The sequence below is a fragment of the Larus michahellis genome, chromosome 15, assembly GCF_964199755.1.
Source record: "Larus michahellis chromosome 15, bLarMic1.1, whole genome shotgun sequence".
Lineage (NCBI taxonomy): Eukaryota > Metazoa > Chordata > Aves > Charadriiformes > Laridae > Larus > Larus michahellis.
The window spans coordinates 90,279-157,874 of record NC_133910.1 but is presented as its reverse complement, the minus strand read 5'-3'; the positions used below and the strand labels follow the sequence as shown (position 1 = coordinate 157,874).

At 55.6% G+C, this 67,596-nt stretch overlaps 4 protein-coding genes across 4 annotated transcripts; 3 read left to right on the top strand and 1 right to left on the bottom strand.

Annotated features, from left to right (window-relative positions):
• The first annotated feature begins 25,312 nt into the window (after positions 1–25,312).
• On the top strand, positions 25,313–30,189 carry LOC141751752 (adenylate cyclase type 10-like). Its single transcript, XM_074609104.1, has 7 exons — positions 25,313–25,341; positions 25,820–25,908; positions 26,438–26,626; positions 27,760–27,864; positions 28,750–28,788; positions 29,193–29,336; positions 29,662–30,189. Exons 1-7 carry the CDS (start codon positions 25,313–25,315, stop codon positions 29,952–29,954), a joined length of 888 nt encoding a protein of 295 aa, XP_074465205.1. The 3' UTR covers positions 29,955–30,189.
• A 144-nt stretch (positions 30,190–30,333) lies between these two features.
• LOC141751624 (adenylate cyclase type 10-like) lies at positions 30,334–32,723 on the top strand. Its single transcript, XM_074608738.1, has 5 exons — positions 30,334–30,400; positions 30,707–30,795; positions 31,365–31,556; positions 31,670–31,791; positions 32,550–32,723. The coding sequence occupies exons 2-5, from the start codon at positions 30,712–30,714 to the stop codon at positions 32,614–32,616; spliced, it is 465 nt and encodes a 154-aa protein (XP_074464839.1). The 5' UTR covers positions 30,334–30,400; positions 30,707–30,711; the 3' UTR covers positions 32,617–32,723.
• Positions 32,724–33,576: 853 nt separating this feature from the next.
• LOC141751623 (adenylate cyclase type 10-like) lies at positions 33,577–44,869 on the top strand. Its single transcript, XM_074608737.1, has 13 exons — positions 33,577–33,625; positions 35,086–35,239; positions 35,946–36,138; positions 36,675–36,761; positions 37,195–37,478; positions 38,091–38,227; positions 38,908–39,033; positions 40,073–40,327; positions 40,973–41,311; positions 41,548–41,587; positions 42,085–42,307; positions 42,958–43,133; positions 43,757–44,869. Exons 2-9 carry the CDS (start codon positions 35,175–35,177, stop codon positions 41,125–41,127), a joined length of 1,302 nt encoding a protein of 433 aa, XP_074464838.1. The 5' UTR covers positions 33,577–33,625; positions 35,086–35,174; the 3' UTR covers positions 41,128–41,311; positions 41,548–41,587; positions 42,085–42,307; positions 42,958–43,133; positions 43,757–44,869.
• Positions 44,870–58,304: 13,435 nt separating this feature from the next.
• Positions 58,305–62,801, bottom strand: LOC141751751 (adenylate cyclase type 10-like). Its single transcript, XM_074609103.1, has 7 exons — positions 62,623–62,801; positions 61,511–61,671; positions 61,235–61,274; positions 60,515–60,737; positions 60,023–60,121; positions 59,689–59,864; positions 58,305–59,078 (listed from the first exon to the last, which is right to left on the bottom strand). The coding sequence occupies exons 1-7, from the start codon at positions 62,799–62,801 to the stop codon at positions 58,778–58,780; spliced, it is 1,179 nt and encodes a 392-aa protein (XP_074465204.1). The 3' UTR covers positions 58,305–58,777.
• Between the last annotated feature and the right edge of the window lie 4,795 nt (positions 62,802–67,596).

Below are 67,596 nucleotides of genomic sequence, written 5' to 3'. Positions count from 1 at the left end.
GTCACCCTCTCAGCGTGGGGGCTCTGCTGGGAAGGCGGCTCCGGTCCCACCAGAAACAGGCCTGGGGCTGCAGGCAGCCGCTTTCCCCTCCTGTGAGCCTGCTGGCTGCTCTCCGTCAGCAGGTAGGAGAGAAAAGGTTATCCGTGCAACACTGAAATGGCTCCCTTTTCTCACCAAAACAAATACTTTGCTGGGAAAAGGCTTTGACTTGCCTCTGTCCCAACTTTGACGCAGCATCTGTATTGCTGTTCTCTTTTTAAGTTCCCCAGCTAATGCTGGTCTCAAGGCACTTAATCCAAACCAAATTCTTCTCTTTTTTCTTCTTTTTTTTCGTTTTGTTTTGGTTTTTTGTTTTCTGCGGATCAGCATGGAAATCCTCCTGTAGCCAGGGGAGCTGGATGGGCGAGCTTTCAATGAGTGTCCCTCCTCTCTGGCCATAGACATTTGTTATGAATTGTGAAGAGACATCATGCTAAAGTATTCCTGCTGTGAAGTGGCTTTGTCCAAAAAAAAAAAAAAAAAAGAAAACCAAGAGAAAGGAATAGTATTGTCTGGCCAAGTTAAGGCAAGCGTTGTGGGGAGCTCTGTGTCCACCTGTGATGTGGGGAAAGTTCTCTGTGTGTGCTGTTGGGCAAAAGCCTACTCCAGATCTGGTAGGGCACATCATGGGATGCGCATACCTGCTGGGTCCTGCCCTCCCTGCCCTCGGTGGGGGAGCATTTGTTTGAGCATCTGGCTTTTCCCCAGGCCTCATGGCCTGCGATTCCATCAGGAGCGGAGCCAGTTTGAAGATGCCTACCCTGGGTTGCGATTGCCCAGTAGGTGCAGCCGCAAGGAGAGGAGGCCAAAGTCTACCCCATCTCATGGGTTGAAACTTTCCAGCCTCTCCAGCCTCAGCATGGGGAAGAGGCAAGAGAGACGTGTTGTTTCTTCTTGACAGAGATTGCGCTGACTCAGCTGGATCGGATGCAGCCGCTGACGCGGATGGTTGTGAAGTTTGCAGCCATCATCGGGCCGGTGTTTACCACCCAGCTCCTGTTGCACATCCTTCCCGCTGGCCTCAGGACCCATATGAATTCCTCGTTGGACGAGCTGGTGAGCGACAACATCCTGAGGTGGCTGAAAAACACAGAGGTGCCAGAAGATGTGCAAGATCCTACCGAGGGGCCAGCCACCTCTTCGCAGGTGGAGAGCAGTAAGTGGTAGCGGGCAGGTGGACAAGGGAGCTCCCAGCTGTGTCCCGGCAGGGCTCCCCAGGGCATGGTGCGCTTCCCCTGCTGTGAGGGGTGGCTGGGGCTCAGGCAGGCACGGCTCTTTGCGATGGGTTGTTCAAAGACCTTACGGGTCAGTCTCAAAGCCCGCTAGCTTTGCGCTGGAGGGAGGTTCCCACCAAGTGCCATCCCGAGTGCTGCTCGTAGCGCAGGCACGGGAGGGCGTGTGGAGCCCCTGACATCCTCTCCCAGCCACCTGATCAAAGATGCTCTCCAGGTTGCCCCGGGGCCCTTGACGGGCTTTTATTCAGCTTTGACTCCCCTGTGGCGCAGGAGGAAGCTCAGGAGGCTGGGGACTGCCTTGCCAAGAGCAGGGAGAAAGTGCTGGACGGGGCTTGCTTGGGCTGGTGGTGACATGCCCAGCTCCTGCCTGGAGCGCAGCTGAGCGCTGTGTCCGCGGGGCTGGGCTAGCGTCAGCAAGGCAAGCTGGGCCCTTTTGCCCCGTGCTGCAAGGCTCGGTATGCAGCAGTGCTGGTTGGCTGGCAAGGGTGCACGCCAAGGCATGACTCTCGTGCCCCAGCTGCGACGGCCCTGAGCTGGGGCTGATGCCGAGGCCCTTTGCCTTGCAGGTGTGCAGAGGCCCTCTCCCAGCACGAGGACCGAGGAGCAGCAGCCTGGCGTCTTGGCCTTCTGCGTCCCGCTGCTGCAGAAGGCTGCGTACGAGCTGTGGCCCGGGAGGCAGCGAGTCGCCTTGCGCGGCAAGTGTGCCGCCTTCCTGGAGTAGCACGCGCACAAATGCAAGAGCTGCGGCCAAGGGGAGTTTGTCGCCTTCCACCACTTCGCCGTCACCAGCAGCCAGGACGGAGGCAGCTGTCGGGACCCTGCCGACGGAGGCGACTCATGCAGCTGGGAGGCCTTGGTGCTGGCTGGAGAAGAGCTGAAGCAGGATAGGACCCACGCCACTGGGGGTACGCTGTGCACCGTGCTCCACAGCCCGGGCCCTCCAGGAGCCCAGGGGTGTATGCTGGGGATCGGCTGGGAGGAGGTCTGCCGGGGACGAGCCCAGGAGCTGAGGACAACCACCGCAGACTTTGCTCAGCGTGTCGGCACCCTCGCAAGGGTCCTTGAAGCCCAGTGGGAGAGCGAGAGCAGCTCTTCCCCTGGGGCAGGCGAGGAGGTGTCTAACCCCCTGTTTTCTTTGCAGATGCCGCAGAGCAGCAGGCTTTCACGGAGGCGGAAACCGGGTGAGCAGACAAGGGTTTGATTCTCTGTAAAGGCAGGGGCCTCAGGGGTCTCCAGAGGAGACCAAGGAAGCGCTGGCATTTGCCTGCCGGTTGTGACTCTAGCTTAAGGAAGAGGCTTTCTGTGAGGTGGGAGCTGGGAAGAGATGGCCACGGAGGTGAGACAGTGCTGGAGGAAGCCCGTGGGCTCCTAGTGATGGTCACACTACGCTGGAGCAGGCCTTGCTTTCCAGTTCCTCGAGAGGAGCGCTACAAAATCTGCAGGCGAAAAGCCACCACAAGGGAGCCAGGAGGTTTGCCTGGGGGAGGTGACAGAAAGCCCAGCTTGTCGTCTTCTCCCTGGCTACAAAGCAGCTGTAGGAGTCATGCCTGCCCGTGGGCTCGCGCTCTCTTTTGAACAAAGGGCTTTTGATGGCCTCTCTGTGGGGTAAAAGACCAGTGTAGGTGATGCCTGTGCATTCTTTGCTCTCTTCTTCCCCTGGGAACGGTGCTCTGACTAGTGTGGCGGAGCGGCTTCTGCCAGAGGGCGAACAGACAACTGAGCTGCCCGACGAGACCGACAGGCAGCACAACGGCACACACTGGTGTGAATGCCGAGCCATCGTGGAATCGGTGCTTGTGCCTTTGGCTCGCCACTACGTGGCAATGGGCGATGCCGACCGAGCCTTTTACTACCTTCTGGAGTGTGCTGCTGCCTACCTGCACGTCTCCAACAGCTACATGGTGAGTTGCCTCGCTCGCCAGCGCCCACCGTGCACGGAGTCCTCTCAGTCAGCTGGCTCTGGGCAGGACAACTTCACCGCTGCAATAGGGCATGCCTTGACGGGGCCTTGGAAGGGACATGCTGGGGTCAGAGCCTGACTTCTTCCTCCGGCTTGCCTCTTCTGTGGACGGAGACACAGGCCACCGTGCCCATAGCAGGAGGGGAATTAGCAGGGAGGGGATCTGAAGGAGCACTGGTGCCTGTGCTCTGAGCCGGCGTGACTGTGTTGGGGCGGGCATCAGCAGGGGGAGAAACGGGCCCTCTTAAGACAGATGCCAGAGGCAACAGGGGAGGACGAGGCCGGCCATGGGCTCTGCATCACGCTCGCCTGCTCTCTCTGTGCTTGCGCAAAGGCCCTCATGAAGCTGAACGAAGCGGAGGTCCTGAGGAAGATGAAAGCCACTGCGATAGCCTGCTTTGAAGAGGCCACCTTCTTCAGCCTCAAAGGGGAGATAAAGAGATGGGGAGGTCTGGAGGGATGTCCTGGGGGATGGAGCTGGATGCTTTCCCCGGCTGCAGGGGCTATCCCTGGCATCACAAGCCACCGGCAGACTCCGGCAGTCTCTTGGCCGACTCGAGCAGATCAGGGTGTTTCCCTTTTCCTCTGCAGGTTTGCTGGTGTATGCAACGCCTTCAGCTGGCAGAGAAAATGATGAGGGAGGCTTTGAGCTTGCTCAGAAGGAACTTCCCCGAGACCTTCCTTGGCGCCTTTGTCAAGGCTCAGGTGGAAAAGTTGCCTTGTGTCGCTTACGTGAGAAGAGCAGCCTGCCTTCTGCAGAAGGGCCGGTAAGGAGCAGAACTGAGAACCCAGGGGAGGAAGAGCCATTTCCTACCTGGTCCCAGACCTGCCTGGGCTTGAGGCCACACGTGACCTGACGCATGGCCCTTACAGGACCGAGGGGTTAAGGAGCGATGTGCGGGTGGAATGGGGAACGACAGAGCCCCACACTCCCTCCCCCCTGCACGCTCCTTCCCCCCTGGGTAAAAAGCAGCTCACAGCCGGGGCTGTGCCTGCCGGCACGCGTCGACGGCGGCAGGGCCTTGGTGGTGGCTGGGGACAGAGAGCTGCAAACAGGGAGTAGAGGCTGACGAGGGGCAGGGCTCAGGAGACGGGGAAGGAGCAGTGGGTGGGGGTGAGGTGTGAGAGTGAGGAAGCTCAGAGGGCGATAACCCTTTTCTTGCCGGTTCCCAGCTTTGCTTGGGCCCCCGGGCGCTGTAGCGCCAACGCGCCCTCTCGAGCGGTCAGCTTCCCCTGGCGGCACTGCTTTGTTTGCCCCCTTCCTCTCCATCAGCTCCCTTTCCTCCCAGGAGGTGCGACTGGCTTGTCCGCCGCCCTGCTTTCCCCCAGCCCTGTCTGATTTAGCGCTGTACAGCGAGAGCCTCTGGGCCCAGCAGTTTCTCTCGTGCAGCAGGATGAAGAGGCTGGCCTGGCTGCTGCAGCAGAGCTGCTGCCTTTCCTTACTGGAGCGCCTCTTCAGCCTGGAGGGCACTTCCAGCGGACGGAGGTTCTCCCACCTGGCAGCGCACATGAAGGCCAACACGGACAGGGCGTTGGACTCCTGTTGGCCAGCAGAACTCCCGCCACGCACAGACTTAGGACACAGACAGATGCCAGCACAGACGCAGACACAGGTACAATTGGGCACACAGGCACCGTACAGAGACCTTCACAGACGCCGGCACCAATACAGGCAGGGACACCCGTACTGATACCATCAGAGATACCACCGCCCATTCCGTTGCAGGTGCAGATGCCGTTGTAGAGGCCGTGGCAGACACAGATACCGCTGCAGACGCCCTTGCAGAAACCAGGTAGTCTTTCAGATGCAACTGCAGACGGAGATGCCATGGGAGAGACAGATGCCACACCAGATACCCTTTCGTGCGCCACTGCAGATGTAGACAAAACCGGAGTGCAGAGAGCATTGCAGATGCCCTTGCAGACAGAGGGAGCGTTGCTGATGCAGGTACCATTTCAGAGGAAGGCATCTTTGGGGATGCCGGTGCGGATGCAGATAAAATTGAAGATGGAAACGCAGATGGAGACCACGTTGCAGGTGCTGTTGCAGGTGCAGTTAGCGTGGCAGATGGTTTTCTTAAACAGGGACCATTCAGGACAACTTTACCGACTTCTTCTGTCACCAGAGCTGTATATTTGTTTTCCAAATAAAATGGTTCTTATGAAAACTCTGGAGTTCTGTTCTCCGCCATACAACTCTGCAATGACCAAGTCAAGTGGTATCGCCAGAGCGTTTCAATCTACTAGACTTCAGGAGACATTGATTAGCATTTGTAAAGCAACTTGACAGTGTTCTGGAGGGCTACAAAAGTAGAATTTGTAATGGCATGTTGCAGTTCCTTCTTTGTTGGATGGAGGAGTCAATATTAGTACAATTAGCCACTTCCCATCGCAAGCAGTTTTGAAAGAATCCAGCGTGTTTTGAAAGAATCGGGGAAGGAAGGCACTTCCTTGTGTTTCAAGCCTCTTCTGTCAAGGTACATTGGTACTGAAGTTCAAAAATAAGCACACATATTATGTGAGTTATCTCTGAAATAAGTCCGTTCACTGACAGAGAGCCGCCACAGTTTCTATTGTAATTTCACCAAAGACACCAAAGAGTAAGACATTTGTCAATGTCAGGCAGAGTTTGCCTTTGGTGAAGCCGTGTTGGCTGTCACCAATCACCTCCCTATTTCCCATGTGCCTTAGTAGCGTTTCCAGGAGGATCTGCTCCATGACCTTGCCAGGCACAGAGGTGAGACTGACCGGCCTGTAGTTCCCTGGGTCTTCCTTTTTTCCCTTTTTGAAAATGGGCGTTCTGTTTCCCCTTTTCCAATCAGCAGGAACTTCACCAGGCTGCCACGACTTCTCAAATATAATGGAAAGAGGCTTGGCGACTTCATCTGACAGCTCCCTCAGGACCCGTGGATGGATTTCATCTGGTCCCGTGGACTTATGCACCTTCAGGTTCCTCAGATGGTCCTGAACCCGATCTTCTCCTACAGTGGGCGCTTCTTCATTCTCATAGACCCTGCTTTTGCATCCTGCAACTTGGGTGGTGTGGGTGGAGCCCTTGCTGGTGAAGGCCGAGGCGAGAAAGTCATTCAGCATCTCAGCCTTCTCCGTGTCCTGGGTGACCAGGTCTCCTGTGTGCTTCCTGAGAGGGCCCACACCTTCCCTAGTCTTGCCTGTACCCGTGACGTACTCATAGGAGTTTTTCTTGTTATCCTTGATGCCCCTAGCCAGATTTAACCAGGCTGGGAAGTTTTCAAGTGACGTCCCTGACCCCGGCCCCGGGGAGGCAGCATACCTCCCTGTCAAGAGGGTCTGCGCTGCATATTGGGCCTACTACTATAACCCGCCTCTTCTCCCTTGCAGAGGCAGTTTTTAAACTGGGGGTAGGCCTTGCTGGTCCCGGCATCTCTTCTGGTGTAGCCAAACCATCTTCCATGCCATCCATGGGCTGGCCTCCCTCCTCAAGAGCCTCATACCTGTTGTGCAGAGGCACCTGGTTGGGGGATGTGGGCAAGGAGGGAGTTCGCTTCCCTCCCCTCGTAGGGACTAGCCTCCATTCACTGGCCTCCTTTTGGCCACTGCCTTCAGTGGCAGGGCGAAGGGACCAGATCTCCTTCAGCTCGGGGTTTTTTTGGGGGCTCTTCTGGTTTTTGACTCAGGGACCCGGTCAGAGTCTGCTTCCACCAATCCATTCCTTTCTCACTCTCCCTGATGCTCCGCAGCCCTTCTGTTTCCTCTTTCAGCTCTGCTGCCAGGCTGAGCAGATCATCCCCCTGGTGGCACCTCACGCAGCTGTCACCTCTTCTACCACCCACCAGCCCTGGGAGATTAAGGCACTCTCTGCAGCCGGCGACCTGGGGGGCTGCGTGCTTCCAGGGGAGCTCAGTTGGTACGGCCACGTCTGCTCTGGCAGGTGCAGCAGATGCGGGAAGCTGCGTCCTTCAGTTGGAGACCATGGCTGACCTTCCCCCCCGAGCGTCCTGCGCCCTTCCACGCGAACTGACGCGCCATGCCCTGCCTGCCCGCCCTGTTCACCGCACTCCCTTGGGCCGCCTTTGAAGGGGCTGGGGGCTGGCCGCTGCTGCTGCAGGCTCACTTGCCTCAGCCAGTGACCGTTGGTGGCGGTTACGCCTCCTTTAAACCTGCCGCGGCTGCTGCAGGCTCCGCCCCGGCCTCGTCAGACGCTCTCGCATCAGCTGTCAGCTGCGGGCTCCCTGCGGGTCCCTGCCACTGCCCGGTCTTCTCCCGGCCTCAGAAAAACTCGGAAAAAGCCCCTTTTCGCCACCGTTGCCCGGCTCTGCTGCCGACGTGCCAGCACCGGAGCTGTTTGCCTCGGCGAGTGACCTGTGCTTGTAGATTTGCTGGCTTAAACCCTGTTTTTCATTTTACTGAGCCTCCACTGCACCAAGTGAAATTAAATTTCCAGTCTTTCAAGTACTCTTGAGCGTCTCCCTGTGAAGCTGTGAAAGTTACTGCATTGCTCAAAGCAATGATGAGAAGCTCTCTGTGGTTCCAATTTGTAGCTACCACATGCTTGGTGACTTGACATTTCAAAAAATGGGTCTCAGCTGACCCATCCCCACCTGTTTGGCTTCTGAAGGAAAAACACTCATTTTTTAAAAACGCGACATGACGAGGAGAGTATCTTCTCCGTTGTTTTTGGTCCTAGATACAAACATTGGGCTTTTTGTCCTCGAGGTGAGACTGACCCGGAACATCCCACACAGAATCTCAAATACAAGGTTGCCGACTTCACGCCAAAGGCAATTAGCAAGAAAGAAATACAGTCTCCTCTGTTGACATTCGGGGACAGGTAGAGGAGAGTACTTCATTACTTACCAATGAAGTAATGAAGGAAAAAAACCCAAGGAACACAACACGCGTATTTATGCATGTATCATCACATACTCATCCTTCAGCCCTCGGGTCTGGGCTTTCTGATTCTCGGCACAGTGCTGGATGGTTTGTTTGCCGCACACTACGTTCTCCTCCTCCACAGGAATTCGTAGTTAGTACCAACCGTTTCATTACAGAACCAGAGCACAACACAGAGGGCAGTCAATAAGTAGCGGGTTTTGGTTTGTTACTTAGGATCATAGGTAAGGCATTCTTACCCATGGTAAGAATATAATAAGGTATAAAGAAGAGAACGGTATAACTTCCAAGAGAAATTATGATCTACCAAGGTATAGATATATATACATAGAAAAGTATATATATATCTCAATTAATGTGGAAACATTCTTTGTTTTTATGGGACTGTTGAATTGGGTCTCTAAAGAGTCTCTTCTATCCCTACGGGACAGGAGAACAGCATGAAAGGAATAGGTTAGGGAAAACTGTTTGGGTTTTTCCTGCCTCAGGCAAGGGCAAACCCATTCGTGGGACTGTTTTTGCTCAAGGACCTGGAGGTACTTGGTGGGTGATGCTGGAGAATGGGGAAGCTCAATGTGTACCCCAAGGAAATTCGACCCTGGGTGAGAAGACTTAATTCCGAGCTGTATGATATTAACCGTTATATGATGCTAACAGTGTTCTAGAAGTGTTCTTCAGGATAACACAGTAGTGATGAAACCTGAATGTTGTGGTTTGGCCTCAGACGGCAACAAAGAACCATGTGCCGCTCGCTCGGGCCTTCCCAATACAGGACTCTTGGGTTGAGACAAAGACAGTTTAACAGAACGGCAAAGGGAACAAGCAAACAACAACAATCACACGGACAGAGGAATATACAAACACGATCACGGAACCGCCGCTCCCCGCCGCTCACCGACCAGACCCGGGACGCCCCAGCCTGCTCCAAACGGTGACTTCCTGCCCCCTCCCCGGGCAGCTCAGGGTGGGCATGGCTCACATGGCATGGAATACCAGGAAAAATTAACCCTATCCCCGCCGGAACCAGGACATTATCCACCCCTTATTCCATACCATCTATGCCATGCCCGGATCTTACAGGTTCCAATGAATTGCCACCACTTTCCCCTGTCATATATATATATATACACATATATATTCATGAGGATATAATGCCCTTAGTTTATGGGCCATCCCTCCAAAGCGTCCGTTGAGTTCTTTTAATCCATGGCTTTGGGCTCCACCTGTTAGAACAGTCTCTCAGGGCAGGTGAGATGCTGGGTGGTGCTGGTCTGTTGCATGCTGTATTTTCGGAGGTTGTGACTGGTGCACCCGGTGTGGCTCATGCACACAATCCGTGGGCTGAAGACGTAGATCTTGAGGAAGTTGCTGGGCGCCAGCTGCTGAGGTCAGTTCTTATCCCATCACCCCTGTGCCTTACTCATAGTACAACTGATAGCAATTATAGTAATGAGCACATACAGTGAGAGTGTTACTTAGCAATTAACAGCACACAATTTGATTCATTGGCTATTCTCACCCAAAATCAGATCCCCATGAGGTATACGTCGGACTTCCCCATGCTGCCACATCACGCACCAAGTGCACCCAGGTCCTTGGGCAAAAGCAATCCCACGGATGGGTTTGCCTTTGCCCGAGGCAGGACTAACCCAGACTGTCTTCCCTAGCGTATTCTTCATGTGCACTACGGGGACTTCATCCCCTTCTACGGTACGTGGAAGTTTTGATTGGGCAGGGCCAGCCCCATTGGTAGATCCCCTGGTGTTAACTAGCCAGGTAGTTAACTTTTGCTAGATGTGTATCCCAATGTTTTAAAGTCCCACCACCCATTGCTCTCGGTGTAGTTTTTAACGATCCATTGTATCGTTCTAGCTTCCCGGCGGCTGGTGCGTGACAGGGGATGTGATATACCCACTCAATGCCATGCTCTTTGGCCCAGGTGTCTATGAGGCTGTTTCGGAAATGAGTCCCGTTGTCCGACTCGATTCTCTCTGGGGTACCATGTCACCACAGGACTTGCTTTTCAAGGCCCAGGATAGTGTTCCGGGCAGTGGCATGGGGCACAGGGTATGTTTCCAGCCATCCAGTGGTTGCTTCCACCATTGTGAGCACATGGCACTTGCCTTGACAGGTTTGTGGCAGTGTGATATAATCAATCTGCCAGGCCTCCCCATATTTATATTTCAGCCATCGTCCTCTATACCAAAAAGGCTTCAAACGCTCCACTTGCTTGATTGCAGCGCATGTCTCACATTCACGGATGACCTGTGCAATAGTGTCCATGGTCAAGTCCACCCCTTGGTCACGATCCCATCTGTATGTCGCGTCTCTTCCTTGATGGCCTGAGGAGTCATGGGCCCATCGAGCTGTGAATAGTTCACCCTTATGTTGCCAGTCCAGATCCACCTGAGACACTTCAATCCTAGCAGCCCGATCCACCTGCTGGTTGTTCTGATGTTCCTCCGTGGCCCGATTCTTCGGTACGTGGGCATCTACATGGCGTACTTTCACAACCAGATTCTCTATCCGGGCAGAAATATCTTGCCATAGGTCAGCAGCCCAGATGGGTTTGCCTCTGTGCCGCCAGTTGCCTTCCACTGCTGTAACCACCCCCACAGAGCATTTGCCACCATCCATGAGTCAGTGTAGAGATAAAGTACTGGCCATTTTTCTCGCTCGGCAATGTCCAAAGCCAGCTGAATGGCTTTCACCTCTGCAAACTGGCTCGATTCACCCTCTCCTTCACTGGCTTCTGCAACTTTTCGTGTAAGACTCCACACAGCAGCCTTCCACTTTCGATGCTTTCCCACAATCCGGCAGGACCCGTCAGTGAACAGGGCATATTTCTTCTCATTTTCTGGCAGTTTATTATATGGTGGGGACTCTTCTGCACACGTCACCTCCTCCTCTGGTGACATTCCGAAATCCTTGCCTTCTGGCCAGTCCATGGTCAATTCCAGAATTCCTGGGCGACTGGGGTTTCCCATTCGAGTTCGCTGTGTGACCAGTGCAGTCCACTTACTCCATGTAGCATCAGTTGCATGATGTGTGGTGGGGACCCTTTCTTTGAACACCCAGCGCAGCACCGGCAGTCGAGGTGCTGGGAGGAGCTGCGCTTCTGTGCCAACCACTTCCGAAGCAGCTCGAACCCCTTCATATGCTGCCAATATCTCTTTTTCTGTTGGAGTGTAGCAGGCTTTGGATCCTCTGTATCCCCAACTCCAAAACCCCAGGGGCTGACCTCGGGTCTCCCCTGGTGCTTTCTGCCAGAGGCTCCAGGTAGGGCCGTTCTCCCCGGCTGCGGTGTAGAGCACATTTTTAACATCTTGTCCTGCCCGGACTGGCCCCAGGGCCACTGCATGGACTATTTCCTGTTTGATTTGTTCAAAAGCTTGTCATTGCTCAGGACCCCATTTAAAGTCATTCTTCTTCCGGGTTACTTGATACAGAGGGCTCACAATTAGACTGTAATCTGGGATATGCATTCTCCAAAACCCCACAATGCCTAAGAAAGCTTGTGTTTCCTTTTTACTAGTTGGTGGAGACATAGCTGCTATTTTGTTGATCACATCCATTGGGATCTGACGGCGTCCATCTTGCCATTTTATTCCTAAAAACTGGATCTCCTGCGCAGGTCCTTTGACCTTACTTCGTGTTATGGCAAAACCAGCTTTCAGGAGGATTCAGACTATTTTACCCCCTTTCTCAAAAACTTCTTCTGCTGTGTTTCCCCATACAATGATGTCATCAATGTACTGCAGATGTTCTGGAGCTTCACCCTGTTCCAGAGCAGTCTGGATCAGCCCATGGCAAATGGTGGGGCTGTGTTTCCACCCCTGGGGCAGTCGATTCCAGGTGTATTGGACGCCCCTCCAAGTGAAAGCAAACTGTGGCCTGCACTCTGCTGCCAAAGGGATTGAGAAGAATGCATTCACTATATCAGTCGTAGCATACCGCTTGGCTGCCTTGGACTCCAGTTCGTACTGGAGTTGTACCATGTCCGGCACGGCAGCACTCAGCGGTGGTGTGACTTCATTCAGACCACGATAGTCTACAGTTAGCCTCCACTCTCCATTAGATTTTCTCACCGGCCACATGGGACTGTTAAAGGGTGAGCGAGTCTTGCTGATCACTCCTTGAACCTCTAGTTGACGAATCAGCTTATGGATGGGAATCAGAGAGTCTCGGTTAATGCGATATTGCCGCCAATGCACCGTTGCGGTAGCAATCGGCACCTGTTGTTCTTTGACCCTCAACAACCCCACAACAGAAGAATCCTCCGAGAGACCAGGCAAGGTAGACAACTGTTTAACTTCCTCCGTCTCCAAGGCAGCTATGCCAAAGGCCCAACGGTACCCTTTTGGGTCCTTAAAATACCCTCTCCTGAGGTAATCTATACCAAGGATGCATGGAGCCTCTGGGCCAGGCACAATGGGATGTTTTTGCCACTCATTCCCAGTTAGGCTCACTTCCGCCTCCAGTACAGTCAACTCTTGGGATCCCCCTGTCACCCCAGAAATACAAATGGGTTCTGCCCCTCTATAGCTTGATGGTATTAAAGTACACTCTGCACCCGTGTCCACTAGAGCCTTATACTCCTGTGGGTCTGATGTGCCAGGCCATCGAATCCACACCGTCCAATAAACCCGGTTGTCCCTTTCCTCCACCTGGCCGGAGGCAGGGCCCCTCTAATACTGGTCATAGTATCCATTACTCACTTCTTGCATAAATGACTTGGAACTTCCTTCAAGAGGATCAGAAGCAACATCAGGCCTTCTGCTCTGTCTGGGGAACGTCCCACTGGAAACTGGGACTGCACTTTTCCTGGAGGGATCCCCTTTTGTGGTTGTCCTTCCTTGCAACTCCTCTACCCATGTCCGCAGGATCGAAGTAGGTTGTCCATCCCACTTCCTCATGTCCTCTCCGTGGTCACGCAGGTAGAACCACAGGGTGCCTCGTGGTGTGTACCCTCTGTACTCTCTCTCTTGAGTGGGGAAATGCCTGCTTCTAATAGCTGAGACACTGGCCTGTACAGGTGGGGAGTAGGAGATATTCTCTTCAAGTTGCTGGACCTTCCGCGACAGTTTCTCCACAGCTGAGACAAGGGGGGAAGAGAGACTTTCTTCATATTGCCGGAGCCGGCCAGCCACCTCATCCACCATTGGTCGCTCTTCACCTTTCCATTCCATTACTGCCAGTGAGTTGGCATATGATGATGGTGCGCTCCGTACAAACTTCTGCCACATGGGCCTTGTGCATTGCACCTCATCAGGGTCTGTGGGTAAGTCTGCATTGTCCAAGTCATAATAAATCATCTCCCGCACGGCTAATTCTCTCAGTTACTGGATACCTGTTTCCATGGTAGTCCACTTGCTTGGTTGACATACAACATCTTCAGTGAAGGAGTACCTCTCCCTCACACCTGACAGGAGTCGTTTCCAGAGGCTGAGGGCTTGGGTCTTTTTCCCAATTACCTTGTCAATGCTGCCTTCCCTAGACAGGGATCCCAGCTGCCTGGCCTCCCTACTCTCTAATTCCAGGCTACTGGCCCCGTTATCCCAGCACCGGAGCAGCCAGGTGAAAATGTGCTCACCTGAAAGTTGGCTAAAATTTTTTTGCATATCCTGCAGATCACTCAAGGATAGGGATCGAATAATTATCTCTGGTTCTGCCTCTTCCTCCTGCTCTCGTGATGACCCTGGTTCATCATCATCTCTTACTAAGCGAACTGATTTCTTCGTGTACTTCTTCTGTATGGGGGCAACTGATACTGGCACGGGTTCATTCCCTGGTTCAGTGGCAGTGGCTGCTACGGGGGTTGGAGTAGTCGAAGTGGCTGTCACAGGGGTTGCAGTAGCCGCAGTGTCTGCCGGTCTGGTTTCCATCTCTTCCCCCTGAGGGTGCTGCATAATCGGGGAGATAATCGGGGAAGGAAGGCACTGTTTCAAGCCTCTTCTCTCAAGGTACATTGGTACTGAAGTTTGAAAATAAGCACTGAGGCTGAGTAGATCATCCCCCTGGTGGCATCTCACACAGCTGTCACCTCTTCTACCACCCACCAGCCCCGAGAGGCGAAGGCACACTCTGCAGCCGGCTGACCTTGGTTGTTATAGCAATAAGTATAATCAAGAGTCTCTGTGCACACCATTCTGTGGCACAAACTGTCTTATCACTCTGAACGAACCGTTTCAGACACAACGTGCTGTTAATTTCAGAGAGTTAGAAGAGGCCTAGCTAACAAATAAGCTATGTGCTCACAATGGTGGAAGCAACCACTGGATGGCTGGAAACATACCCTGTGCCCCATGCCACTGCCCGGAACACTATCCTGGGCCTTGAAAAGCAAGTCCTGTGGTGACATGGTACCCCAGAGAGAATCGAGTCGGACAACGGGACTCATTTCCGAAACAGCCTCATAGACACCTGGGCCAAAGAGCATGGCATTGAGTGGGTATATCACATCCCCTGTCACGCACCAGCCGCCGGGAAGCTAGAACGATACAATGGATCGTTAAAAACTACACTGAGAGCAATAGGTGGTGGGACTTTAAAACATTGGGATATACATCTAGCAAAAGCTACCTGGCTAGTTAACACCAGGGGATCTACCAATGGGGCTGGCCCTGCCCAATCAAAACTTCCACGTACCGTAGAAGGGGATGAAGTCCCCGTAGTGCACATGAAGAATACGCTAGGGAAGACAGTCTGGGTTAGTCCTGCCTCGGGCAAAGGCAAACCCATCCGTGGGATTGCTTTTGCCCAAGGACCTGGGTGCACTTGGTGTGTGATGTGGCAGCATGGGGAAGTCCGACGTATACCTCATGGGGATCTGATTTTGGGTGAGAATAGCCAATGAATCAAATTGTGTGCTGTTAATTGCTAAGTAACACTCTCACTGTATGTGCTCATTACTATAATTGCTATCAGTTGTACTATGAGTAAGGCACAGGGGTGATGGGATAAGAACTGACCTCAGCAGCTGGCGCCCAGCAACTTCCTCAAGATCTACGTCTTCAGCCCACGGATTGTGTGCATGAGCCACACCGGGTGCACCAGTCACAACCTCCGAAAATACAGCATGCAACAGACCAGCACCACCCAGCATCTCACCTGCCCTGAGAGACTGTTCTAACAGGTGGAGCCCAAAGCCATAGATTAAAAGAACTCAACGGACGCTTTGGAGGGATGGCCCATAAACTAAGGGCATTATATCCGCATGAATATATATGTGTATATATATATATATGACAGGGGAAAGTGGTGGCAATTCATTGGAACCTGTAAGATCCGGGCATGGCATAGATGGTATGGAATAAGGGGTGGATAATGTCCTGGTTCCGGCGGGGATAGGGTTAATTTTTCCTGGTATTCCATGCCATGTGAGCCATGCCCACCCTGAGCTGCCCGGGGAGGGGGCAGGAAGTCACCGTTTGGAGCAGGCTGGGGCGTCCCGGGTCTGGTCGGTGAGCGGCGGGGAGCGGCGGTTCCGTGATCGTGTTTGTATATTCCTCTGTCCGTGTGATTGTTGTTGTTTGCTTGTTCCCTTTGCCGTTCTGTTAAACTGCCTTTGTCTCAACCCAAGAGTCCTGTATTGGGAAGGCCCGAGCGAGCGGCACATGGTTCTTTGTTGCCGTCTGAGGCCAAACCACAACATTCAGGTTTCATCACTACTGTGTTATCCTGAAGAACACTTCTAGAACACTGTTAGCATCATATAACGGTTAATATCATACAGCTCGGAATTAAGTCTTCTCATCCAGGGTCGAATTTCCTTGGGGTACACATTGAGCTTCCCCATTCTCCAGCATCACCCACCAAGTACCTCCAGGTCCTTGAGCAAAAACAGTCCCACGAATGGGTTTGCCCTTGCCTGAGGCAGGAAAAACCCAAACAGTTTTCCCTAACCTATTCCTTTCATGCTGTTCTCCTGTCCCGTAGGGATAGAAGAGACTCTTTAGAGACCCAATTCAACAGTCCCATAAAAACAAAGAATGTTTCCACATTAATTGAGATATATATATACTTTTCTATGTATATATATCTATACCTTGGTAGATCATAATTTCTCTTGGAAGTTATACCGTTCTCTTCTTTATACCTTATTATATTCTTACCATGGGTAAGAATGCCTTACCTATGATCCTAAGTAACAAACCAAAACCCGCTACTTATTGACTGCCCTCTGTGTTGTGCTCTGGTTCTGTAATGAAACGGTTGGTACTAACTACGAATTCCTGTGGAGGAGGAGAACGTAGTGTGCGGCAAACAAACCATCCAGCACTGTGCCGAGAATCAGAAAGCCCAGACCCGAGGGCTGAAGGATGAGTATGTGATGATACATGCATAAATACGCGTGTTGTGTTCCTTGGGTTTTTTTTCTTCATTACTTCATTGGTAAGTAATGAAGTACTCTCCTCTACCTGTCCCCGAATGTCAACAGAGGAGACTGTATTTCTTTCTTGCTAATTGCCTTTGGCGCGAAGTCGGCAACCTTGTATTTGAGATTCTGTGTGGGATGTTCCGGGTCAGTCTCACCTCGAGGACAAAAAGCCCAATGTTTGTATCTAGGACCAAAAACAACGGAGAAGATACTCTCCTCGTCATGTCGCGTTTTTAAAAAATGAGTGTTTTTCCTTCAGAAGCCAAACAGGTGGGGATGGGTCAGCTGAGACCCATTTTTTGAAATGTCAAGTCACCAAGCATGTGGTAGCTACAAATTGGAACCACAGAGAGCTTCTCATCATTGCTTTGAGCAATGCAGTAACTTTCACAGCTTCACAGGGAGACGCTCAAGAGTACTTGAAAGACTGGAAATTTAATTTCACTTGGTGCAGTGGAGGCTCAGTAAAATGAAAAACAGGGTTTAAGCCAGCAAATCTACAAGCACAGGTCACTCGCCGAGGCAAACAGCTCCGGTGCTGGCACGTCGGCAGCAGAGCCGGGCAACGGTGGCGAAAAGGGGCTTTTTCCGAGTTTTTCTGAGGCCGGGAGAAGACCGGGCAGTGGCAGAGACCCGCAGGGAGCCCGCAGCTGACAGCTGATGCGAGAGCGTCTGACGAGGCCGGGGCGGAGCCTGCAGCAGCCGCGGCAGGTTTAAAGGAGGCGTAACCGCCACCAACGGTCACTGGCTGAGGCAAGTGAGCCTGCAGCAGCAGCGGCCAGCCCCCAGCCCCTTCAAAGGCGGCCCAAGGGAGTGCGGTGAACAGGGCGGGCAGGCAGGGCATGGCGCGTCAGTTCGCGTGGAAGGGCGCAGGACGCTCGGGGGGGAAGGTCAGCCATGGTCTCCAACTGAAGGACGCAGCTTCCCGCATCTGCTGCACCTGCCAGAGCAGACGTGGCCGTACCAACTGAGCTCCCCTGGAAGCACGCAGCCCCCCAGGTCGCCGGCTGCAGAGAGTGCCTTAATCTCCCAGGGCTGGTGGGTGGTAGAAGAGGTGACAGCTGCGTGAGGTGCCACCAGGGGGATGATCTGCTCAGCCTGGCAGCAGAGCTGAAAGAGGAAACAGAAGGGCTGCGGAGCATCAGGGAGAGTGAGAAAGGAATGGATTGGTGGAAGCAGACTCTGACCGGGTCCCTGAGTCAAAAACCAGAAGAGCCCCCAAAAAAACCCCGAGCTGAAGGAGATCTGGTCCCTTCGCCCTGCCACTGAAGGCAGTGGCCAAAAGGAGGCCAGTGAATGGAGGCTAGTCCCTACGAGGGGAGGGAAGCGAACTCCCTCCTTGCCCACATCCCCCAACCAGGTGCCTCTGCACAACAGGTATGAGGCTCTTGAGGAGGGAGGCCAGCCCATGGATGGCATGGAAGATGGTTTGGCTACACCAGAAGAGATGCCGGGACCAGCAAGGCCTACCCCCAGTTTAAAAACTGCCTCTGCAAGGGAGAAGAGGCGGGTTATAGTAGTAGGCCCAATATGCCGCGCAGACCCTCTTGACAGGGAGGTATGCTGCCTCCCCGGGGCCGGGGTCAGGGACGTCACTTGAAAACTTCCCAGCCTGGTTAAATCTGGCTAGGGGCATCAAGGATAACAAGAAAAACTCCTATGAGTACGTCATGGGTACAGGCAAGACTAGGGAAGGTGTGGGCCCTCTCAGGAAGCACACAGGAGACCTGGTCACCCAGGACACGGAGAAGGCTGAGATGCTGAATGACTTTCTCGCCTCGGCCTTCACCAGCAAGGGCTCCACCCACACCACCCAAGTTGCAGGATGCAAAAGCAGGGTCTATGAGAATGAAGAAGCGCCCACTGTAGGAGAAGATCAGGTTCAGGACCATCTGAGGAACCTGAAGGTGCATAAGTCCACGGGACCAGATGAAATCCATCCACGGGTCCTGAGGGAGCTGTCAGATGAAGTCGCCAAGCCTCTTTCCATTATATTTGAGAAGTCGTGGCAGCCTGGTGAAGTTCCTGCTGATTGGAAAAGGGGAAACAGAACGCCCATTTTCAAAAAGGGAAAAAAGGAAGACCCAGGGAACTACAGGCCGGTCAGTCTCACCTCTGTGCCTGGCAAGGTCATGGAGCAGATCCTCCTGGAAACGCTACTAAGGCACATGGGAAATAGGGAGGTGATTGGTGACAGCCAACACGGCTTCACCAAAGGCAAACTCTGCCTGACATTGACAAATGTCTTACTCTTTGGTGTCTTTGGTGAAATTACAATAGAAACTGTGGCGGCTCTCTGTCAGTGAACGGACTTATTTCAGAGATAACTCACATAATATGTGTGCTTATTTTTGAACTTCAGTACCAATGTACCTTGACAGAAGAGGCTTGAAACACAAGGAAGTGCCTTCCTTCCCCGATTCTTTCAAAACACGCTGGATTCTTTCAAAACTGCTTGCCATGGGAAGTGGCTAATTGTACTAATATTGACTCCTCCATCCAACACAGAAGGAACTGCAACATGCCATTACAAATTCTACTTTTGTAGCCCTCCAGAACACTGTCAAGTTGCTTTACAAATGCTAATCAATGTCTCCTGAAGTCTAGTAGATTGAAACGCTCTGGCGATACCACTTGACTTGGTCATTGCAGAGTTGTATGGCGGAGAACAGAACTCCAGAGTTTTCATAAGAACCATTTTATTTGGAAAACAAATATACAGCTCTGGTGACAGAAGAAGTCGGTAAAGTTGTCCTGAATGGTCCCTGTTTAAGAAAACCATCTGCCACGCTAACTGCACCTGCAACAGCACCTGCAACGTGGTCTCCATCTGCGTTTCCATCTTCAATTTTATCTGCATCCGCACCGGCATCCCCAAAGATGCCTTCCTCTGAAATGGTACCTGCATCAGCAACGCTCCCTCTGTCTGCAAGGGCATCTGCAATGCTCTCTGCACTCCGGTTTTGTCTACATCTGCAGTGGCGCACGAAAGGGTATCTGGTGTGGCATCTGTCTCTCCCATGGCATCTCCGTCTGCAGTTGCATCTGAAAGACTACCTGGTTTCTGCAAGGGCGTCTGCAGCGGTATCTGTGTCTGCCACGGCCTCTACAACGGCATCTGCACCTGCAACGGAATGGGCGGTGGTATCTCTGATGGTATCAGTACGGGTGTCCCTGCCTGTATTGGTGCCGGCGTCTGTGAAGGTCTCTGTACGGTGCCTGTGTGCCCAATTGTACCTGTGTCTGCGTCTGTGCTGGCATCTGTCTGTGTCCTAAGTCTGTGCGTGGCGGGAGTTCTGCTGGCCAACAGGAGTCCAACGCCCTGTCCGTGTTGGCCTTCATGCGCGCTGCCAGGCGGGAGAACCTCCGTCCGCTGGAAGTGCCCTCCAGGCTGAAGAGGCGCTCCAGTAAGGAAAGGCAGCAGCTCTGCTGCAGCAGCCAGGCCAGCCTCTTCATCCTGCTGCACGAGAGAAACTGCTGGGCCCAGAGGCTCTCGCTGTACAGCGCTAAATCAGACAGGGCTGGGGGAAAGCAGGGCGGCGGACAAGCCAGTCGCACCTCCTGGGAGGAAAGGGAGCTGATGGAGAGGAAGGGGGCAAACAAAGCAGTGCCGCCAGGGGAAGCTGACCGCTCGAGAGGGCGCGTTGGCGCTACAGTGCCCGGGGGCCCAAGCAAAGCTGGGAACCGGCAAGAAAAGGATTATCGCCCTCTGAGCTTCCTCGCTCTCACACCTCACCACCACCCACTGCTCCTTCCCCTGCCCCTCGTCAGCCTCTACTCCCTGTTTGCAGCTCTCTGTCCCCAGCCACCACCAAGGCCCTGCCGCCGTCGACGCGTGCCGGCAGGCACAGCCCCGGCTGTGAGCTGCTTTTTACCCAGGGGGGAAGGAGCGTGCAGGGGGGAGGGAGTGTGGGGCTCTGTCGTTCCCCATTCCACCCGCACATCGCTCCTTAACCCCTCGGTCCTGTAAGGGCCATGCGTCAGGTCACGTGTGGCCTCAAGCCCAGGCAGGTCTGGGACCAGGTAGGAAATGGCTCTTCCTCCCCTGGGTTCTCAGTTCTGCTCCTTACCGGCCCTTCTGCAGAAGGCAGGCTGCTCTTCTCACGTAAGCGACACAAGGCAACTTTTCCACCTGAGCCTTGACAAAGGCGCCAAGGAAGGTCTCGGGGAAGTTCCTTCTGAGCAAGCTCAAAGCCTCCCTCATCATTTTCTCTGCCAGCTGAAGGCATTGCATACACCAGCAAACCTGCAGAGGAAAAGGGAAACACCCTGATCTGCTCGAGTCGGCCAAGAGACTGCCGGAGTCTGCCGGTGGCTTGTGATGCCAGGGATAGCCCCTGCAGCCGGGGAAAGCATCCAGCTGCATCCCCCAGGACATCCCTCCAGACCTCCCCATCTCTTTACCTCCCCTTTGAGGCTGAAGAAGGTGGCCTCTTCAAAGCAGGCTATCGCAGTGGCTTTCATCTTCCTCAGGACCTCCGCTTCGTTCAGCTTCATGAGGGCCTTTGCGCAAGCACAGAGAGAGCAGGCGAGCGTGATGCAGAGCCCATGGCCGGCCTCGTCCTCCCCTGTTGCCTCTGGCATCTGTCTTAAGAGGGCCCGTTTCTCCCCCTGCTGATGCCCGCCCCAACACAGTCACGCCGGCTCAGAGCACAGGCACCAGTGCTCCTTCAGATCCCCTCCCTGCTAATTCCCCTCCTGCTATGGGCACGGTGGCCTGTGTCTCCGTCCACAGAAGAGGCAAGCCGGAGGAAGAAGTCAGGCTCTGACCCCAGCATGTCCCTTCCAAGGCCCCGTCAAGGCATGCCCTATTGCAGCAGTGAAGTTGTCCTGCCCAGAGCCAGCTGACTGAGAGGACTCCGTGCACGGTGGGCACTGGCGAGCGAGGCAACTCACCATGTAGCTGTTGGAGACGTGCAGGTAGGCAGCAGCACACTCCAGAAGGTAGTAAAAGGCTCGGTCGGCATTGCCCATTGCCACGTAGTGGCGAGCCAAAGGCACAAGCACCGATTCCACGATGGCTCGGCATTCACACCAGTGTGTGCCGTTGTGCTGCCTGTCGGTCTCGTCGGGCAGCTCAGTTGTCTGTTCGCCCTCTGGCAGAAGCCGCTCCGCCACACTAGTCAGAGCACCGTTCCCAGGGGAAGAAGAGAGCAAAGAATGCACAGGCATCACCTACACTGGTCTTTTACCCCACAGAGAGGCCATCAAAAGCCCTTTGTTCAAAAGAGAGCGCGAGCCCACGGGCAGGCATGACTCCTACAGCTGCTTTGTAGCCAGGGAGAAGACGACAAGCTGGGCTTTCTGTCACCTCCCCCAGGCAAACCACCTGGCTCCCTTGTGGTGGCTTTTCGCCTGCAGATTTTGTAGCGCTCCTCTCGAGGAACTGGAAAGCAAGGCCTGCTCCAGCGTAGTGTGACCATCACTAGGAGCCCACGGGCTTCCTCCAGCACTGTCTCACCTCCGTGGCCATCTCTTCCCAGCTCCCACCTCACAGAAAGCCTCTTCCTTAAGCTAGAGTCACAACCGGCAGGCAAATGCCAGCGCTTCCTTGGTCTCCTCTGGAGACCCCTGAGGCCCCTGCCTTTACAGAGAATCAAACCCTTGTCTGCTCACCCGGTTTCCGCCTCCGTGAAAGCCTGCTGCTCTGCGGCATCTGCAAAGAAAACAGGGGGTTAGACACCTCCTCGCCTGCCCCAGGGGAAGAGCTGCTCTCGCTCTCCCACTGGGCTTCAAGGACCCTTGCGAGGGTGCCGACACGCTGAGCAAAGTCTGCGGTGGTTGTCCTCAGCTCCTGGGCTCGTCCCCGGCAGACCTCCTCCCAGCCGATCCCCAGCATACACCCCTGGGCTCCTGGAGGGCCCGGGCTGTGGAGCACGGTGCACAGCGTACCCCCAGTGGCGTGGGTCCTATCCTGCTTCAGCTCTTCTCCAGCCAGCACCAAGGCCTCCCAGCTGCATGAGTCGCCTCCGTCGGCAGGGTCCCGACAGCTGCCTCCGTCCTGGCTGCTGGTGACGGCGAAGTGGTGGAAGGCAACAAACTCCCCTTGGCCGCTCACATACAGTGAGAGTGTTACTTAGCAATTAACAGCACACAATTTGATTCATTGGCTATTCTCATCCAAAATCAGATCCCCATGAGTTATACGTCGGACTTCCCCATGCTGCCACATCACGCACCAAGTGCACCCAGGTCCTTGGGCAAAAGCAATCCCACGGATGGGTTTGCCTTTGCCCGAGGCAGGACTAACCCAGACTGTCTTCCCTAGCGTATTCTTCATGTGCACTACGGGGACTTCATCCCCTTCTACGGTACGTGGAAGTTTTGATTGGGCAGGGCCAGCCCCATTGGTAGATCCCCTGGTGTTAACTAGCCAGGTAGCTTTTGCTAGATGTGTATCCCAATGTTTTAAAGTCCCACCACCTATTGCTCTCGGTGTAGTTTTTAACGATCCATTGTATCGTTCTAGCTTCCCGGCGGCTGGTGCGTGACAGGGGATGTGATATACCCACTCAATGCCATGCTCTTTGGCCCAGGTGTCTATGAGGCTGTTTCGGAAATGAGTCCCGTTGTCCGACTCAATTCTCTCTGGGGTACCATGTCACCACAGGACTTGCTTAAAAGAGCAAAAGGTGGTGGGCTGGCTGCCTGCAAAAGCAGCCCCACAGCCACAGCCTTCTGCGTGGAGGCAAGGGGGAGGAGTGGGAAAGGCTGCTCCACAACTTTTCAGCCCCCTGCCCTGAAAGCAAGGCTCTCGTGTGCAGGTGAAGGGGCTGGTGGAGTTCCTCTTAGAAAACCACTGGGGCCAAGACGTCTGGCCTTTTCAGTCCCTCAGCTGAGGAGTCGCCAGCAGCCAGGGACACATCCAGAGGTAGGAGGAGGGACTGAGGGTTCTCACAGCCAGAGCAGAAAGCTGGTGGAGGGCTTTGGGTGGGTTTTGCTTTAGGTGTTGTCCACTTCCCACAAGTCACTTGGCTACACAAGTTTTTGCTTTCCAGATTTGCCTTTGGAAGAGCAACGTGGCCCTGCTGGGGAAGGTGATGTAGAGCACCAGGCCAAAGCCTTCCTGGACGCACCACCCTCTCTGCTCGTCCTCCAGAAAGCAGCAGGGGTAGATGCGGTGAGAGGACGGGAAATGGCAAAGGTAGGGCAGGTCCACAAACCCTGGGACAAGGCGTCTCATCTAGGAGGAGGTTCCCGATGAGTTCAAGGAGCTGCTCTGCCTCTTCCTGATATTTTTGCTCTGTTGGATTTAGGTAGGGCGTCCCTTGCCACCTGCTAACGCCAACATTTCTGCTTTAGGCACCCGCCGCTTTGCCTCCAACTGCCCCAGAGACCACGGAAGATGCCCCAGGATGCGCACAAGAACTAAAGAGCCTTTCCCAGGAAAGACGGTTAAAGGAGTCAGCTTTGCTTCCATCAAGACGTGATGAATCCAGTTGATCCTGCCTTTACCTATCTAAACCCACTGGGGGATGGAAAGCTTTGCAGGCTCCCTCCAGGAAACTGAAAACCCAAAAGGAAGAGAGAAGAGGCCTGGGATGAGGAGAGGGAACGCTGGCAAGAAGAGGAAAGAAGGAAGAGCGCAAAAGATGGGGACGGAAAAAGAGGAGGGAGAAGCCCAGGTGTGTCCCAGGCTCTGCTACCCATCTTTCCCAGCCGGGGAAACTGCTCTAAGGCAGTCCAAGGGGCTGGCAAGGGAGGGCAAGGGACGGTGCTGCGCAGGGTTTGGGAAGAACTCCACGGCAGCTCCCCAGGGGCTCCCCATGGAGCCCTGCTGCGTGGCACAGGGGCACTGAGCACCTCTGCACACGCAGGGGCCTCTAAGGGCATTTCCATGGGGGATACGGTGCCAGAGCCATCCCCTCGGCAATGCCCGCAAGAGCTCTCTCTTCTGGGCTACAAACTACTCCTTGTCAACTCTGTTTCCCAAAGAAAGGGCAACCAAGTCCTGCCTTTGTAGGTTCATCAGTGCTTTCCGACTCTCGTTGTAGATGCCCATTTCCTTTCAGGAGCCGAACCCCTGCCATTCCTGGGCTCCCGCACCTCATGTCTGTCCACAATAAAAGGCTGTTTTCTCCCATCTGACTGCGCCTCTCGTCAGCTGTTCTGGAGTGAGAGCTCTTGCTTTGCGATGGTGCTTGTAAGCATCTGCTCTGCAACCGATTTGAGCAAAAGAGAGTAAAATCCTGTTCCCACTTGTAACCCTTGTGCTGCGTGTCCTTGCAAGTGGTTTTGGAGATGAAAAATCCATGGCATTTCAGGCTCATCATGATTTGACTCATTGGAAAGGAAGGAGAAGGGAAGGAAAAGGGGAAGGGGAAACAAAAGGGGAAGGAAAAAGGGAAGTAAAATGAGAAAGCAAAGGGGAGGGAAGGGAAGGAAAAGGTTGGACTGCTGTGCTGTGCTCCCATTGGTCGAATGTGGAGATTGACAGTGGCAGCGGGCCAATGGAGCGGTGCAACCCAAGAAGGAGGGGGCGGGCGATGGGGCAGCGGTGGCCAATGGGCGCCCGTCGTGGGCGGGCCGGCCCGGGGGAAAATGGCAGCCGGCTGGAAAGGGGAGCGGGGCGGTCGGGGCGGAAAGCAGGGCCCGGCGGGGGTGGGTGGTTGGGCCGGGCCCGCGGGGCCGCTGCGAGCACGTGGTGAGGCAGCTGGAGCATGTGAAGGTGAGTGGGCGGCCCCGAGGGGTGGTGGAGGGGCCGGTAGGGCCCTGAGTGGGGCTGGGAGGGCTGAGGGGGGGCATTGACGGGTGGGAGGGGGGTGTCTGGGCCCGGCTCCCCGCAGGGTGCCTTGGTCCTGGGGGGTTTGGGGTGCGGTGCCGACGATGGCGGAGAAATGGAGCCCGTCAGGGTGGTAAGAAAGCGATGCTCGGGCCGTGCTGGTGCCGCCCCGGAGGGACGCGGGGCCGGGCCCTCCGCAGTTTGCCAGCGCTCCCCGCAAAGTGTCGGTGGGGCCCTGGGTGTGCCGGGCTGTGGGGTGTCTGCTGTCCCTCAGCGTCGCCCAGGGGGGCTGCAGAGGGGGGCGAAGCAGAGAGGGGAAGCAGAGAGGGGGAGCCGGTTTGTGGCCTGACCCGGAGAGTGGGACTCCTGCTGCTGGGGCTGGCAAAGGGGCTGGCGTGGCTGGTTTTGGGGCTGAGAAAGAGAGGGAGTTGTGTGGCTTTGGGCTGAGGAAGAGGGCTGGAGATGAAATCCGCGCCAGGCCCCTTCTCTCTGCGCGGAGGATCTGTCCCAGCCCCGCTCCGGAGGGGCAGAGGTGAGGTGGGGGTCCCCCATCTCATCCCCCTTGGCTGGGTGTGACAAACAGGCTCATTTCTCCTCTCTTCTTTTCCCAGCGTCACCTTCTGTGGCACGGCAAGAAAACCCTGCCTGGCTGATTCCGCTCACTGCTCAGGTAGTCGCATGCCTGGGGCGAGACACGTTGGTGAGTTCAGGGTCGCTACAGATCTTCCCCGTCAAAGCCGCAGAAAAGGCAAATTTGCTGCCAGTGCAGAAAAGCTGATGAGGAGTTTTGTGCTTGTTTTTGTGCGGCTATGTAGTCGTTTGAGGACCAAAGGCCTCCAAGAGAAGCGTTATAAAAACAGGTGTTTTTATTAATACTAAAGTGAGAAGTGTAGAGTAACGTGAGGAATGAGTGCATTTTTTATTAGCGTCGACAGCTCTAGATTCGCCAATAACAGCACTTCAAAAGCGCTCGTGTCCAGGGCGCTCTGAAAACCATTAACTAATTAATCCGGTGCCAAAGGCTGAGAAATCATTTCAGGAGCTCAAGTCTTGGGATGTTTAATGAAGTGAGATGGAGCCTTTCAAGTGGCGGTAACGTGATGCTGCTGGAGAAGTTGTTAGAGGAGAGCAATTAGTGCTTTCCTGGGAAATACGGGCCGTATTTATTACAGCACCTCACGTACGCATGCGTCTATCCTGCCGCAGCTGTTCCCCCTGTCCTGCCGCAGCTGTTCCCCACTCGCCTTCCTCACTTCCTCTTCCTCACACTTTCAGGCACGTCAACATCGGCAACCAATTCCAAGCGGAGCTTCCCGACCTCCAGGACCCAGCCCGTTTGGAAGAGGAGGAAGAGGGAGCATCGCTGGTCTGGAAACCCTGGGGCGACATCGAAACCAACCCGGAGACGCAGGAGAAAGGTTTTTCTAACACTTCTCTTCCACTTTCACCCCACCCAGGGATACGATGGGTTGAAAATTCCACCTTTTTGGGCTTCTCTCCCTCCTTTTCTTGCCCGCCTTCATGTTCGAGGGAAGGAGATGGCTGGGTTTTGGTGGGAGAGTGACTAAAGAATAACGGGCGATGCTCTCGGCAGCGTCTTCCATGAAAAACAGGCGTTTGGAGCTGTCCCACCTCATCTGCGGCGCCCTCGGGAGAGGGGAGTTTTCAAGTGCCTCAAGTCCTCATCTCTACACCTGGGAAGGCTTAAAAGCACCGAGACCGCTAATCCCACATAGGCTAGCTGGCTATGAAGTACATATTTTCCCAAATTCAGACAAGAGAGTTCTAGAAGTGCAGTTTTCCCCAGCATTACAAGAGAAGTTAGTGCTGTGTCGCTCACAGCAGGACACCGGGTAATGGCGGTGACAGACGGAAGATGTCACTGCGAGCCAATTGTGATGCGTGAGGTGAGTTGCCGGGCAAGCGATGACCTGCAGAGGAGGCCACCGCCTGGTGACTGTGACCACCCCGGGAAGGCGGAGGGCTAGTCGCCCCGCACAGAGGCCCCGGGCTCAGTGTGCAGCTTGCACTGTGCAGTGAGGTCCTCGTCCTCCTCCCGGCTGGGCACGGCCGTCTTCTCCTGAGGTACCCCGTGTGCCACAGGGCGCTGACGATGGCTTCTGCCTGGGAGAGGAATCGTCACTACGGGGACCTGCAGAAAGCAGTCGCTTTCCTCCCCTCGCTCCTTGCTGATAGCTCCCTCAGGAGCAACGACACCGCTCAGAGTGTCCACGGAGTGCTGCTCTTTGCGGATATCTCAGGTGGGGGGAGCAGGGAGGAGCAGCCACGGACATGAGCCATGTGGGGACACAGCAGGCCCTTTGGAGCCCCTCAGACAGAGTGGTCATCTTGTCACTGCTGAGGTCTTCTGCTGGGATGCCCACAGAGAGCAGGATGGGTGACCTTGGGCGGTCCATCACGGCTGCCACCAGTGCGGAGCTGGCACGGGAAGGTGTCCCCTACAGGCTCTCGGGCCGGGCATCGTGGAAACTGCTGCCAGGTCTTTTGGCCCACATGGGCATTTCCTGATTTCTGGATGTCCCTGTTCCAGGTTTCACTGCGTTGACCGAGAAATTCGTGCAGAGGAGCGGCGTGGACAGAGGCACTGATGAGCTGGCGCAAACGCTCAATGAGTACCTGTGCGACATTTTGGAGGGTAGGAGCCGTGCTGCAGGACTGTGTGGCATCGGGCCGTGATGGTGGAGGGTGGAGGCAGCCTGGTCCTGCCTCCTTGGAAGGGCTGGGGCTTTCTGTGAGGAACAGCGAGCGCAGCCAGGGTCTGCTGGCGGGTCAGCACCAGTGCGGGTCCTTTCTGCTCCCCGCTGCGGCCGAGGAGGCACCCACTTTCTCAGTAGCCACCTCGGTGCCTCTGGCGTGAACAGCCATCTCAGTGCTGCGTCAGGGCCCAGAGCAGGCTGAGGGCATCCAGCAAGTGCTCCAGGGTCTGGAGCGTCTGTGCTATGAGGAAAGTCTGAGCGAGCTGGGCCTGGTTTGCCTGGAGAAGAGAAGGCTTGCGGGGGGGACCTTAGAAACGTGCCTACAACCTGAAGAGAGGGTGCAAAGAGGACAGAGCCAGGTTCTCCCCAGTGGTGCCCAGAGTGGAACAGGAGGTTCCCTCTGTGCATCAGGAAACACTTTTCGACTGTGAGGGTGACTGAGCACTGGCAGAGGTTGCCCAGGGAGCTTGTGAAGTCTCCCTCCTTAGAGCTATTCGGAAACCATCAGCCACCGTCCTGGTCAGCTGGCTCTGTGCAGCCGGGCTTGAGCAGCGGGGCTGGACCAGATGGACCCCAGAGGTACCTTCCAGCCTTCACCTTTCTGAGGTCTGGTGGCATCTGGAGGCCCTGCCTCCCTGCCTGCTGTGCGGGTACAAGGGCTGTGACCACCGTGAGCCTGGGAGAGAGGCCGGAGCGGTGCTTTCCTGAGCTGTGCCCCACAGTGCACCCTTGCCCCGGTGCTCCCCCCAGGCAGAGGGCCTTGCTCGGTGGCTTCTGGAAGAAGGTGTCCACGTGACTCTGCCTTTTCTTCCCTCTGTCCACAGAGTTCCTGATTTTTGGAGGAGACATCTTGAAGTTTGCTGGTAGGTTCTTGGGGGGGCGATGACCTCGGGCACTGAGCTGTAGCATTTAACTCCTGTGGCGGCCGTTTGCTCTGCGCTCCTTCTCAAGAGGCTCTGTGCAGCGCCTTGAGCCAGCTCTTTGGCCACGCACGCACCCCTCCAGCAGTGCCCTCTCTCCAGTGCTGCAGCTGCAGAGGAGCGCTCGGGACAGGGGGTGTCACCGCTGCCAGCCGTCTGCTGCTGTGGCTGGCCCGGGATAGGAGAGGTGTCCCGGTGCCCAGGACACGGTCCTCCAGGACGATGGCCTCCCACAAGCCCATCTTCCTCCGCACGGCAGCTGGTTTCTGCTGTCTCTGCAGAACCAGACCGTAGGTCGGGGAGAGTCAGGTCTCGGCAGAGCCTTTACCTTCCCTCCCTTTCCCCAGGAGATGCTGTGCTGGTGCTGTGGAGAACACCACCCCAGGAGGTGGCCAGGACCATCAGCCTGGTGCTGCACTGTAGCCAGCAGATCCAGAAGAAGTACGGAAGACGTGACACAGATGTGGGGCAGAAGATCCAACTGAAGATAGGTACGGGCGCTGTGCCAGACGCAGCTGTGTGGCACTCTGCCATGCCACAGGGTGCTTCTGGTTTGCTGGGCTTCTGGGGCAGGCAGCTGGGGATGACGCCTGGCGCACTCAACACATTCTCAATGTCAACTCGGTTCGTCTATTTCTAGACGCCTGCTTTAGGGACTAGTGTCAGCGTCTCCCCGAGGAGGAGGGAGGATGCTCTACCCCTCTGTAACGCCCCTCTCCCCGCTGGGCTTCAGAGGAGCTTCTGAGCAGCCGAGATGCTGGGGGCTGTGGAGTTCCAAATGTTCCCTGTGTCAGTTCTGCTTCTCCTTCTCCCCAGGGATCTCTGCAGGGACCATGAGCCTCCCGGTTTTCGGAGATGAGAGCTGGCAACACTTCTGCATTTTTGGCCCGTGCCTGGCTGAAGTTCGTGACGCCGAAGAGGTTGCGGGTGCAGGTGAAGTTGTCCTCTCGGCCACCTGCTGGGAGCTCTGTGAGCAGCACCGGCTGAGGATCAAGCATCTCGCAGGCACAAGAGCTGTGCAGGCAGGTGGATGGGTTGGCCTCGAGAGCCATTCTGAGGGCCTGGGCCTGGCCATGAAGGAGGGAGGTGTTGGAAGGCTGAGGAGATGAATGTGGAGAGAGTTGTAGGTGGGAAAGCGGGCAGGCAGGGGAAGGTCTTGTCCTTCCATCTCAAGGGTAACCGTGGGCTGGGCTTTCTTGCTTTGAGGGGTCAGGAGGCGCTGGGAGGGTTTGAGCCCCAGCAGCAATGTCCTCTGTGGGCCATGGAGCTGTGGTTGCTTGGAGATGGGCATGCTTGGAGAATGGCTGTCCAGCTCCGGTGCTTCTGAGGAAGCACTGCTGTCCCATCCAGCCAGGTGGGCTACTTCTCCCCTTCTCTGGGCAGTGACGGTGGAGGGCAGGCTCTGTCCCCTGGGAGTCCTGGGGAGGCCAGTGGCAGTGCTTTCATTCTGTGTGTCTTCAGGTGACGGGCGTGGATCCGATGCCTTGGTCCGAATGCCAAGACGCCTTACGCAAGCTCGTACAAGACCCAGTGAGACACCGCTCAAAAAGGGAAGGTGAGTGCCCACTTCCCCTTGCTCTGTGATTGTCCCGAAAGGTGGGGCTTTGCTGCTTCAGGGGCCAGAGAGGAACCACCTCCTCCCTCTTCCCTCTGTCCATTAGCACTCAGGCTGTTGGGCCTCCCAGGGCGGTGGCTGCTGCCGCCTCCTCCTTCCAGGGGAGAGCTCTGCCCTCAGCATCTGGAGGTGGCAACATGAGCAAGCGCAGAAGACTCTTTCTCCCCCGGTTCCAGGGCTAGGCCCTGCTTTGCAACGGCTCGTAGTCCCATCCACCCAGCGGCCACCTGCCTTTTCTCTCCTCAGGTGCCATGAGGCCTACTCTTCTCTTGCCCAGTGACCTGAACGCCAAGGATGTGCTTAGGAAGTACATACCAGTCGCTGCTCTCGGGAAGGTACGGCAAGGCCACCGCTGCTGGGGGCTGCATTTTCGGAGGGCAGAAGAAGTGGTGCCTTGCAGAGATGGAGCTCTTACGGGAACAGACCAATCAAAGAAAATGCGCCCTGCGATGACAACGCAGGGAAACTGAGCCCAGGGGCACCGGTGCCGCACCATTGTCTGCGTTGTCCTCAGAGAGACATGGGTGGCAGGAGGAGGACTCCTGTCCCTCTGTCTTTTCCGTGGCTATGGTTCTGGGTGTGCCGCGGACACGACGGTGGGATAAAGGGGAGATTCCCCTGAAGTCCCTGGAGCATCCCTGAGGGTCTCCCCTCATGTCCGTACCGGTCCCCAGATGGCGTGTTAGCGGAGCAGCCTTCTCTCCTTTGTCATTTGTGTTATGACTCGGCGTCTGCCTGCCGCAGGCTGGGCGGCCTGCCCGCCCTTTTGCACCGAGAGGAGGATTTATCCCTTCCTCTGCTATTACCCGCTATCGCCAGCACGCCTGCGCTCCCTCGGTACTGGTGTGGGCAGTAAGAGCCCGGGAGAGCAGGCTGGTGAAGCCGTCGTGCTCTTGTCTTCCAGCTCCATGCAGGACTGCCCATGGATCTCCTCTCTGAGCTACGGCCAGTCACCTGCATCTTTGTCCAGCTGCAGCTTGCTGCAGGTACCAGCTCGGTGCATCTCAGCACCGTCCTCAAGGAGGCCAGCAGGGTGATGCTAGAAATCCTCTCTCCTCACAAGGGCCACATCAACAAAGTCCTCCTGTGTGATAAAGTGAGTGGGGGGGAACGGTGGCCTCCCCCAGCGCCAGAGGGTGGGCAGTGAGCGCGAGGGAGAGGCTCCCTCTTAGGCGCTGTAGCAACATGTTCCACATCTGTCCTGGGCAGGGCTGCACGTTCCTCTGCGTGCTGGGACTCCCTGGAAACAAGCTGCCCTGCGAGAGCCTTCACGCCCTGCAGAGTGCTCTGGAGATCTTCAACTCGTGCTCCACCATGCTCGAGGAAAGAGAGTGAGTGTGTGGCGGGGGTCGGCGGGGTGCATGCTGCCTGGGACGGCGCAAGGGGGCTTCACAGAAAGAGATGTGCCTTCTAGCTTGCTCTCCCTTGTCCCTGGCAGGAAGGAGGCAGTGCCCTGAGAGGTGCAGGCAACCCCTGGGCTCAGCCCACGGCAGCCAGACGGAGTCCCTCCAAGCACACTCTGCTGGCCACCGCGCTGGAAAGAGCCCTCGTGAGGGCCAGAGGCCGCTGCGGCCAGAGGCAGGCCCTTCTGGGCCACTGCCCCATGAACGGGGATGGGGCCCAGCCACCTGATCCCAAGTGGCTGTCATCGCCAGGCGGTGACATGGCGGGCGCCTTCTTCCCTCTCTCTTTGCTCACAAGAGGGCTGTGGCCCTGCACGTGCTCTGCCCCTGCCCCTTGTCCCTTGCAACCTGCAGATGTTGCACCCCTGAGCTCTCCACGTCCCCGAGACCCACGCTGGCAGGGCAGCACAGCCGGTGGCCCAGGCTGGCACCGAGGGGAGGTGTGGGAAGGGATGAAGCCAGGCGGGCAGGACTGCGCCTGGGGCGCTGCTCAAGCCCTGCTGTTTCTCTGTGTGCCAGGACAATGTCTGTGGCAGTTACCAGAGGGACAGTGTTCTGCGGAGTCACTGGCCACCCGCTGAGACACGAATACACAGGTATTGGCCTGGAAGGGTGCCGCGGGGCTGGCGGCACGGGCCACACCGACGCATGCTCTCTCTCTCTAACGCGTGCTCTCTCTCTGGCAGTCCTTGGCCAGAAGGTGAACTTGGCTGCCCGGATGATAGTGCACTACCCTGGGCTGGTGTCCTGTGATGCAGTGACCTACGCCGCCTCCCGGCTGCCCGCTTCCTACTTCAAGGAGCTGCCGGAGAGAGAGATGAAAGGCCTCAGGCAGCCTGGCCCTGTCTGTCAATACGTGGGGGTCACCGAGGAGAGGTGAGTGTCCTCTGAGACGGTCGGAAGCCCTGGCGTGGCAGGCTTTTTGCCCCTCTCCCCTGCTGTCTCCAGCTGCTGAGAGAGCGGGAGTGAAACCAGAGGGATGGGGAAGGTTTGTCTGTCTTGGTAGACACAACCTGGCCTTGTGGGCTGGGTCTAAAGGGCTTTGGGCTGTGCTTTCCCTGCTGTGCTTGCTCCACCACGTGCCCTGGGAATGCTGACCCAAGGAGTTTTCTGTCCCAGCTGCTCCGAGCAGGAAGCTTTGGGCCAGTCTGGTCCCCATGGGGAAACGTGGACCATCGGGACACTCTTCCTCAGGTCTTCCTGCAGAAATCTCAGCTCTTCTGGGCCAGGATTTCACCTTCCCTTTAGAGGACGGTTTGAAGGTTACCACTGCCGTCTCTTTGAGACTGCGGGAAGACTTGAGCCAAAGGTGCCAGGTGCTTGGCATCCCAAGCCCTTCAGGGACACAAGTCCCCCTTTCAAAGACGCTTGGTGTTCTTGGCCAAAGTGGTAAAGCTGTCTCCCAGCCAACAGCACGCCCTGGCTTCTTTCACATGTCTTCTCCTGTTTCTCTGGGTTTGGCCTCTGGGGATGGACTCTTGATATGTTCTCCTGTCCCACCGTGGCCGCTGGGCTTCTTTACGCTTGAAGCTGTCGTAGCGTGTCAGCTTGAACTTTGGCTGGGAAAGAGTGCAGGGGATAACAGCCTGCTCCAGAGAAAAGCCGGTACCCGAGGAGCACCTCCTTCCCTACCACGCCAGGCTGCTTCTCTAGGTCCCCTGGCTTCTCACCATCTCATTGACTTGTGTTGTCTTTTCCCCTGCTTCTAGCATCTTTGGCGTGGGTCTTACCAAGAAGAGGTCGGAGTACGTCCCCTTGCTGGGTAGGTGGAGAACGCCTTGCTCTTCTGAAGCCCAGGTTCTTCCCCTTGGTAACTTTTAGTGCCTTGCTGGGAAGGGAGAGGCTTTTACCAGGGATGGTGTTGCCTGCAGCAGCCCTAAGAAAGCGCCGCCTGTCTTGGTCTCTGCTTGCTTGATATCTTTGGGTGGAAAACGAGGTGGGGCGCCTGCTGCTCCCTGCTGTCTTCCAGACCTGGTAGGAAGGTTGCTTTCAACTGTGGAGCTGCTCACAGCCTGGGGGCTAAACTGATCCCTGTCTTTGGGGTCAGGAAAGAGATTTCCTTCTGCCAAATCGATGGAGAGTTTTGACGGTGGGTTCTCCTCCTTGTACTCCTCAGAGCTGCTTTCTTGGCAGCATCTGGGCGAAGACACGGCAATGTCAGGAGGCAGGGGATGCCTGTATTCACTCGGGGTCTTGCCGAATGTTTTGGGCCCTGTTGTGGGTTAACCCCGCTTGGCAGCTCAGCCCCACAGAGCCACTCGCTCCCCACAGTGGGATGGGGAAGAGAATCGGAAGGGTTAAAGGGAGAGCACTGGTGCGCTGAGACACAGACAGCTTAATAGGGAAAGCAAAAGCTGCACACACGCCCAAAGCAAAATCAGGCATTCATTCACTGCTTCCCATGGGCGGGCAGGCGTCTTGCCATTTCGAGGAAAGCAAGGTTTCATCACGTGTGACAGTGACTTGGGAAGACAAATGCCATCACTCCGAACGTCCCCCCTTCCTCCTTTCCGCTGGATTTTCTTGCTGAGCACGGCGTTGTATGGTCTGGAATAGGCCTTTGGGCAGTTGGGGTCAGCTGTGGCGGCTGTGCCGCCTCCCAGCTTCTTGTGCACCCCCAGACTGTTCGCCAGCAGGGCAGCGGGAGCAATGGAAAAGGCCTCGACGCTGCGCAGGCGCTCTTCAGCCATAACTAAAACCTGGTTGTGTTATCAACAGCGATGTTTGGTCACAAATACAAAACATAGACCTGTACAGGCTATTGCTGAATAAAATTAACTGTAGCCCGGACCAAACCAGAACGGGACTGACGACGCTGCCTTAGCTACTGGGAGGTGCTGTGCAGCTCACTGCACAGCGAGGAGATGCTGTGAGTCTGTCTGGGACGCAGCTGCCTGAACCGGCTGCAGTCATTCCTTACAGTCTCGTGCTGGATCGCTGCGGGGAGTCGCATGGGGCCGGCAGAATCTCCGTGCCTGTGGGATAGGGGAGAGGGCGAGGGGGCTGCGCTGCGGGGCAGGCAAGCAGGTGGCCCCGTGACTGCTCTGAGGAAGGCAGAGGTGCCCAAGCGTGGACGAGCAGGTGGGAAGGAGGCCTGGGTGCCGGCAGGCTGGCCGATGTGGTAGCGGGGAGGGAAGCTGCGGTGGAGGGTGCCCGCAAAAGGGACGGCTCTTTGCTTTTCAGCACGCCCCCAGCAGCTCGTTCTCTGGTTTGTCTTCGCAGGTCGGAAGCAGGAGACTGACCTCTTTGTCAGCTGCTTGAACGCCTATAGGGATTCAGGCCAAAGGAACATCCTGGCGGTTGAGGGCACGATGGGCTGTGGAAAGAGCCACTTACTTGCTGAACTGGCCTCTCTAGGCCAGGATGCTGGCCACAGGTACAGGTTTTCCACCTGTAGCTTTGGGACGCTGCCCCTGCCCATCCCCTGACAGCCGTGGAACGCTCCAGCCCCTCTGCCAGGGTACCTGGCCCTTGGACTGCAGCCTCCCGACAGAGCCTCCTGGAGACACTGCCTGGGAGCACCTGCGTGCTCCGCTCCCGCCTCTGCCTCTTTGGGGAGTTGGAGGTGGCTTCTGGAGCCACGGCCTTTCCTCCTTCACCCCTGGGTCAGGCGCAGATAGAAGGAAAGAGCCCAAGCTCAGTGCTTTTCATCCCACTCCAGACCCCAGAGACAGCAGGGCTGCCTGTCTCAGAAGCCCTGCTCGCCCTCGGCGTGTTTCCCAGGAGGAGCACGGGGGCCTGTGCTCTGGCAGGCAGACCGATAAGGTCTGGAGCCCAAAGGCAAACCCACCACTTGCTCCATTCTTGCCTCTCAGCCCCGTGAGTTCCTCTGCAGGGGGCACGTAGGGAGACCTAGGCCGGCGCTGCAGAGACACAGGCTCTGGACCCGGCTCTCCCGCTGGCTTGGCAGCAACTGCCCCTCTGTGCCCTTTCTCGTACGAGGAGGGAAAAGCTTGGCCTTCTGTGGGAAGCGCTTGGAGATGGGGGGCTGAAGAGCTCCCCCCAAAGGGCACCTCCGCCCCTCTTGTCTTAGAAGGCTGGGGCTGTGGGGAATCTCAGTGCCTTTTGCTTTTGCACCGCAGGGTGGTTGCCCTGGAACTGCTGGAGATCGACACGAGGCAGCCCTTCTCTGCCATCCACATGCTGATGGCCAGGGCCCTGGGCCTCCAGGACTGTGAATCGCGCGGCGACAGGCAGCGCGTGCTGAAGACAAAGCTGCAAGGGACAATCGAAGAGAGCAGCTACTGCCTCCTCAATGACATTTTCGGTGTCAAGGTGAGAGCCAGAGGCCCCTGTGGATGTTGAGAAGGCCTTCTCCTGAGCTTGTCTGGGTCTGACCTTGAGTGGGCACGCTGCTGGGAGTGCCTTAGCTCCGGGATGGGCATTGCGGGGGTCACAGTGTGCATTTGCCATGCCTGGGCCCGGGGGGCTCCCTGTCTGTGGGGCTGGTGTCCTGCGCCGCATCCGCAGTGCCCGGTGCCTTGTTCGGCACCCTGGAAGTGGCACTGGAGAGAGGCTGTTCCTGACCTCGTGCCGAGGTCACCGCTGTGCGAGGGGTCTGCCCCAGCCAGCCCACGATTCCCACAGCCAGAGAACCGGCTCAGCCCAAGCCCCAGCTCTGCAGAGACCCTCAGCAGAGGGCCTTTGCTTTAGGCTCTGGGTGGAGTCCCCGCTGTGGCTCCCTGCCCCTGTGCTGGGCAGAGGTGAGGTGCTGAGGCTGTCAGAGACGGTGGGCTCTGCGGTCTTGCGTGCTGGGTAGGTGTGCCGAGCCCCGGAGCCGTGTTTCTCCCTGACTCTGCTTTTCTGGCCAGTTCCCCATTTCGGACAATGTTCGCGAGATGGATGAAACTCAAAGAAGACTGGAATTGCACTCGACTCGGGTGAAAGTGCTGGAGAAGGTGAGCATTTCTCCTTCCTTCCCCCTGGGTCAGAGAAGGAAAAACCCTGCCGTCTGCGGGCTCTGTACCACTGAGGTGTGAGCAGGCGGGATGACTGCGCACCTGGGTCATGGCCCGTCAGAGCCCGAGAAAGCCCTCGCCCCCCCACTTCCCCCCGCAGCCCCACAAACACACCCGAGGACTTTCCTCCCGTAAAGTGTGCCCTGGAGGAGGAGCAATGTCTTCTGGGTTCCCTTGCCCGAGCTCCCTCCTGCAGGGCAAGTGATGTTAGGTATGACCCTCCAGTCTCAAAGAGTCAGTAAGCTTCCGAGCGGGAAAGTGGCTGGGGAGAGACTTCAGAGCATCCTCTCAAGAGACGGAGGCTAAATCTCGTCCCCTGCAAGACAGCTGAGAATCCACTGGATTCCCCTCAGAGCAACCTGCTTTTTTTCAGACCCTTACAGGAGATTTTGGCATATTTGTCATCGACAATGCCCATTTCATCGACCCTGACTCCTGGTTCATCATGTCACCCGTGCTCCAGAAGGTCTCCCTCTTCATGGTCATGAGCTTAGCCCCAGGCTACGAGATAACCGAGAGCTTTCGCAAAGCCGCAGCAGACAACGCCACGTCCCAGAAAATCACTTATCTTCATCTGGACAAGCTGAAAGCTTCAGTTGTGATGCAGAAAGTCTGCAAGGACCTCGGAGTGGTCAGCATCCCCAGGGATCTGGTGAGGTAAGTTGGAGGCAGGGGAGCTCTTCCTGAGGGCCTGAACCTCTGCTGACCGTGGTAGGGAATCAGGCCCCCAGGCAAGGGAGCGCAGGGCCGCTAGAAGCATCCCGGACTCTAGCGAGTGCCAGGCGTGGGCGGCTTGTTATGCCTCACCCTGGTGGGTGCGCGCTGAGAGCGGGCAACTCCCGAGACACCCAGCCTGGGAGGTGTCAGCCTTGGCTGCCGCACAGGGAGGAAGGGAGGAAGAGTCCTGAGCCCAGCTGTGTCTGGGTGTGAACAGAAAAGGCCTTGGTCTGGGTGGCTGGGCTGTGGGGGAGATTCCCCGGGGCAGAGGTCCATCCTCTCCAGGCTCCTGAGGAGAAGAAAGGCAGGGCTCGCTGCTCTGCGCTTTGGGCATTGTCCGCAATTCTTTTCCCGTGGACTTCGGCAAAGGCTGGAGGGTTCAGGGGGCACAAAATCCCAAGGCAGTGGGAGGACGATCCCTTTCCAAAGTGAGGCGTAGCTGTGATGAAGATGCTGGCTACCCTGATATGCCTGAGTGACTGGCCGCCCAGCTGAACTGTGTTTCACCTTACTTTCCTTGTGCTGGTCCCCGACGGGTCTGCTCCTGTGCAGGTTCCTGATCCGAACCAGCTCAGGGATCCCATATTACTGCGAGGAGCTGCTGCGCTGCCTTCGTGCCAACGACATGCTCCAGTTCTGCACCCGGAGGCAGTCTGGAAAAGCAAAGGACAACTGGGAGAGCCTGATCAGTAAGCACCTTGGCTGCGACTAGCGAGTTGCTGTGGCGTGTTCTCCACAGCAGAGTCTTGCCCCGTTGTTCCCCCATGGCTCTGGGCAGAGTCGGATCTTGGTCTGGCGGAGGTGTGGGCTCCTGTGCGCCTTGCTGTTGGGACAGGCAAAGCAGGGGCAGTGAGTTCTGGTGGCTCGGAGGGACCTACATTCTTGGGGCGGGGGTTGTGGGGCTAAAACACAGGGGAAATCCTTCCGAAGCACATGTGCTTGTGGTGTTTCTTAGGCATTCCAATGGGCATGCAGTTTAGCTTGGCCAAAGGCTAGCTCACTTGAGAACAAACCCCAGCTTGAGGTGAGGGACGAGCCCAGGAAACTTGAATGCCAAACCATAAATCCCCACAAGAGTGCCGGTAACGGAAGAAAACGGTGGTAATGCCATCCGAGAGAGCAATGCCAGCCAGAGTGCCGCGGCCTTGGGAAGAGCCAGGACTGAGGCCACGTCTTGCATTAGCACCAGCAGTTTCCCTGGCTGGGAACTGGTGGGAACTGTTTTGCTCTGCTTCATGACCACCACATTCAGGGCAGGCACTGGACCATGTCAGGGGCGACTTGTCCCATCCCAAGTGAATCGTGAAGCGCTCGCGAGCTGCGAGTCGCTTTGCGAACTGCCTTATCGGTGCTCTCTTGCTCCGCCCAGCATCTGCAGCCGAGGCTTCATCCCTCGCGGCAACCTGGAGCTCCGAGGCGCGGAATGACGGGAGGGTCTGCCTCCTCAGGCCAGGCGTGACCCTGGAGAACACCGCGCTGCCCATCCCCTTGAAAGGTAAGGAGCCGAGCGCCGCTCTGCCGGCTGTCGGCTGTGCTGGGGCTCCTTCCCGGGGCAGGGGCTGGAGGGAGGCCGGGCATCCGTGTGCTGCAGAGTCACCCTCTCAGCGTGGGGGCTCTGCTGGGAAGGCGGCTCCGGTCCCACCAGAAACAGGCCTGGGGCTGCAGGCAGCCGCTTTCCCCTCCTGTGAGCCTGCTGGCTGCTCTCCGTCAGCAGGTAGGAGAGAAAAGGTTATCCGTGCAACACTGAAATGGCTCCCTTTTCTCACCAAAACAAATACTTTGCTGGGAAAAGGCTTTGACTTGCCTCTGTCCCAACTTTGACGCAGCATCTGTATTGCTGTTCTCTTTTTAAGTTCCCCAGCTAATGCTGGTCTCAAGGCACTTAATCCAAACCAAATCCTTCTCTTTTTTCTTCTTTTTTTTCGTTTTGTTTTGGTTTTTTGTTTTCTGCGGATCGGCATGGAAATCCTCCTGTAGCCAGGGGAGCTGGATGGGGGAGCTTTCAATGAGTGTCCCTCCTCTCTGGCCATAGACATTTGTTATGAATTGTGAAGAGACATCATGCTAAAGTATTCCTGCTGTGAAGTGGCTTTGTCCAAAAAAAAAAAAAAAAAAAAGAAAACCAAGAGAAAGGAATAGTATTGTCTGGCCAAGTTAAGGCAAGCGTTGTGGGGAGCTCTGTGTCCACCTGTGATGTGGGGAAAGTTCTCTGTGTGTGCTGTTGGGCAAAAGCCTACTCCAGATCTGGTAGGGCACATCATGGGATGCGCATACCTGCTGGGTCCTGCCCTCCCTGCCCTCGGTGGGGGAGCATTTGTTTGAGCATCTGGCTTTTCCCCAGGCCTCATGGCCTGCGATTCCATCAGGAGCGGAGCCAGTTTGAAGATGCCTACCCTGGGTTGCGATTGCCCAGTAGGTGCAGCCGCAAGGAGAGGAGGCCAAAGTCTACCCCATCTCATGGGTTGAAACTTTCCAGCCTCTCCAGCCTCAGCATGGGGAAGAGGCAAGAGAGACGTGTTGTTTCTTCTTGACAGAGATTGCGCTGACTCAGCTGGATCGGATGCAGCCGCTGACGCGGATGGTTGTGAAGTTTGCAGCCATCATCGGGCCGGTGTTTACCACCCAGCTCCTGTTGCACATCCTTCCCACTGGCCTCAGGACCCATATGAATTCCTCGTTGGACGAGCTGGTGAGCGACAACATCCTGAGGTGGCTGAAAAACACAGAGGTGCCAGAAGATGTGCAAGATCCTACCGAGGGGCCAGCCACCTCTTCGCAGGTGGAGAGCAGTAAGTGGTAGCGGGCAGGTGGACAAGGGAGCTCCCAGCTGTGTCCCGGCAGGGCTCCCCAGGGCATGGTGCGCTTCCCCTGCTGTGAGGGGTGGCTGGGGCTCAGGCAGGCACGGCTCTTTGCGATGGGTTGTTCAAAGACCTTACGGGTCAGTCTCAAAGCCCGCTAGCTTTGCGCTGGAGGGAGGTTCCCACCAAGTGCCATCCCGAGTGCTGCTCGTAGCGCAGGCACGGGAGGGCGTGTGGAGCCCCTGACATCCTCTCCCAGCCACCTGATCAAAGATGCTCTCCAGGTTGCCCCGGGGCCCTTGACGGGCTTTTATTCAGCTTTGACTCCCCTGTGGCGCAGGAGGAAGCTCAGGAGGCTGGGGACTGCCTTGCCAAGAGCAGGGAGAAAGTGCTGGACGGGGCTTGCTTGGGCTGGTGGTGACATGCCCAGCTCCTGCCTGGAGCGCAGCTGAGCGCTGTGTCCGCGGGGCTGGGCTAGCGTCAGCAAGGCAAGCTGGGCCCTTTTGCCCCGTGCTGCAAGGCTCGGTGTGCAGCAGTGCTGGTTGGCTGGCAAGGGTGCACGCCAAGGCATGACTCTCGTGCCCCAGCTGCGACGGCCCTGAGCTGGGGCTGATGCCGAGGCCCTTTGCCTTGCAGGTGTGCAGAGGCCCTCTCCCAGCACGAGGACCGAGGAGCAGCAGCCTGGCGTCTTGGCCTTCTGCGTCCCGCTGCTGCAGAAGGCTGCGTACGAGCTGTGGCCCGGGAGGCAGCGAGTCGCCTTGCGCGGCAAGTGTGCCGCCTTCCTGGAGTAGCACGCGCACAAATGCAAGAGCTGCGGCCAAGGGGAGTTTGTCGCCTTCCACCACTTCGCCGTCACCAGCAGCCAGGACGGAGGCAGCTGTCGGGACCCTGCCGACGGAGGCGACTCATGCAGCTGGGAGGCCTTGGTGCTGGCTGGAGAAGAGCTGAAGCAGGATAGGACCCACGCCACTGGGGGTACGCTGTGCACCGTGCTCCACAGCCCGGGCCCTCCAGGAGCCCAGGGGTGTATGCTGGGGATCGGCTGGGAGGAGGTCTGCCGGGGACGAGCCCAGGAGCTGAGGACAACCACCGCAGACTTTGCTCAGCGTGTCGGCACCCTCGCAAGGGTCCTTGAAGCCCAGTGGGAGAGCGAGAGCAGCTCTTCCCCTGGGGCAGGCGAGGAGGTGTCTAACCCCCTGTTTTCTTTGCAGATGCCGCAGAGCAGCAGGCTTTCACGGAGGCGGAAACCGGGTGAGCAGACAAGGGTTTGATTCTCTGTAAAGGCAGGGGCCTCAGGGGTCTCCAGAGGAGACCAAGGAAGCGCTGGCATTTGCCTGCCGGTTGTGACTCTAGCTTAAGGAAGAGGCTTTCTGTGAGGTGGGAGCTGGGAAGAGATGGCCACGGAGGTGAGACAGTGCTGGAGGAAGCCCGTGGGCTCCTAGTGATGGTCACACTACGCTGGAGCAGGCCTTGCTTTCCAGTTCCTCGAGAGGAGCGCTACAAAATCTGCAGGCGAAAAGCCACCACAAGGGAGCCGGGTGGTTTGCCTGGGGGAGGTGACAGAAAGCCCAGCTTGTCTTCTTCTCCCTGGCTACAAAGCAGCTGTAGGAGTCATGCCTGCCCGTGGGCTCGCGCTCTCTTTTGAACAAAGGGCTTTTGATGGCCTCTCTGTGGGGCAAAAGACCAGTGTAGGTGATGCCTGTGCATTCTTTGCTCTCTTCTTCCCCTGGGAACGGTGCTCTGACTAGTGTGGCGGAGCGGCTTCTGCCAGAGGGCGAACAGACAACTGAGCTGCCCGACGAGACCGACAGGCAGCACAACGGCACACACTGGTGTGAATGCCGAGCCATCGTGGAATCGGTGCTTGTGCCTTTGGCTCGCCACTACGTGGCAATGGGCGATGCCGACCGAGCCTTTTACTACCTTCTGGAGTGTGCTGCTGCCTACCTGCACGTCTCCAACAGCTACATGGTGAGTTGCCTCGCTCGCCAGCGCCCACCGTGCACGGAGTCCTCTCAGTCAGCTGGCTCTGGGCAGGACAACTTCACCGCTGCAATAGGGCATGCCTTGACGGGGCCTTGGAAGGGACATGCTGGGGTCAGAGCCTGACTTCTTCCTCCGGCTTGCCTCTTCTGTGGACGGAGACACAGGCCACCGTGCCCATAGCAGGAGGGGAATTAGCAGGGAGGGGATCTGAAGGAGCACTGGTGCCTGTGCTCTGAGCCGGCGTGACTGTGTTGGGGCGGGCATCAGCAGGGGGAGAAACGGGCCCTCTTAAGACAGATGCCAGAGGCAACAGGGGAGGACGAGGCCGGCCATGGGCTCTGCATCACGCTCGCCTGCTCTCTCTGTGCTTGCGCAAAGGCCCTCATGAAGCTGAACGAAGCGGAGGTCCTGAGGAAGATGAAAGCCACTGCGATAGCCTGCTTTGAAGAGGCCACCTTCTTCAGCCTCAAAGGGGAGATAAAGAGATGGGGAGGTCTGGAGGGATGTCCTGGGGGATGGAGCTGGATGCTTTCCCCGGCTGCAGGGGCTATCCCTGGCATCACAAGCCACCGGCAGACTCCGGCAGTCTCTTGGCCGACTCGAGCAGATCAGGGTGTTTCCCTTTTCCTCTGCAGGTTTGCTGGTGTATGCAACGCCTTCAGCTGGCAGAGAAAATGATGAGGGAGGCTTTGAGCTTGCTCAGAAGGAACTTCCCCGAGACCTTCCTTGGCGCCTTTGTCAAGGCTCAGGTGGAAAAGTTGCCTTGTGTCGCTTACGTGAGAAGAGCAGCCTGCCTTCTGCAGAAGGGCCGGTAAGGAGCAGAACTGAGAACCCAGGGGAGGAAGAGCCATTTCCTACCTGGTCCCAGACCTGCCTGGGCTTGAGGCCACACGTGACCTGACGCATGGCCCTTACAGGACCGAGGGGTTAAGGAGCGATGTGCGGGTGGAATGGGGAACGACAGAGCCCCACACTCCCTCCCCCCTGCACGCTCCTTCCCCCCTGGGTAAAAAGCAGCTCACAGCCGGGGCTGTGCCTGCCGGCACGCGTCGACGGCGGCAGGGCCTTGGTGGTGGCTGGGGACAGAGAGCTGCAAACAGGGAGTAGAGGCTGACGAGGGGCAGGGCTCAGGAGACGGGGAAGGAGCAGTGGGTGGGGGTGAGGTGTGAGAGTGAGGAAGCTCAGAGGGCGATAACCCTTTTCTTGCCGGTTCCCAGCTTTGCTTGGGCCCCCGGGCGCTGTAGCGCCAACGCGCCCTCTCGAGCGGTCAGCTTCCCCTGGCGGCACTGCTTTGTTTGCCCCCTTCCTCTCCATCAGCTCCCTTTCCTCCCAGGAGGTGCGACTGGCTTGTCCGCCGCCCTGCTTTCCCCCAGCCCTGTCTGATTTAGCGCTGTACAGCGAGAGCCTCTGGGCCCAGCAGTTTCTCTCGTGCAGCAGGATGAAGAGGCTGGCCTGGCTGCTGCAGCAGAGCTGCTGCCTTTCCTTACTGGAGCGCCTCTTCAGCCTGGAGGGCACTTCCAGCGGACGGAGGTTCTCCCACCTGGCAGCGCACATGAAGGCCAACACGGACAGGGCGTTGGACTCCTGTTGGACAGCAGAACTCCCGCCACGCACAGACTTAGGACACAGACAGATGCCAGCACAGACGCAGACACAGGTACAATTGGGCACACAGGCACCGTACAGAGACCTTCACAGACGCCGGCACCAATACAGGCAGGGACACCCGTACTGATACCATCAGAGATACCACCGCCCATTCCGTTGCAGGTGCAGATGCCGTTGTAGAGGCCGTGGCAGACACAGATACCGCTGCAGACGCCCTTGCAGAAACCAGGTAGTCTTTCAGATGCAACTGCAGACGGAGATGCCATGGGAGAGACAGATGCCACACCAGATACCCTTTCGTGCGCCACTGCAGATGTAGACAAAACCGGAGTGCAGAGAGCATTGCAGATGCCCTTGCAGACAGAGGGAGCGTTGCTGATGCAGGTACCATTTCAGAGGAAGGCATCTTTGGGGATGCCGGTGCGGATGCAGATAAAATTGAAGATGGAAACGCAGATGGAGACCACGTTGCAGGTGCTGTTGCAGGTGCAGTTAGCGTGGCAGATGGTTTTCTTAAACAGGGACCATTCAGGACAACTTTACCGACTTCTTCTGTCACCAGAGCTGTATATTTGTTTTCCAAATAAAATGGTTCTTATGAAAACTCTGGAGTTCTGTTCTCCGCCATACAACTCTGCAATGACCAAGTCAAGTGGTATCGCCAGAGCGTTTCAATCTACTAGACTTCAGGAGACATTGATTAGCATTTGTAAAGCAACTTGACAGTGTTCTGGAGGGCTACAAAAGTAGAATTTGTAATGGCATGTTGCAGTTCCTTCTTTGTTGGATGGAGGAGTCAATATTAGTACAATTAGCCACTTCCCATCGCAAGCAGTTTTGAAAGAATCCAGCGTGTTTTGAAAGAATCGGGGAAGGAAGGCACTTCCTTGTGTTTCAAGCCTCTTCTGTCAAGGTACATTGGTACTGAAGTTCAAAAATAAGCACACATATTATGTGAGTTATCTCTGAAATAAGTCCGTTCACTGACAGAGAGCCGCCACAGTTTCTATTGTAATTTCACCAAAGACACCAAAGAGTAAGACATTTGTCAATGTCAGGCAGAGTTTGCCTTTGGTGAAGCCGTGTTGGCTGTCACCAATCACCTCCCTATTTCCCATGTGCCTTAGTAGCGTTTCCAGGAGGATCTGCTCCATGACCTTGCCAGGCACAGAGGTGAGACTGACCGGCCTGTAGTTCCCTGGGTCTTCCTTTTTTCCCTTTTTGAAAATGGGCGTTCTGTTTCCCCTTTTCCAATCAGCAGGAACTTCACCAGGCTGCCACGACTTCTCAAATATAATGGAAAGAGGCTTGGCGACTTCATCTGACAGCTCCCTCAGGACCCGTGGATGGATTTCATCTGGTCCCGTGGACTTATGCACCTTCAGGTTCCTCAGATGGTCCTGAACCCGATCTTCTCCTACAGTGGGCGCTTCTTCATTCTCATAGACCCTGCTTTTGCATCCTGCAACTTGGGTGGTGTGGGTGGAGCCCTTGCTGGTGAAGGCCGAGGCGAGAAAGTCATTCAGCATCTCAGCCTTCTCCGTGTCCTGGGTGACCAGGTCTCCTGTGTGCTTCCTGAGAGGGCCCACACCTTCCCTAGTCTTGCCTGTACCCGTGACGTACTCATAGGAGTTTTTCTTGTTATCCTTGATGCCCCTAGCCAGATTTAACCAGGCTGGGAAGTTTTCAAGTGACGTCCCTGACCCCGGCCCCGGGGAGGCAGCATACCTCCCTGTCAAGAGGGTCTGCGCGGCATATTGGGCCTACTACTATAACCCGCCTCTTCTCCCTTGCAGAGGCAGTTTTTAAACTGGGGGTAGGCCTTGCTGGTCCCGGCATCTCTTCTGGTGTAGCCAAACCATCTTCCATGCCATCCATGGGCTGGCCTCCCTCCTCAAGAGCCTCATACCTGTTGTGCAGAGGCACCTGGTTGGGGGATGTGGGCAAGGAGGGAGTTCGCTTCCCTCCCCTCGTAGGGACTAGCCTCCATTCACTGGCCTCCTTTTGGCCACTGCCTTCAGTGGCAGGGCGAAGGGACCAGATCTCCTTCAGCTCGGGGTTTTTTTGGGGGCTCTTCTGGTTTTTGACTCAGGGACCCGGTCAGAGTCTGCTTCCACCAATCCATTCCTTTCTCACTCTCCCTGATGCTCCGCAGCCCTTCTGTTTCCTCTTTCAGCTCTGCTGCCAGGCTGAGCAGATCATCCCCCTGGTGGCACCTCACGCAGCTGTCACCTCTTCTACCACCCACCAGCCCTGGGAGATTAAGGCACTCTCTGCAGCCGGCGACCTGGGGGGCTGCGTGCTTCCAGGGGAGCTCAGTTGGTACGGCCACGTCTGCTCTGGCAGGTGCAGCAGATGCGGGAAGCTGCGTCCTTCAGTTGGAGACCATGGCTGACCTTCCCCCCCGAGCGTCCTGCGCCCTTCCACGCGAACTGACGCGCCATGCCCTGCCTGCCCGCCCTGTTCACCGCACTCCCTTGGGCCGCCTTTGAAGGGGCTGGGGGCTGGCCGCTGCTGCTGCAGGCTCACTTGCCTCAGCCAGTGACCGTTGGTGGCGGTTACGCCTCCTTTAAACCTGCCGCGGCTGCTGCAGGCTCCGCCCCGGCCTCGTCAGACGCTCTCGCATCAGCTGTCAGCTGCGGGCTCCCTGCGGGTCCCTGCCACTGCCCGGTCTTCTCCCGGCCTCAGAAAAACTCGGAAAAAGCCCCTTTTCGCCACCGTTGCCCGGCTCTGCTGCCGACGTGCCAGCACCGGAGCTGTTTGCCTCGGCGAGTGACCTGTGCTTGTAGATTTGCTGGCTTAAACCCTGTTTTTCATTTTACTGAGCCTCCACTGCACCAAGTGAAATTAAATTTCCAGTCTTTCAAGTACTCTTGAGCGTCTCCCTGTGAAGCTGTGAAAGTTACTGCATTGCTCAAAGCAATGATGAGAAGCTCTCTGTGGTTCCAATTTGTAGCTACCACATGCTTGGTGACTTGACATTTCAAAAAATGGGTCTCAGCTGACCCATCCCCACCTGTTTGGCTTCTGAAGGAAAAACACTCATTTTTTAAAAACGCGACATGACGAGGAGAGTATCTTCTCCGTTGTTTTTGGTCCTAGATACAAACATTGGGCTTTTTGTCCTCGAGGTGAGACTGACCCGGAACATCCCACACAGAATCTCAAATACAAGGTTGCCGACTTCACGCCAAAGGCAATTAGCAAGAAAGAAATACAGTCTCCTCTGTTGACATTCGGGGACAGGTAGAGGAGAGTACTTCATTACTTACCAATGAAGTAATGAAGGAAAAAAACCCAAGGAACACAACACGCGTATTTATGCATGTATCATCACATACTCATCCTTCAGCCCTCGGGTCTGGGCTTTCTGATTCTCGGCACAGTGCTGGATGGTTTGTTTGCCGCACACTACGTTCTCCTCCTCCACAGGAATTCGTAGTTAGTACCAACCGTTTCATTACAGAACCAGAGCACAACACAGAGGGCAGTCAATAAGTAGCGGGTTTTGGTTTGTTACTTAGGATCATAGGTAAGGCATTCTTACCCATGGTAAGAATATAATAAGGTATAAAGAAGAGAACGGTATAACTTCCAAGAGAAATTATGATCTACCAAGGTATAGATATATATACATAGAAAAGTATATATATATCTCAATTAATGTGGAAACATTCTTTGTTTTTATGGGACTGTTGAATTGGGTCTCTAAAGAGTCTCTTCTATCCCTACGGGACAGGAGAACAGCATGAAAGGAATAGGTTAGGGAAAACTGTTTGGGTTTTTCCTGCCTCAGGCAAGGGCAAACCCATTCGTGGGACTGTTTTTGCTCAAGGACCTGGAGGTACTTGGTGGGTGATGCTGGAGAATGGGGAAGCTCAATGTGTACCCCAAGGAAATTCGACCCTGGGTGAGAAGACTTAATTCCGAGCTGTATGATATTAACCGTTATATGATGCTAACAGTGTTCTAGAAGTGTTCTTCAGGATAACACAGTAGTGATGAAACCTGAATGTTGTGGTTTGGCCTCAGACGGCAACAAAGAACCATGTGCCGCTCGCTCGGGCCTTCCCAATACAGGACTCTTGGGTTGAGACAAAGACAGTTTAACAGAACGGCAAAGGGAACAAGCAAACAACAACAATCACACGGACAGAGGAATATACAAACACGATCACGGAACCGCCGCTCCCCGCCGCTCACCGACCAGACCCGGGACGCCCCAGCCTGCTCCAAACGGTGACTTCCTGCCCCCTCCCCGGGCAGCTCAGGGTGGGCATGGCTCACATGGCATGGAATACCAGGAAAAATTAACCCTATCCCCGCCGGAACCAGGACATTATCCACCCCTTATTCCATACCATCTATGCCATGCCCGGATCTTACAGGTTCCAATGAATTGCCACCACTTTCCCCTGTCATATATATATATATACACATATATATTCATGAGGATATAATGCCCTTAGTTTATGGGCCATCCCTCCAAAGCGTCCGTTGAGTTCTTTTAATCCATGGCTTTGGGCTCCACCTGTTAGAACAGTCTCTCAGGGCAGGTGAGATGCTGGGTGGTGCTGGTCTGTTGCATGCTGTATTTTCGGAGGTTGTGACTGGTGCACCCGGTGTGGCTCATGCACACAATCCGTGGGCTGAAGACGTAGATCTTGAGGAAGTTGCTGGGCGCCAGCTGCTGAGGTCAGTTCTTATCCCATCACCCCTGTGCCTTACTCATAGTACAACTGATAGCAATTATAGTAATGAGCACATACAGTGAGAGTGTTACTTAGCAATTAACAGCACACAATTTGATTCATTGGCTATTCTCACCCAAAATCAGATCCCCATGAGGTATACGTCGGACTTCCCCATGCTGCCACATCACGCACCAAGTGCACCCAGGTCCTTGGGCAAAAGCAATCCCACGGATGGGTTTGCCTTTGCCCGAGGCAGGACTAACCCAGACTGTCTTCCCTAGCGTATTCTTCATGTGCACTACGGGGACTTCATCCCCTTCTACGGTACGTGGAAGTTTTGATTGGGCAGGGCCAGCCCCATTGGTAGATCCCCTGGTGTTAACTAGCCAGGTAGTTAACTTTTGCTAGATGTGTATCCCAATGTTTTAAAGTCCCACCACCCATTGCTCTCGGTGTAGTTTTTAACGATCCATTGTATCGTTCTAGCTTCCCGGCGGCTGGTGCGTGACAGGGGATGTGATATACCCACTCAATGCCATGCTCTTTGGCCCAGGTGTCTATGAGGCTGTTTCGGAAATGAGTCCCGTTGTCCGACTCGATTCTCTCTGGGGTACCATGTCACCACAGGACTTGCTTTTCAAGGCCCAGGATAGTGTTCCGGGCAGTGGCATGGGGCACAGGGTATGTTTCCAGCCATCCAGTGGTTGCTTCCACCATTGTGAGCACATGGCACTTGCCTTGACGGGTTTGTGGCAGTGTGATATAATCAATCTGCCAGGCCTCCCCATATTTATATTTCAGCCATCGTCCTCTATACCAAAAAGGCTTCAAACGCTCCACTTGCTTGATTGCAGCGCATGTCTCACATTCACGGATGACCTGTGCAATAGTGTCCATGGTCAAGTCCACCCCTTGGTCACGATCCCATCTGTATGTCGCGTCTCTTCCTTGATGGCCTGAGGAGTCATGGGCCCATCGAGCTGTGAATAGTTCACCCTTATGTTGCCAGTCCAGATCCACCTGAGACACTTCAATCCTAGCAGCCCGATCCACCTGCTGGTTGTTCTGATGTTCCTCCGTGGCCCGATTCTTCGGTACGTGGGCATCTACATGGCGTACTTTCACAACCAGATTCTCTATCCGGGCAGAAATATCTTGCCATAGGTCAGCAGCCCAGATGGGTTTGCCTCTGTGCCGCCAGTTGCCTTCCACTGCTGTAACCACCCCCACAGAGCATTTGCCACCATCCATGAGTCAGTGTAGAGATAAAGTACTGGCCATTTTTCTCGCTCGGCAATGTCCAAAGCCAGCTGAATGGCTTTCACCTCTGCAAACTGGCTCGATTCACCCTCTCCTTCACTGGCTTCTGCAACTTTTCGTGTAAGACTCCACACAGCAGCCTTCCACTTTCGATGCTTTCCCACAATCCGGCAGGACCCGTCAGTGAACAGGGCATATTTCTTCTCATTTTCTGGCAGTTTATTATATGGTGGGGACTCTTCTGCACACGTCACCTCCTCCTCTGGTGACATTCCGAAATCCTTGCCTTCTGGCCAGTCCATGGTCAATTCCAGAATTCCTGGGCGACTGGGGTTTCCCATTCGAGTTCGCTGTGTGACCAGTGCAGTCCACTTACTCCATGTAGCATCAGTTGCATGATGTGTGGTGGGGACCCTTTCTTTGAACACCCAGCGCAGCACCGGCAGTCGAGGTGCTGGGAGGAGCTGCGCTTCTGTGCCAACCACTTCCGAAGCAGCTCGAACCCCTTCATATGCTGCCAATATCTCTTTTTCTGTTGGAGTGTAGCAGGCTTTGGATCCTCTGTATCCCCAACTCCAAAACCCCAGGGGCTGACCTCGGGTCTCCCCTGGTGCTTTCTGCCAGAGGCTCCAGGTAGGGCCGTTCTCCCCGGCTGCGGTGTAGAGCACATTTTTAACATCTTGTCCTGCCCGGACTGGCCCCAGGGCCACTGCATGGACTATTTCCTGTTTGATTTGTTCAAAAGCTTGTCATTGCTCAGGACCCCATTTAAAGTCATTCTTCTTCCGGGTTACTTGATACAGAGGGCTCACAATTAGACTGTAATCTGGGATATGCATTCTCCAAAACCCCACAATGCCTAAGAAAGCTTGTGTTTCCTTTTTACTAGTTGGTGGAGACATAGCTGCTATTTTGTTGATCACATCCATTGGGATCTGACGGCGTCCATCTTGCCATTTTATTCCTAAAAACTGGATCTCCTGCGCAGGTCCTTTGACCTTACTTCGTGTTATGGCAAAACCAGCTTTCAGGAGGATTCAGACTATTTTACCCCCTTTCTCAAAAACTTCTTCTGCTGTGTTTCCCCATACAATGATGTCATCAATGTACTGCAGATGTTCTGGAGCTTCACCCTGTTCCAGAGCAGTCTGGATCAGCCCATGGCAAATGGTGGGGCTGTGTTTCCACCCCTGGGGCAGTCGATTCCAGGTGTATTGGACGCCCCTCCAAGTGAAAGCAAACTGTGGCCTGCACTCTGCTGCCAAAGGGATTGAGAAGAATGCATTCACTATATCAGTCGTAGCATACCGCTTGGCTGCCTTGGACTCCAGTTCGTACTGGAGTTGTACCATGTCCGGCACGGCAGCACTCAGCGGTGGTGTGACTTCATTCAGACCACGATAGTCTACAGTTAGCCTCCACTCTCCATTAGATTTTCTCACCGGCCACATGGGACTGTTAAAGGGTGAGCGAGTCTTGCTGATCACTCCTTGAACCTCTAGTTGACGAATCAGCTTATGGATGGGAATCAGAGAGTCTCGGTTAATGCGATATTGCCGCCAATGCACCGTTGCGGTAGCAATCGGCACCTGTTGTTCTTTGACCCTCAACAACCCCACAACAGAAGAATCCTCCGAGAGACCAGGCAAGGTAGACAACTGTTTAACTTCCTCCGTCTCCAAGGCAGCTATGCCAAAGGCCCAACGGTACCCTTTTGGGTCCTTAAAATACCCTCTCCTGAGGTAATCTATACCAAGGATGCATGGAGCCTCTGGGCCAGGCACAATGGGATGTTTTTGCCACTCATTCCCAGTTAGGCTCACTTCCGCCTCCAGTACAGTCAACTCTTGGGATCCCCCTGTCACCCCAGAAATACAAATGGGTTCTGCCCCTCTATAGCTTGATGGTATTAAAGTACACTCTGCACCCGTGTCCACTAGAGCCTTATACTCCTGTGGGTCTGATGTGCCAGGCCATCGAATCCACACCGTCCAATAAACCCGGTTGTCCCTTTCCTCCACCTGGCCGGAGGCAGGGCCCCTCTAATACTGGTCATAGTATCCATTACTCACTTCTTGCATAAATGACTTGGAACTTCCTTCAAGAGGATCAGAAGCAACATCAGGCCTTCTGCTCTGTCTGGGGAACGTCCCACTGGAAACTGGGACTGCACTTTTCCTGGAGGGATCCCCTTTTGTGGTTGTCCTTCCTTGCAACTCCTCTACCCATGTCCGCAGGATCGAAGTAGGTTGTCCATCCCACTTCCTCATGTCCTCTCCGTGGTCACGCAGGTAGAACCACAGGGTGCCTCGTGGTGTGTACCCTCTGTACTCTCTCTCTTGAGTGGGGAAATGCCTGCTTCTAATAGCTGAGACACTGGCCTGTACAGGTGAGGAGTAGGAGATATTCTCTTCAAGTTGCTGGACCTTCCGCGACAGTTTCTCCACAGCTGAGACAAGGGGGGAAGAGAGACTTTCTTCATATTGCCGGAGCCGGCCAGCCACCTCATCCACCATTGGTCGCTCTTCACCTTTCCATTCCATTACTGCCAGTGAGTTGGCATATGATGATGGTGCGCTCCGTACAAACTTCTGCCACATGGGCCTTGTGCATTGCACCTCATCAGGGTCTGTGGGTAAGTCTGCATTGTCCAAGTCATAATAAATCATCTCCCGCACGGCTAATTCTCTCAGTTACTGGATACCTGTTTCCATGGTAGTCCACTTGCTTGGTTGACATACAACATCTTCAGTGAAGGAGTACCTCTCCCTCACACCTGACAGGAGTCGTTTCCAGAGGCTGAGGGCTTGGGTCTTTTTCCCAATTACCTTGTCAATGCTGCCTTCCCTAGACAGGGATCCCAGCTGCCTGGCCTCCCTACTCTCTAATTCCAGGCTACTGGCCCCGTTATCCCAGCACCGGAGCAGCCAGGTGAAAATGTGCTCACCTGAAAGTTGGCTAAAATTTTTTTGCATATCCTGCAGATCACTCAAGGATAGGGATCGAATAATTATCTCTGGTTCTGCCTCTTCCTCCTGCTCTCGTGATGACCCTGGTTCATCATCATCTCTTACTAAGCGAACTGATTTCTTCGTGTACTTCTTCTGTATGGGGGCAACTGATACTGGCACGGGTTCATTCCCTGGTTCAGTGGCAGTGGCTGCTACGGGGGTTGGAGTAGTCGAAGTGGCTGTCACAGGGGTTGCAGTAGCCGCAGTGTCTGCCGGTCTGGTTTCCATCTCTTCCCCCTGAGGGTGCTGCATAATCGGGGAGATAATCGGGGAAGGAAGGCACTGTTTCAAGCCTCTTCTCTCAAGGTACATTGGTACTGAAGTTTGAAAATAAGCACTGAGGCTGAGTAGATCATCCCCCTGGTGGCATCTCACACAGCTGTCACCTCTTCTACCACCCACCAGCCCCGAGAGGCGAAGGCACACTCTGCAGCCGGCTGACCTTGGTTGTTATAGCAATAAGTATAATCAAGAGTCTCTGTGCACACCATTCTGTGGCACAAACTGTCTTATCACTCTGAACGAACCGTTTCAGACACAACGTGCTGTTAATTTCAGAGAGTTAGAAGAGGCCTAGCTAACAAATAAGCTATGTGCTCACAATGGTGGAAGCAACCACTGGATGGCTGGAAACATACCCTGTGCCCCATGCCACTGCCCGGAACACTATCCTGGGCCTTGAAAAGCAAGTCCTGTGGTGACATGGTACCCCAGAGAGAATCGAGTCGGACAACGGGACTCATTTCCGAAACAGCCTCATAGACACCTGGGCCAAAGAGCATGGCATTGAGTGGGTATATCACATCCCCTGTCACGCACCAGCCGCCGGGAAGCTAGAACGATACAATGGATCGTTAAAAACTACACTGAGAGCAATAGGTGGTGGGACTTTAAAACATTGGGATATACATCTAGCAAAAGCTACCTGGCTAGTTAACACCAGGGGATCTACCAATGGGGCTGGCCCTGCCCAATCAAAACTTCCACGTACCGTAGAAGGGGATGAAGTCCCCGTAGTGCACATGAAGAATACGCTAGGGAAGACAGTCTGGGTTAGTCCTGCCTCGGGCAAAGGCAAACCCATCCGTGGGATTGCTTTTGCCCAAGGACCTGGGTGCACTTGGTGCGTGATGTGGCAGCATGGGGAAGTCCGACGTATAACTCATGGGGATCTGATTTTGGGTGAGAATAGCCAATGAATCAAATTGTGTGCTGTTAATTGCTAAGTAACACTCTCACTGTATGTGCTCATTACTATAATTGCTATCAGTTGTACTATGAGTAAGGCACAGGGGTGATGGGATAAGAACTGACCTCAGCAGCTGGCGCCCAGCAACTTCCTCAAGATCTACGTCTTCAGCCCACGGATTGTGTGCATGAGCCACACCGGGTGCACCAGTCACAACCTCCGAAAATACAGCATGCAACAGACCAGCACCACCCAGCATCTCACCTGCCCTGAGAGACTGTTCTAACAGGTGGAGCCCAAAGCCATGGATTAAAAGAACTCAACGGACGCTTTGGAGGGATGGCCCATAAACTAAGGGCATTATATCCGCATGAATATATATGTGTGTATATATATATATGACAGGGGAAAGTGGTGGCAATTCATTGGAACCTGTAAGATCCGGGCATGGCATAGATGGTATGGAATAAGGGGTGGATAATGTCCTGGTTCCGGCGGGGATAGGGTTAATTTTTCCTGGTATTCCATGCCATGTGAGCCATGCCCACCCTGAGCTGACCGGGGAGGGGGCAGGAAGTCACCGTTTGGAGCAGGCTGGGGCGTCCCGGGTCTGGTCGGTGAGCGGCGGGGAGCGGCGGTTCCGTGATCGTGTTTGTATATTCCTCTGTCCGTGTGATTGTTGTTGTTTGCTTGTTCCCTTTGCCGTTCTGTTAAACTGCCTTTGTCTCAACCCAAGAGTCCTGTATTGGGAAGGCCCGAGCGAGCGGCACATGGTTCTTTGTTGCCGTCTGAGGCCAAACCACAACATTCAGGTTTCATCACTACTGTGTTATCCTGAAGAACACTTCTAGAACACTGTTAGCATCATATAACGGTTAATATCATACAGCTCGGAATTAAGTCTTCTCACCCAGGGTCGAATTTCCTTGGGGTACACATTGAGCTTCCCCATTCTCCAGCATCACCCACCAAGTACCTCCAGGTCCTTGAGCAAAAACAGTCCCACGAATGGGTTTGCCCTTGCCTGAGGCAGGAAAAACCCAAACAGTTTTCCCTAACCTATTCCTTTCATGCTGTTCTCCTGTCCCGTAGGGATAGAAGAGACTCTTTAGAGACCCAATTCAACAGTCCCATAAAAACAAAGAATGTTTCCACATTAATTGAGATATATATATACTTTTCTATGTATATATATCTATACCTTGGTAGATCATAATTTCTCTTGGAAGTTATACCGTTCTCTTCTTTATACCTTATTATATTCTTACCATGGGTAAGAATGCCTTACCTATGATCCTAAGTAACAAACCAAAACCCGCTACTTATTGACTGCCCTCTGTGTTGTGCTCTGGTTCTGTAATGAAACGGTTGGTACTAACTACGAATTCCTGTGGAGGAGGAGAACGTAGTGTGCGGCAAACAAACCATCCAGCACTGTGCCGAGAATCAGAAAGCCCAGACCCGAGGGCTGAAGGATGAGTATGTGATGATACATGCATAAATACGCGTGTTGTGTTCCTTGGGTTTTTTTTCTTCATTACTTCATTGGTAAGTAATGAAGTACTCTCCTCTACCTGTCCCCGAATGTCAACAGAGGAGACTGTATTTCTTTCTTGCTAATTGCCTTTGGCGCGAAGTCGGCAACCTTGTATTTGAGATTCTGTGTGGGATGTTCCGGGTCAGTCTCACCTCGAGGACAAAAAGCCCAATGTTTGTATCTAGGACCAAAAACAACGGAGAAGATACTCTCCTCGTCATGTCGCGTTTTTAAAAAATGAGTGTTTTTCCTTCAGAAGCCAAACAGGTGGGGATGGGTCAGCTGAGACCCATTTTTTGAAATGTCAAGTCACCAAGCATGTGGTAGCTACAAATTGGAACCACAGAGAGCTTCTCATCATTGCTTTGAGCAATGCAGTAACTTTCACAGCTTCACAGGGAGACGCTCAAGAGTACTTGAAAGACTGGAAATTTAATTTCACTTGGTGCAGTGGAGGCTCAGTAAAATGAAAAACAGGGTTTAAGCCAGCAAATCTACAAGCACAGGTCACTCGCCGAGGCAAACAGCTCCGGTGCTGGCACGTCGGCAGCAGAGCCGGGCAACGGTGGCGAAAAGGGGCTTTTTCCGAGTTTTTCTGAGGCCGGGAGAAGACCGGGCAGTGGCAGGGACCCGCAGGGAGCCCGCAGCTGACAGCTGATGCGAGAGCGTCTGACGAGGCCGGGGCGGAGCCTGCAGCAGCCGCGGCAGGTTTAAAGGAGGCGTAACCGCCACCAACGGTCACTGGCTGAGGCAAGTGAGCCTGCAGCAGCAGCGGCCAGCCCCCAGCCCCTTCAAAGGCGGCCCAAGGGAGTGCGGTGAACAGGGCGGGCAGGCAGGGCATGGCGCGTCAGTTCGCGTGGAAGGGCGCAGGACGCTCGGGGGGGAAGGTCAGCCATGGTCTCCAACTGAAGGACGCAGCTTCCCGCATCTGCTGCACCTGCCAGAGCAGACGTGGCCGTACCAACTGAGCTCCCCTGGAAGCACGCAGCCCCCCAGGTCGCCGGCTGCAGAGAGTGCCTTAATCTCCCAGGGCTGGTGGGTGGTAGAAGAGGTGACAGCTGCGTGAGGTGCCACCAGGGGGATGATCTGCTCAGCCTGGCAGCAGAGCTGAAAGAGGAAACAGAAGGGCTGCGGAGCATCAGGGAGAGTGAGAAAGGAATGGATTGGTGGAAGCAGACTCTGACCGGGTCCCTGAGTCAAAAACCAGAAGAGCCCCCAAAAAAACCCCGAGCTGAAGGAGATCTGGTCCCTTCGCCCTGCCACTGAAGGCAGTGGCCAAAAGGAGGCCAGTGAATGGAGGCTAGTCCCTACGAGGGGAGGGAAGCGAACTCCCTCCTTGCCCACATCCCCCAACCAGGTGCCTCTGCACAACAGGTATGAGGCTCTTGAGGAGGGAGGCCAGCCCATGGATGGCATGGAAGATGGTTTGGCTACACCAGAAGAGATGCCGGGACCAGCAAGGCCTACCCCCAGTTTAAAAACTGCCTCTGCAAGGGAGAAGAGGCGGGTTATAGTAGTAGGCCCAATATGCCGCGCAGACCCTCTTGACAGGGAGGTATGCTGCCTCCCCGGGGCCGGGGTCAGGGACGTCACTTGAAAACTTCCCAGCCTGGTTAAATCTGGCTAGGGGCATCAAGGATAACAAGAAAAACTCCTATGAGTACGTCATGGGTACAGGCAAGACTAGGGAAGGTGTGGGCCCTCTCAGGAAGCACACAGGAGACCTGGTCACCCAGGACACGGAGAAGGCTGAGATGCTGAATGACTTTCTCGCCTCGGCCTTCACCAGCAAGGGCTCCACCCACACCACCCAAGTTGCAGGATGCAAAAGCAGGGTCTATGAGAATGAAGAAGCGCCCACTGTAGGAGAAGATCAGGTTCAGGACCATCTGAGGAACCTGAAGGTGCATAAGTCCACGGGACCAGATGAAATCCATCCACGGGTCCTGAGGGAGCTGTCAGATGAAGTCGCCAAGCCTCTTTCCATTATATTTGAGAAGTCGTGGCAGCCTGGTGAAGTTCCTGCTGATTGGAAAAGGGGAAACAGAACGCCCATTTTCAAAAAGGGAAAAAAGGAAGACCCAGGGAACTACAGGCCGGTCAGTCTCACCTCTGTGCCTGGCAAGGTCATGGAGCAGATCCTCCTGGAAACGCTACTAAGGCACATGGGAAATAGGGAGGTGATTGGTGACAGCCAACACGGCTTCACCAAAGGCAAACTCTGCCTGACATTGACAAATGTCTTACTCTTTGGTGTCTTTGGTGAAATTACAATAGAAACTGTGGCGGCTCTCTGTCAGTGAACGGACTTATTTCAGAGATAACTCACATAATATGTGTGCTTATTTTTGAACTTCAGTACCAATGTACCTTGACAGAAGAGGCTTGAAACACAAGGAAGTGCCTTCCTTCCCCGATTCTTTCAAAACACGCTGGATTCTTTCAAAACTGCTTGCGATGGGAAGTGGCTAATTGTACTAATATTGACTCCTCCATCCAACAAAGAAGGAACTGCAACATGCCATTACAAATTCTACTTTTGTAGCCCTCCAGAACACTGTCAAGTTGCTTTACAAATGCTAATCAATGTCTCCTGAAGTCTAGTAGATTGAAACGCTCTGGCGATACCACTTGACTTGGTCATTGCAGAGTTGTATGGCGGAGAACAGAACTCCAGAGTTTTCATAAGAACCATTTTATTTGGAAAACAAATATACAGCTCTGGTGACAGAAGAAGTCGGTAAAGTTGTCCTGAATGGTCCCTGTTTAAGAAAACCATCTGCCACGCTAACTGCACCTGCAACAGCACCTGCAACGTGGTCTCCATCTGCGTTTCCATCTTCAATTTTATCTGCATCCGCACCGGCATCCCCAAAGATGCCTTCCTCTGAAATGGTACCTGCATCAGCAACGCTCCCTCTGTCTGCAAGGGCATCTGCAATGCTCTCTGCACTCCGGTTTTGTCTACATCTGCAGTGGCGCACGAAAGGGTATCTGGTGTGGCATCTGTCTCTCCCATGGCATCTCCGTCTGCAGTTGCATCTGAAAGACTACCTGGTTTCTGCAAGGGCGTCTGCAGCAGTATCTGTGTCTGCCACGGCCTCTACAACGGCATCTGCACCTGCAACGGAATGGGCGGTGGTATCTCTGATGGTATCAGTACGGGTGTCCCTGCCTGTATTGGTGCCGGCGTCTGTGAAGGTCTCTGTACGGTGCCTGTGTGCCCAATTGTACCTGTGTCTGCGTCTGTGCTGGCATCTGTCTGTGTCCTAAGTCTGTGCGTGGCGGGAGTTCTGCTGTCCAACAGGAGTCCAACGCCCTGTCCGTGTTGGCCTTCATGCGCGCTGCCAGGCGGGAGAACCTCCGTCCGCTGGAAGTGCCCTCCAGGCTGAAGAGGCGCTCCAGTAAGGAAAGGCAGCAGCTCTGCTGCAGCAGCCAGGCCAGCCTCTTCATCCTGCTGCACGAGAGAAACTGCTGGGCCCAGAGGCTCTCGCTGTACAGCGCTAAATCAGACAGGGCTGGGGGAAAGCAGGGCGGCGGACAAGCCAGTCGCACCTCCTGGGAGGAAAGGGAGCTGATGGAGAGGAAGGGGGCAAACAAAGCAGTGCCGCCAGGGGAAGCTGACCGCTCGAGAGGGCGCGTTGGCGCTACAGTGCCCGGGGGCCCAAGCAAAGCTGGGAACCGGCAAGAAAAGGATTATCGCCCTCTGAGCTTCCTCGCTCTCACACCTCACCACCACCCACTGCTCCTTCCCCTGCCCCTCGTCAGCCTCTACTCCCTGTTTGCAGCTCTCTGTCCCCAGCCACCACCAAGGCCCTGCCGCCGTCGACGCGTGCCGGCAGGCACAGCCCCGGCTGTGAGCTGCTTTTTACCCAGGGGGGAAGGAGCGTGCAGGGGGGAGGGAGTGTGGGGCTCTGTCGTTCCCCATTCCACCCGCACATCGCTCCTTAACCCCTCGGTCCTGTAAGGGCCGTGCGTCAGGTCACGTGTGGCCTCAAGCCCAGGCAGGTCTGGGACCAGGTAGGAAATGGCTCTTCCTCCCCTGGGTTCTCAGTTCTGCTCCTTACCGGCCCTTCTGCAGAAGGCAGGCTGCTCTTCTCACGTAAGCGACACAAGGCAACTTTTCCACCTGAGCCTTGACAAAGGCGCCAAGGAAGGTCTCGGGGAAGTTCCTTCTGAGCAAGCTCAAAGCCTCCCTCATCATTTTCTCTGCCAGCTGAAGGCGTTGCATACACCAGCAAACCTGCAGAGGAAAAGGGAAACACCCTGATCTGCTCGAGTCGGCCAAGAGACTGCTGGAGTCTGCCGGTGGCTTGTGATGCCAGGGATAGCCCCTGCAGCCGGGGAAAGCATCCAGCTCCATCCCCCAGGACATCCCTCCAGACCTCCCCATCTCTTTACCTCCCCTTTGAGGCTGAAGAAGGTGGCCTCTTCAAAGCAGGCTATCGCAGTGGCTTTCATCTTCCTCAGGACCTCCGCTTCGTTCAGCTTCATGAGGGCCTTTGCGCAAGCACAGAGAGAGCAGGCGAGCGTGATGCAGAGCCCATGGCCGGCCTCGTCCTCCCCTGTTGCCTCTGGCATCTGTCTTAAGAGGGCCCGTTTCTCCCCCTGCTGATGCCCGCCCCAACACAGTCACGCCGGCTCAGAGCACAGGCACCAGTGCTCCTTCAGATCCCCTCCCTGCTAATTCCCCTCCTGCTATGGGCACGGTGGCCTGTGTCTCCGTCCACAGAAGAGGCAAGCCGGAGGAAGAAGTCAGGCTCTGACCCCAGCATGTCCCTTCCAAGGCCCCGTCAAGGCATGCCCTATTGCAGCAGTGAAGTTGTCCTGCCCAGAGCCAGCTGACTGAGAGGACTCCATGCACGGTGGGCACTGGCGAGCGAGGCAACTCACCATGTAGCTGTTGGAGACGTGCAGGTAGGCAGCAGCACACTCCAGAAGGTAGTAAAAGGCTCGGTCGGCATCGCCCATTGCCACGTAGTGGCGAGCCAAAGGCACAAGCACCGATTCCACGATGGCTCGGCATTCACACCAGTGTGTGCCGTTGTGCTGCCTGTCGGTCTCGTCGGGCAGCTCAGTTGTCTGTTCGCCCTCTGGCAGAAGCCGCTCCGCCACACTAGTCAGAGCACCGTTCCCAGGGGAAGAAGAGAGCAAAGAATGCACAGGCATCACCTACACTGGTCTTTTACCCCACAGAGAGGCCATCAAAAGCCCTTTGTTCAAAAGAGAGCGCGAGCCCACGGGCAGGCATGACTCCTACAGCTGCTTTGTAGCCAGGGAGAAGACGACAAGCTGGGCTTTCTGTCACCTCCCCCAGGCAAACCACCTGGCTCCCTTGTGGTGGCTTTTCGCCTGCAGATTTTGTAGCGCTCCTCTCGAGGAACTGGAAAGCAAGGCCTGCTCCAGCGTAGTGTGACCATCACTAGGAGCCCACGGGCTTCCTCCAGCACTGTCTCACCTCCGTGGCCATCTCTTCCCAGCTCCCACCTCACAGAAAGCCTCTTCCTTAAGCTAGAGTCACAACCGGCAGGCAAATGCCAGCGCTTCCTTGGTCTCCTCTGGAGACCCCTGAGGCCCCTGCCTTTACAGAGAATCAAACCCTTGTCTGCTCACCCGGTTTCCGCCTCCGTGAAAGCCTGCTGCTCTGCGGCATCTGCAAAGAAAACAGGGGGTTAGACACCTCCTCGCCTGCCCCAGGGGAAGAGCTGCTCTCGCTCTCCCACTGGGCTTCAAGGACCCTTGCGAGGGTGCCGACACGCTGAGCAAAGTCTGCGGTGGTTGTCCTCAGCTCCTGGGCTCGTCCCCGGCAGACCTCCTCCCAGCCGATCCCCAGCATACACCCCTGGGCTCCTGGAGGGCCCGGGCTGTGGAGCACGGTGCACAGCGTACCCCCAGTGGCGTGGGTCCTATCCTGCTTCAGCTCTTCTCCAGCCAGCACCAAGGCCTCCCAGCTGCATGAGTCGCCTCCGTCGGCAGGGTCCCGACAGCTGCCTCCGTCCTGGCTGCTGGTGACGGCGAAGTGGTGGAAGGCAACAAACTCCCCTTGGCCGCTCACATACAGTGAGAGTGTTACTTAGCAATTAACAGCACACAATTTGATTCATTGGCTATTCTCATCCAAAATCAGATCCCCATGAGTTATACGTCGGACTTCCCCATGCTGCCACATCACGCACCAAGTGCACCCAGGTCCTTGGGCAAAAGCAATCCCACGGATGGGTTTGCCTTTGCCCGAGGCAGGACTAACCCAGACTGTCTTCCCTAGCGTATTCTTCATGTGCACTACGGGGACTTCATCCCCTTCTACGGTACGTGGAAGTTTTGATTGGGCAGGGCCAGCCCCATTGGTAGATCCCCTGGTGTTAACTAGCCAGGTAGCTTTTGCTAGATGTGTATCCCAATGTTTTAAAGTCCCACCACCTATTGCTCTCGGTGTAGTTTTTAACGATCCATTGTATCGTTCTAGCTTCCCGGCGGCTGGTGCGTGACAGGGGATGTGATATACCCACTCAATGCCATGCTCTTTGGCCCAGGTGTCTATGAGGCTGTTTCGGAAATGAGTCCCGTTGTCCGACTCAATTCTCTCTGGGGTACCATGTCACCACAGGACTTGCTTAAAAGAGCAAAAGGTGGTGGGCTGGCTGCCTGCAAAAGCAGCCCCACAGCCACAGCCTTCTGCGTGGAGGCAAGGGGGAGGAGTGGGAAAGGCTGCTCCACAACTTTTCAGCCCCCTGCCCTGAAAGCAAGGCTCTCGTGTGCAGGTGAAGGGGCTGGTGGAGTTCCTCTTAGAAAACCACTGGGGCCAAGACGTCTGGCCTTTTCAGTCCCTCAGCTGAGGAGTCGCCAGCAGCCAGGGACACATCCAGAGGTAGGAGGAGGGACTGAGGGTTCTCACAGCCAGAGCAGAAAGCTGGTGGAGGGCTTTGGGTGGGTTTTGCTTTAGGTGTTGTCCACTTCCCACAAGTCACTTGGCTACACAAGTTTTTGCTTTCCAGATTTGCCTTTGGAAGAGCAACGTGGCCCTGCTGGGGAAGGTGATGTAGAGCACCAGGCCAAAGCCTTCCTGGACGCACCACCCTCTCTGCTCGTCCTCCAGAAAGCAGCAGGGGTAGATGCGGTGAGAGGACGGGAAATGGCAAAGGTAGGGCAGGTCCACAAACCCTGGGACAAGGCGTCTCATCTAGGAGGAGGTTCCCGATGAGTTCAAGGAGCTGCTCTGCCTCTTCCTGATATTTTTGCTCTGTTGGATTTAGGTAGGGCGTCCCTTGCCACCTGCTAACGCCAACATTTCTGCTTTAGGCACCCGCCGCTTTGCCTCCAACTGCCCCAGAGACCACGGAAGATGCCCCAGGATGCGCACAAGAACTAAAGAGCCTTTCCCAGGAAAGACGGTTAAAGGAGTCAGCTTTGCTTCCATCAAGACGTGATGAATCCAGTTGATCCTGCCTTTACCTATCTAAACCCACTGGGGGATGGAAAGCTTTGCAGGCTCCCTCCAGGAAACTGAAAACCCAAAAGGAAGAGAGAAGAGGCCTGGGATGAGGAGAGGGAACGCTGGCAAGAAGAGGAAAGAAGGAAGAGCGCAAAAGATGGGGACGGAAAAAGAGGAGGGAGAAGCCCAGGTGTGTCCCAGGCTCTGCTACCCATCTTTCCCAGCCGGGGAAACTGCTCTAAGGCAGTCCAAGGGGCTGGCAAGGGAGGGCAAGGGACGGTGCTGCGCAGGGTTTGGGAAGAACTCCACGGCAGCTCCCCAGGGGCTCCCCATGGAGCCCTGCTGCGTGGCACAGGGGCACTGAGCACCTCTGCACACGCAGGGGCCTCTAAGGGCATTTCCATGGGGGATACGGTGCCAGAGCCATCCCCTCGGCAATGCCCGCAAGAGCTCTCTCTTCTGGGCTACAAACTACTCCTTGTCAACTCTGTTTCCCAAAGAAAGGGCAACCAAGTCCTGCCTTTGTAGGTTCATCAGTGCTTTCCGACTCTCGTTGTAGATGCCCATTTCCTTTCAGGAGCCGAACCCCTGCCATTCCTGGGCTCCCGCACCTCATGTCTGTCCACAATAAAAGGCTGTTTTCTCCCATCTGACTGCGCCTCTCGTCAGCTGTTCTGGAGTGAGAGCTCTTGCTTTGCGATGGTGCTTGTAAGCATCTGCTCTGCAACCGATTTGAGCAAAAGAGAGTAAAATCCTGTTCCCACTTGTAACCCTTGTGCTGCGTGTCCTTGCAAGTGGTTTTGGAGATGAAAAATCCATGGCATTTCAGGCTCATCATGATTTGACTCATTGGAAAGGAAGGAGAAGGGAAGGAAAAGGGGAAGGGGAAACAAAAGGGGAAGGAAAAAGGGAAGTAAAATGAGAAAGCAAAGGGGAGGGAAGGGAAGGAAAAGGTTGGACTGCTGTGCTGTGCTCCCATTGGTCGAATGTGGAGATTGACAGTGGCAGCGGGCCAATGGAGCGGTGCAACCCAAGAAGGAGGGGGCGGGCGATGGGGCAGCGGTGGCCAATGGGCGCCCGTCGTGGGCGGGCCGGCCCGGGGGAAAATGGCAGCCGGCTGGAAAGGGGAGCGGGGCGGTCGGGGCGGAAAGCAGGGCCCGGCGGGGGTGGGTGGTTGGGCCGGGCCCGCGGGGCCGCTGCGAGCACGTGGTGAGGCAGCTGGAGCATGTGAAGGTGAGTGGGCGGCCCCGAGGGGTGGTGGAGGGGCCGGTAGGGCCCTGAGTGGGGCTGGGAGGGCTGAGGGGGGGCATTGACGGGTGGGAGGGGGGTGTCTGGGCCCGGCTCCCCGCAGGGTGCCTTGGTCCTGGGGGGTTTGGGGTGCGGTGCCGACGATGGCGGAGAAATGGAGCCCGTCAGGGTGGTAAGAAAGCGATGCTCGGGCCGTGCTGGTGCCGCCCCGGAGGGACGCGGGGCCGGGCCCTCCGCAGTTTGCCAGCGCTCCCCGCAAAGTGTCGGTGGGGCCCTGGGTGTGCCGGGCTGTGGGGTGTCTGCTGTCCCTCAGCGTCGCCCAGGGGGGCTGCAGAGGGGGGCGAAGCAGAGAGGGGAAGCAGAGAGGGGGAGCCGGTTTGTGGCCTGACCCGGAGAGTGGGACTCCTGCTGCTGGGGCTGGCAAAGGGGCTGGCGTGGCTGGTTTTGGGGCTGAGAAAGAGAGGGAGTTGTGTGGCTTTGGGCTGAGGAAGAGGGCTGGAGATGAAATCCGCGCCAGGCCCCTTCTCTCTGCGCGGAGGATCTGTCCCAGCCCCGCTCCGGAGGGGCAGAGGTGAGGTGGGGGTCCCCCATCTCATCCCCCTTGGCTGGGTGTGACAAACAGGCTCATTTCTCCTCTCTTCTTTTCCCAGCGTCACCTTCTGTGGCACGGCAAGAAAACCCTGCCTGGCTGATTCCGCTCACTGCTCAGGTAGTCGCATGCCTGGGGCGAGACACGTTGGTGAGTTCAGGGTCGCTACAGATCTTCCCCGTCAAAGCCGCAGAAAAGGCAAATTTGCTGCCAGTGCAGAAAAGCTGATGAGGAGTTTTGTGCTTGTTTTTGTGCGGCTATGTAGTCGTTTGAGGACCAAAGGCCTCCAAGAGAAGCGTTATAAAAACAGGTGTTTTTATTAATACTAAAGTGAGAAGTGTAGAGTAACGTGAGGAATGAGTGCATTTTTTATTAGCGTCGACAGCTCTAGATTCGCCAATAACAGCACTTCAAAAGCGCTCGTGTCCAGGGCGCTCTGAAAACCATTAACTAATTAATCCGGTGCCAAAGGCTGAGAAATCATTTCAGGAGCTCAAGTCTTGGGATGTTTAATGAAGTGAGATGGAGCCTTTCAAGTGGCGGTAACGTGATGCTGCTGGAGAAGTTGTTAGAGGAGAGCAATTAGTGCTTTCCTGGGAAATACGGGCCGTATTTATTACAGCACCTCACGTACGCATGCGTCTGTCCTGCCGCAGCTGTTCCCCCTGTCCTGCCGCAGCTGTTCCCCACTCGCCTTCCTCACTTCCTCTTCCTCACACTTTCAGGCACGTCAACATCGGCAACCAATTCCAAGCGGAGCTTCCCGACCTCCAGGACCCAGCCCGTTTGGAAGAGGAGGAAGAGGGAGCGTCGCTGGTCTGGAAACCCTGGGGCGACATCGAAACCAACCCGGAGACGCAGGAGAAAGGTTTTTCTAACGGTTCTCTTCCACTTTCACCCCACCCAGGGATACGATGGGTTGAAAATTCCACCTTTTTGGGCTTCTCTCCCTCCTTTTCTTGCCCGCCTTCATGTTCGAGGGAAGGAGATGGCTGGGTTTTGGTGGGAGAGTGACTAAAGAATAACGGGCGATGCTCTCGGCAGCGTCTTCCATGAAAAACAGGCGTTTGGAGCTGTCCCACCTCATCTGCGGCGCCCTCGGGAGAGGGGAGTTTTCAAGTGCCTCAAGTCCTCATCTCTACACCTGGGAAGGCTTAAAAGCACCGAGACCGCTAATCCCACATAGGCTAGCTGGCTATGAAGTACATATTTTCCCAAATTCAGACAAGAGAGTTCTAGAAGTGCAGTTTTCCCCAGCATTACAAGAGAAGTTAGTGCTGTGTCGCTCACAGCAGGACACCGGGTAATGGCGGTGACAGACGGAAGATGTCACTGCGAGCCAATTGTGATGCGTGAGGTGAGTTGCCGGGCAAGCGATGACCTGCAGAGGAGGCCACCGCCTGGTGACTGTGACCACCCCGGGAAGGCGGAGGGCTAGTCGCCCCGCACAGAGGCCCCGGGCTCAGTGTGCAGCTTGCACTGTGCAGTGAGGTCCTCGTCCTCCTCCCGGCTGGGCACGGCCGTCTTCTCCTGAGGTACCCCGTGTGCCACAGGGCGCTGACGATGGCTTCTGCCTGGGAGAGGAATCGTCACTACGGGGACCTGCAGAAAGCAGTCGCTTTCCTCCCCTCGCTCCTTGCTGATAGCTCCCTCAGGAGCAACGACACCGCTCAGAGTGTCCACGGAGTGCTGCTCTTTGCGGATATCTCAGGTGGGGGGAGCAGGGAGGAGCAGCCACGGACATGAGCCATGTGGGGACACAGCAGGCCCTTTGGAGCCCCTCAGACAGAGTGGTCATCTTGTCACTGCTGAGGTCTTCTGCTGGGATGCCCACAGAGAGCGGGATGGGTGACCTTGGGCGGTCCATCACGGCTGCCACCAGTGCGGAGCTGGCACGGGAAGGTGTCCCCTACAGGCTCTCGGGCCGGGCATCGTGGAAACTGCTGCCAGGTCTTTTGGCCCACATGGGCATTTCCTGATTTCTGGATGTCCCTGTTCCAGGTTTCACTGCGTTGACCGAGAAATTCGTGCAGAGGAGCGGCGTGGACAGAGGCACTGATGAGCTGGCGCAAACGCTCAATGAGTACCTGTGCGACATTTTGGAGGGTAGGAGCCGTGCTGCAGGACTGTGTGGCATCGGGCCGTGATGGTGGAGGGTGGAGGCAGCCTGGTCCTGCCTCCTTGGAAGGGCTGGGGCTTTCTGTGAGGAACAGCGAGCGCAGCCAGGGTCTGCTGGCGGGTCAGCACCAGTGCGGGTCCTTTCTGCTCCCCGCTGCGGCCGAGGAGGCACCCACTTTCTCAGTAGCCACCTCGGTGCCTCTGGCGTGAACAGCCGTCTCAGTGCTGCGTCAGGGCCCAGAGCAGGCTGAGGGCATCCAGCAAGTGCTCCAGGGTCTGGAGCGTCTGTGCTATGAGGAAAGTCTGAGCGAGCTGGGCCTGGTTTGCCTGGAGAAGAGAAGGCTTGCGGGGGGGACCTTAGAAACGTGCCTACAACCTGAAGAGAGGGTGCAAAGAGGACAGAGCCAGGTTCTCCCCAGTGGTGCCCAGAGTGGAACAGGAGGTTCCCTCTGTGCATCAGGAAACACTTTTCGACTGTGAGGGTGACTGAGCACTGGCAGAGGTTGCCCAGGGAGCTTGTGAAGTCTCCCTCCTTAGAGCTATTCGGAAACCATCAGCCACCGTCCTGGTCAGCTGGCTCTGTGCAGC

Excerpts from the sequence above, each read along its gene's own strand:
- LOC141751752 (XM_074609104.1), top strand. The coding sequence starts at position 25,313 with ATGGCGGAGAAATGGAGCCCGTCAGGGTG. Across the intron at positions 25,909-26,437 it reads GCCTGGGGCGAGACACGTTG|CTGTTCCCCACTCGCCTTCC; the intron begins GTGAGTTCAGGG and ends GTCCTGCCGCAG. Across the intron at positions 26,627-27,759 it reads CCCGGAGACGCAGGAGAAAG|GTTTCACTGCGTTGACCGAG; the intron begins GTTTTTCTAACA and ends TCCCTGTTCCAG.
- LOC141751624 (XM_074608738.1), top strand. The coding sequence starts at position 30,712 with ATGAGGCCTACTCTTCTCTTGCCCAGTGACCTGAACGCCAAGGATGTG. Across the intron at positions 31,557-31,669 it reads AAGTCCTCCTGTGTGATAAA|GGCTGCACGTTCCTCTGCGT; the intron begins GTGAGTGGGGGG and ends TGTCCTGGGCAG. Across the intron at positions 31,792-32,549 it reads ACCATGCTCGAGGAAAGAGA|TCCTTGGCCAGAAGGTGAAC; the intron begins GTGAGTGTGTGG and ends TCTCTCTGGCAG.
- LOC141751623 (XM_074608737.1), top strand. The coding sequence starts at position 35,175 with ATGGGCTGTGGAAAGAGCCACTTACTTGCTGAACTGGCCTCTCTAGGC. Across the intron at positions 35,240-35,945 it reads GGCCAGGATGCTGGCCACAG|GGTGGTTGCCCTGGAACTGC; the intron begins GTACAGGTTTTC and ends TTTGCACCGCAG. Across the intron at positions 36,139-36,674 it reads ATGACATTTTCGGTGTCAAG|TTCCCCATTTCGGACAATGT; the intron begins GTGAGAGCCAGA and ends TTTTCTGGCCAG.
- LOC141751751 (XM_074609103.1), bottom strand. The coding sequence starts at position 62,801 with ATGAGACGCCTTGTCCCAGGGTTTGTGGACCTGCCCTACCTTTGCCAT. Across the intron at positions 60,738-61,234 it reads TTCACGGAGGCGGAAACCGG|TGTGGCGGAGCGGCTTCTGC; the intron begins GTGAGCAGACAA and ends TGCTCTGACTAG. Across the intron at positions 59,865-60,022 it reads TCTTCAGCCTCAAAGGGGAG|GTTTGCTGGTGTATGCAACG; the intron begins GTAAAGAGATGG and ends TTTCCTCTGCAG.